The sequence below is a fragment of the Lepidochelys kempii genome, chromosome 14, assembly GCF_965140265.1.
Source record: "Lepidochelys kempii isolate rLepKem1 chromosome 14, rLepKem1.hap2, whole genome shotgun sequence".
In the NCBI taxonomy this organism is placed as follows: Eukaryota; Metazoa; Chordata; order Testudines; family Cheloniidae; genus Lepidochelys; species Lepidochelys kempii.
The window spans coordinates 33,665,149-33,732,250 of record NC_133269.1 but is presented as its reverse complement, the minus strand read 5'-3'; the positions used below and the strand labels follow the sequence as shown (position 1 = coordinate 33,732,250).

Genomic DNA, 67,102 nt, shown 5'->3' with positions numbered 1-67,102 from the left:
CATTGGGATTATTCCTGAAATACAGTAGAACCTCAGAGTTATGAACACCTCGGGAATGGAGGTTGTTCGTAACTCTGAACAAAATGGTATGATTGTTCTTTCAAAAGTTTACAGCTGAACATTAACTTAATACAGCTTTGAAACTTCACTATGTAGAAGAAATATGCTGCTTTTAACCATCTTAATTTAAATGAAATAAGCACAGAAACCGTTTCCTTACAACGTCAAATCTTTTTTTTTAATCTTTCCATTTATTTTTTTCATAGTTTACATTTAACACAGTACTGTACCGTATTTGCTGGGGGGGGGGGGGTTGGTTGGTCTCTGCTGCTGACTAATTGCATACTCCTGGTTCCAAATTACGTGTGTGGTTGACCGGTCAGTTCGTAACTCTGGTGTTCTCACCTCTGAGTTACTACTGTAATGGCCCTGGGAGGGTTTTATTTCTTATTGTCGATGGTCAGGGAGGAGAGAGGGTCTCTTGTTTCTGGAAATTCTGGAGTCTTTTTCTTGTTGACATTTTTACTTCTCTTGGTCTCTGGCTTTCCAAATAAATAATAAAATGTTTGTGTGAATTTTCTCATCACCCTAGGCATCCCACAAGTTTCCTCAGTTCTTGAGGGCTGGTGGGCAAACTGCCTCAAACCGGGTCAGCTCCTCCCTTATTCACTGCCCCTCAGCAGGAATTGCTCATTTCCCATATCCAGCCTATTTGATGATGTTTCTGTCCATCTGGTTTTAAAAGGGGATCTGGGTTCCTCCACGTCTTTGCTCTCACAGCTCTGAGTGCCTCTGGGTTCATTCTCTGTCTCTGGGTTCATTCTCTGGCAGTGACCATGAGTTGGTTGCGTTCAGGATCCTGACACAGGGAAGAAAGGTAAGCAGCAGGATACGGACCCTGGACTTCAGGAAAGCAGACTTCGACACCCTCAGGGAACGGATGGGTAGGATCCCCTGGGGGACTAACGTGAAGGGGAAAGGAGTCCAGGAGAGCTGGCTGTGTTTCAAGAAATCCCTGTTGAGGTTACAGGGACAAACCATCCCGATGTGTCGAAAGAATTGTAAATATGGCAGGCGACCAGCTTGGCTTAACGGTGAAATCCTAGCGGATCTTAAACATAAAAAAGAAGCTTACAAGAAGTGGAAGGTTGGACATATGACCAGGGAAGAGTATAAAAATATTGCTTGGGCATGTAGGAATGAAATCAGGAGGGCCAAATCGCACCTGGAGCTGCAGCTAGCGAGAGATGTCAAGAGTAACAAGAAGGGTTTCTTCAGGTATGTTGGCAACAAGGAGAAAGCCAAGGAAAGTGTGGGCCCCTTAATGAATGAGGGAGGCAACCTAGTGACAGAGGATGTGGAAAAAGCTAATGTACTCAATGCTTTTTTTGCCTCTGTCTTCACAAACAAGCTCAGCTCCCAGACTGCTGCGCTGGGCATCACAACCTGGGGAATAGATGGCCAGCCCTCTGTGGAGAAAGAGGTGGTTAGGGACTATTTAGAAAAGCTGGATGTGCACAAGTCCATGGGGCCAGACAAGTTGCATCCGAGAGTGCTAAAGGAATTGGCAGCTGTGATTGCAGAGCCATTGGCCATTATCTTTGAAAACTCGTGGCGAACGGGGGAAGTCCCGAATGACTGGAAAAAGGCTAATGTAGTGCCAATCTTTAAAAAAGGGAAGAAGGAGGATCCTGGGAACTACAGGCCAGTCAGCCTCACCTCAGTCCCCGGAAAAATCATGGAGCAGGTCCTCAAAGAATCAATCCTGAAGCACTTACATGAGAGGAAAGTGATCAGGAACAGTCAGCATGGATTCACCAAGGGAAGGTCATGCCTGACTAATCTAATCGCCTTCTATGATGAGATTACTGGTTCTGTGGATGAAGGGAAAGCAGTGGATGTATTGTTTCTTGACTTTAGCAAAGCTTTTGACACGGTCTCCCACAGTATTCTTGTCAGCAAGGTGAAGAAGTATGAGCTGGATGAATGCATTGTAAGGTGGGTAGAAAGTTGGCTAGATTGTCGGGCTCAACGGGTAGTGATCAATGGCTCCATGTCTAGTTGGCAGCCGGTGTCAAGTGGAGTGCCCCAGGGGTCGGTCCTGGGGCCGGTTTTGTTCAGTATCTTCATAAATGATCTGGAGGATGGTGTGGATTGCACTCTCAGCAAATTTGCGGATGATACTAAACTGGGAGGAGTGGTAGATACGCTGGAGGGAAGGGATAGGATACAGAGGGACCTAGACAAATTGGAGGATTGGGCCAAAAGAAATCTGATGAGGTTCAATAAGGATAAGTGCAGGGTCCTGCACTTAGGACGGAAGAACCCAATGCACAGCTACAAACTAGGGACCGAATGGCTAGGCAGCAGTTCTGTGGAAAAGGACCTAGGGATGACAGTGGACGAGAAGCTGGATATGAGTCAGCAGTGTGCCCTTGTTGCCAAGAAGGCCAATGGCATTTTGGGATGTATAAGTAGGGGCATAGCAAGCAGATCAAGGGACGTGATTGTCCCCCTCTATTCGACATTGGTGAGGCCTCATCTGGAGTACTGTGTCCAGTTTTGGGCCCCACACTACAAGAAGGATGTGGATAAATTGGAGAGAGTCCAGCGAAGGGCAACAAAAATGATTAGGGGTCTGGAACACATGACTTACGAGGAGAGGCTGAGGGAACTGGGATTGTTTAGTCTGCAGAAGAGAAGAATGAGGGGGGATTTGATAGCTGCTTTCAACTACCTGAGAGGTGGTTCCAGAGAGGATGGTTCTAGACTATTCTCAGTGGTAGAAGAGGACAGAACAAGGAGTAATGGTCTCAAGTTGCAGTGGGGGAGGTTTAGGTTGGACATTAGGAAAAACTTTTTCACTAGGAGGGTGGTGAAACACTGAATGCGTTACCTAGGGAGGTGGTAGAATCTCCTTCCTTAGAAGTTTTTAAGGTCAGGCTTGACAAAGCCCTGGCTGGGATGATTTAATTGGGGATTGGTCCTGCTTTGAGCAGGGGGTTGGACTAGATGACCTCCTGAGGTCCCTTCCAATCCTGAGATTCTATGATTCTATGATTCTTCCCTTCCCCTGTCCCGCAGGTTTAATCAGTGCAGGGGTTAAACAGCCTCAGAGGCAGAGTTCAGGAGCCGTGGCTTGGGCTGAGCCCCAGAGGTCGCTCAGAACTGGAGCAGTTAGTCTCTGCCAGGCTAGATAGCCAGATGCTCCTGGGTGGGGAGCAGCCTGTCTCCTTTTCCCCGACAGCATCTCCAGTGTCTCCGTGCCTAGCTCAGTGAGAAATCGAGTGACACCCAGGCAGAATTGTGACATTTCCCCATGATGCAGAAGAGCTGCAGGCTCTCAGCCATCCTGGTTGGACTCCATCCCAGGCCTTCATTTCCTGTTGGATGCCTGCTCCTTGTGGTTCCTCTGATGCTCTCGCTCCTTCTGTGGTAACAGTTGTGATAACTGGGCCTACAAATTTACCCCTTCCCAGAGCTTCCAAGGAAGAAGATGAGTGGTATCTCCTGTTGTGACACTCTGACCCTCAAAATAGCGCACTGGAACCCTCATATTCACCGCTGTGCTAGGATTATGATATGTTTTGTACAGTGCATGCCTTGTGAGGTATCTGATCTGTTGAACATTAATATCCTGTTTAATTGTATGAACTGTCACTGTATGTGAAGTTATAACAAATCTATAGCAATACTTACTGAAATGTGTGGTAATTTGGGAATGCCCACAGCTGGCCTTTCAGTGGCAATAAAGGAGCAACTGTCACAGGCCAGACAGATGTTGGTGGCCCACCAAGAAGAATCCACTCTCCGAGACTCCTCAGAGGGAGCACATATGCAATGGGGGCTGCCTAACCCCCATGTCACAGCAAGGATCCTTCTAGCACCTGTAGAGGAAGTATAAATGAGGAATGATGACATCACTACTGGGCCTCTCTCCTCCCCCATCCCAACACCTAGAAGATCGTGTGGAAGATAAAGACTTTGAACTGGGGAGATTAGTCCCAGGCTGAGAGGGAATTCAGTCTGTGTATTAAGAACTGTAAACTGCCTGGAACATCCAGCGGGGTGAGAAACTAAACTGCTTGATTAAAATCTTGCTTAGTCTGTAGAATTTAGACTGCAATTCTATTTTTTATTTCTTATGTAACCAACTTTGATCTCTGTGCCTGCTACTTACAATCACTTAAAATCTATCATTCTGTAGTTAATAATCCTGCTTTATATTTTATTGAAAACAATGTGTTTTTGGTTGAAGTGCTTGGGGAATCTAAGCTCAGGTTAACAAGGGCTGTTGCATGTCCACTACAATTGGTTGGCGTGGCAGACTAATAAATGAGCTTGCACAGTCCAAGGGAGTCTTGAGCAGTGTAAGACGGTACATTACTGGGGTGCAAGGTTGGGGGTTGGAGTGATTTTTCTGGTGCCTCTCTCTATATAATTCATGACTGGCTGAGAGAGCCTTCATGCAACGTAGCTGGGTGCGTCTCCACATGCTGATGGCTGAGTGATCACAGTGCTTGGAGGGGTTTGCTGCTTGTCACTGGCAGAGCATTGTAAGAGACAGCCCAGGCTAGAGAGTTAAGGGGGCACAGTGGTACCCCAGTTCCACGTTGTTCTGTGTTTTTTTTTTTTAAACGTGGTTGCATGCTGGTACACAGAAAGATGTTGAATCTCCCTCACCAGGGCTGGCTCTGTGTCTGGAAAGGGCTCTGGTCTCAGCAGAGTTGCAAAGAGGTAAAGGTTTTCACAACTGTGCTATGCCAGAGCCATAAAATCCCTCAGTGTGCGGAGATCCCTCAATCTCCTGCAAGGGAAACCGCACACCTCCCAGGAACCAGCTGACATCTCCAGAGGGTCTCCAGGAACATTTTCCCTTCTGTTGGGTTTGTAGAAGGGCAGCCACCCACACAGCACATCTACATCCACCTTTGTCTCTGAGTAACCCTCTGAGCCAGGGAGCTCAACACTGATACCCAAGCAGAGAAAGAAGAGGAAGACAGCACAGCCTCCCCTCCTTAGCAAGAACAAGAGCCCTCTCATGTTAACAGCTAATGAAACTCCCTCACTACACTCTCCCGCTGGGGATGGAAACTGGGCTCAGGAGGGATCTGGCCAGAATCCTTCTCCCTGCCTGGAACTGTGCCCCACAGAGCAGCATCCCCTGCTGCCATCAGGGCTGTGTCTCATCTTATGGGCTCCTTTTGACTGGGGATCTCTCTGGATCCATGGGTCCCTGGTCACCTCACAATCTCTTCAGGCTCCTGATTCCTACCCAGATAGCAGTGCTAGGAGGGGGAAGCGAATGTAGAGGAACCCTGGCTCACCAGACAACTTAAAAAGGGAAACCAGATTGACAGGGACACCTGCAGCAGGGGATGGAGGACAGAGGGTAAGGCTGTGGGAGGGGACTGGAGCAGCAGGGATAGCTGAGCTAAATAACCATTTCCCCCCTCACCTCCCCTTTGTGTCTCATTTGTTGCTATTTCTTCCTTTCCCTTGTAGCTCTGTATCACTTTCACCTCCTGATCCTCTCCCTTCTCTACTTTCCTCCTTTTTTTGTTCTCACCTCTTTCATTCCCTCTCACACACACACATTCTCTGTCTCTCAGTCACATAATCTCTGAGCCCCACAACCCCAGGGATCTCTCAGCTGCCTCATGGTCTCTGGGCCACCTCATCGCCCTGTGGGGCGCTCAGACCCACCCCATCCCATATTGGTCCACCCTCTAGCACGGAGAGCCTTCTCAGTCCCCTACCTGGGCTCTGTGCATCATCACACTCCTGCCTCTGAACACGCCCTGTCCTCGCTTCTCCACTGGCTTCTCACCACCCGCAAATCACTCCCATGCGGTACCTGTAGCTGGGATCTGGTGATCCAGGACAGGTCTGGCTCTCAGGGACGTCTATTCCCCCAACCCCGAGGGTGAACTCTCCTTAGCAGTGGAAGTATCAGGGGGTGGGACCCGCAGCAGGGGGTCCTGCTCTGTGGGACATGTTCCCAGGCTGGGAGAAGGAGTCAGGCTGGATCCAGACACGTGCCACGATCCCAGGCCGAAGGCAGCAGGTTTTATCAGCTGGTGCCACCGGGAGGTTCCAGGGGCTGCTCAGGGATGGGAGACTGCACTTGCTGCCTCTTGCTTTGCTCAGGGTTGGAGCTTCCCGGGTCAGACACTGTGGTTGCCGCCTTCATTGTCTGGGGGCGAGACTGAGCAGCCGGCAGCTACAGCGGGGGTCTGTGCCAGGGAGAGACCTGCATTAACCCCCCTCTCTGCCCAGCCCAGCTGGAACCAGCCCCTGGGGCAGCCCCAGGCTCTGCCCAACCCGGCTCCTAAGCCGGAGCCTGTAGGGGATATAGACACCTGGGGAGACTGCACTGGAGCTGGGAGGGGAGGCCGGGCCCCTCTGCACAGCGCTGGGGAGATATCTGGGGAAAAGCTCCAGCCAGGGACACAGGTAGCTGGGTCCCTGCTGTCTGTTCCCCTCAGGCAGGTCTCTAGATCTGTCCCAGGGCTGGCCCTAAGCTGGACCCGCTGCCCAGGGGCTGAGAGGCTGGGTGTGTGTGAATGGGGGTGAAGCCCTTTGAGAGCCCCCCAGGGAAAGCTCTAGAGAAGGACAGGGTTGGTGGGGTGATGGGTTAGTTGGTTTCCCACAGAAAAGGGGCACTGCCCCAAACCCAAAGGGGCAAAACAGTGACATGTGCCTGTGAATTAGCCTCCAAATGTGCCCCCAGCCAGGGCAGCGCAGTGGATACAGAGCTGCAATTGTGCACACGATGGCCTTTGCACACTCAGTAGGAGAAGGGGAGAGGAATGGCTGGAAATAACTGGGTGCAGAACTGTGGGTGTAAATTCAAAGACTGATGCTGGCTCACGTGAGTAATAAAGTGACCAAGTGTTTTCCCAGCCTGGCAGAGTCTAAATCCTCTGTCTGCACGGAAAGAGCCTGGGGTGGGGGTATTGGGGTGTGACATGAACTAAAGCCACTTCTGTAACCTCCCCCATTGCCCTTCTCACCCTGACAGGCTGCCGAATAACATCTGTGTTTCGATCCAGATCATCCCAGCCTCCCAGGGGACAGGACAGGGAAATGGCTGCAGTGAAACATACTCAGGTAGGAGATTGTCCAGCAGCTGCTGGAAGGTTTGGTCAGAAATGAATGGGGGGAAAGAGGGAGGAAAGGAAAAGGGGAGGAGAACAGAACATGAAATCTCTGCTGGATTCTTTACACGTGAGCCTTGAATTACATAAGAACGGTCTTACTTGGTCAGACTAATGGTCCATCTAGCTCAGTATCCTGTCTTCCGACAGTTGCCAGTGCCAGGTGCTTCAGAGGGAATGAATAGAACAGGTGATCATTGAATGATTCATGCCCTGTCATCCACTCCAAACTCCTGGCAGCCAGAGGCTAGGGACACCCAGAGCATGGGTTTGCATCCCTAACCATCTTGACTAAAATAGCCATTGATGGACCTATCCTCCATGATCTTATCTGATTATTTTTTGGCCTTCACAACATTCCCTGGCAATGAGTCCCACATGTTGACTGTGCATTGTGTGAAGAAGTAGTTCTTTTTGTTTGTTTTAAATTTGATACCTATTGGGTGACGCCTGGTTTTTGTGTTATGTGAAAGAGTAAATAACACTTTGTTACTTTCCCCACACCAGTCACGATTTTATAGACCTCTATCATATCCCCCTTTAGCTGTCCCTTTTCCAAGCTGAACAGTCCCAGCTCCTACCCTTTGTTTCCTGTCTTTTAACCAGTTACTGATCCATGAGAGGACCTTCCCTCTTATCCCATGACTGATTGTGTTGCATAAGAGCCTTTGGTGAGGGATCTAGTCATAGGCTTTCTGAAAGGCCAAGATCACTATATCCACTGGATCACCCTTGTCCACATGCTGTTGACCCTCTCAAAGAATTCTAGAAGATTGGTGAGGCATGATTTCCTTTTACAAAAACCATGTTGATGCTTCCACAACAAATCTTGTTCCTCTAAGTGTCTGATAATTCTGTTCTTTACTATGGTTTCAACCAGTTTGCCAGGTACTGAAGTCAGGCTTACCAGCCTGTAATTGCCGGGATTACCTCTGGAGCCTTTTTAAAAATTGCATTACATTAGCTATCCTCCAATCATCTGGTACAGAAGCTGATTTGAGTGATAGGTTACATATCACAGTTAGTAGTCCTGTCACATTCCCAGCGGGGGTATGTATGTGTGTGGAAATTTGTCACTGTGAGGGAACAAAGCCCTGGACGTGCTGATATCAGAGGCCTGTTGCCAGTGCAGAGTGTGCCCCAGCCATCAGCCTCCTGGAAAGGCAGGGGATGGGCTTGCATCTCACAGGGGTTTAACCAGTCACTGCAGGACGGCACACTGCCTCTCTCACGCTGGCTGAGCTGTGCGCCCCTTGGGAGAGAGCGCCTTGGTCCTGTGACATGTGATCTGTATGGAGAACAGCAGGTGATGGCAGATTACACTGCAATGTGATGGGTGGGGAGAGGATGTGTAGGGAGTGGGGAGGGGTAGTGGAGAGCAGAACGGGGGCCATATATGGGGGTCACGGGAGTTACAGACACCCCCAGCCCGGCACTCAGAGTATAAACAGTTACTGTTCTATTCCCTCCTCTCTCCCCACCACACTCCTCACCCCAGTGTCCCCTCCACATCCCCATTTCCCCTCCTCACTCCTTCCCCACATTCTCCCCAACTCCCCTCCACTTTCACTCCCCCCCAGGGTCACTCCTTCCCCCCACTCTCACTGGCTCCCCTCCACCACCCTTATAGTCCCTGCTGCTTCCCCCCCCAAACCCAACTCCTGCCCCTCCAGGTCCCTCCAAAAGCCATCCTCTAAGGCTGTGTTATGTCTGGTACAGTCCAGGCTGTATGATCTCACCATGCAGCCAGCTCAGCCACTGCCCGTGATGTGCACACAGCGGCAGGGAGCACCAGAGGGATTCCTCTGCCTGCAGCTGGATTTGGTCTCTAAATCAGGCTTTTCTGGTTTTCATTTTCACCCAATCAGCAGGATGCTGCCAGTGGTTCCCTAGAACATTCCCTGGGATTTTGGAATGGATCGGCTGCAGTGTCCAACAGATATTGCATCACAGACACAGGGAGAAATCCCTTTGTGTGGCGTGTCAGGCCCTGCTTCCCAGGGGCAGGGGGCTCTGGTGGACCATGCTCAGAGAACCCTCTACAGGGACATCATGCAGGAGAATTATCAAAATGTGACCTCTCTGGGTCAGGAATCCTGGTCCCTTGGGTATTAGAAGTAGGGATATCTCTGAAGTACCTCAATCACTTCTACCCAGGATCCTTTCCTGGTCCCCTATATTTCAGGGGAATCATCCCAATAGTCCCCAGACCATTGAGAGAAAGCCTATCCCCCCTATATTGCTCCCAGAGGAGAGGCAATTCAGAGACAGTGTGGAGACATTAATCCATCCCCATCCAAGGGAGAGGATGGGTGTGTGACACCCTGACACCCCCATATTCACCACTGTTATATAATTAGGATATGTTTTGCACAAATTATGCCTTGTGAGGTATCATTCTAAAAGTTTTGATTTACTAGACAATAATATCTCATTAGATTGTATGTGCTATCATTATATGTGAAGTTACGAAGTTTGGCTATGTATGTGTTACTGAAACATGTTCTTAGGTTGAAAACACCCACAAGCAGCCTTTCAGATACAACAGTAAAAAGGCCAAACAATGTTAATGGCTTATTGAGGAAATGCACACAAGAACAACGATTACCCCAGGAACTGTGTACAATAGAAACCTCTCAGAGATAGCACTACATAATGGGAACTGTTTGACCCAGGTCACACCAAAAGAGCTTTCCAGCAAGTGGGAAGAAGATATAAAAGGGTGAAATGACATCATGATGGTACCTCTCTCTCCCTACAACAACACACCTGGAAACACCTGAGGAACAGAGACTGAACTGGGGCAAGTGATGATCCAAGGCTAAAGGGATTTCTAGCCTGTATATGAAAACCTGGGAAACCCAAGCTGCAAAGCAAAGGCAGCTTGTGCCTTAAGAATCTGCCAGCTTGTGTATCACTCTATGTGAGAATTTGGTAATTCATATCCTACTTCACTAGTATATTAAGCTCAGTTTGTTGTTTTTGTTTATTTACTAGGTAATCTGCTTTGATCTGTTTGTTCACATCAATACAAACCAAAATATCTACTGAGGAGTTTTTATTAAGGGAACAATTCAGGATCTAGAAGGCCTCAGCTTCCCCTGTCCTTGCTCTTCAGGGCTGGGAATGCGCAAATGGTGGGAGAGGTCAGGAAATGATTGGTCCCAAGTAACTGTAACTGGCTTTTGAAAATACAAGTTTTTCTCATTGTAGAGGAATTCAGAGTCTCTACTGTGACAGCAACAGGGAGGGATAGGGATGGAAACAGGAGTCCGGAACTTGGCTGTGAAATGCACTAAAGCTCCTGAACCCTCCCCAATCACCCTTCTCAAAACGACAGAAAATTGATAAAGGAATCAAAAGAACAGAAGGAGAAATCTATCGCCAAAATAACCACCACACCCTGCTCCACCTTGTTCCGTCTTCCTAGGGGTTGGTGAATGGAAATGGCTAAAGCAGATCCAATCGTGGTAGGGGATTTTTTAGGAACCTTATATTATTGTTCCATTATTGTATTACCAAGGAGCCCTAGTTATGATCCAGAATCCCATTGTGAAAGGCATAGTACAAATGTAGAACAAAAAAAAAAACATAACAAAAACAGTGGATGTTTTGTCTGGTGGCTGCAGTTGTTCGCTCCCCTCCAAAGCAGGTCCAGGGCAGGGGGTGAAATCAGAGCCCTGGTGTTGGGGTTTGATGGCCCAATTTTTGATCAATGGAGCTGGCAGCTGGGACAGAGAACAGGACAGCAGAGTGCCTAGGGGATAAATCCCCTTTTCCCCAATAGAGACAGTTGTGACACCACGGAGTTAGTATCACAGAAAGCACCAGAAAACTAGAACCAGGAGCCAGACACCTGATGGGAAGCAAACGCCTGGGAAGGAGTCCAGCCAGGATGTTTGAGAGCCCTTTAGCTGCTCTGTGTCCTCGGGGAAATGTCAAGATTCTGCCCAGGAACAACTGGATTCCTCACTGAGCTGAAAGAGAGAATAGACACTAGAGATGCTGCTGGTGAGGAGACAAGCTGCTCCCCCGCTGGAGGTGTCTGTGTATCCAGCCTTGTGCTAAGCTCACGAACTGAGGAAATTCCCCAAGATGCCCAGGGAGATGAAGGGTTTGCAATAAATCTTTTATTCAGGAAAGCAGAAACCAATGTTGAAAAAACTTCAATGCGAAATTAAGACTCAACCAAAATCTAAATGTCCAGAAACACAAGACCCCCATCATCCAGAGACCAGGTGAATTCCCTCCCAGGGCAGTCATTTCAGGAATAATCACATTGTGATCTGAGTCTCGGCTTGAAATCAGGGACAAGGGAATCCAGCTAAAACCTTTTGACTCAGTAAAACACTCTCCCTGACAGAGAGAGCTAGGGAAGAATGAGACAGTGGCAGAATAATAAAATACAGTAATAAAAGAAACTTTCTAGCTGAAGATGCCAATATTCATAGAATCATAAAACTGAAAGGGGCCTCAAGAGGTTATCTAGTCCAGTTCCCTGCACTCGTGGCAGGACTAAGTATTGTCTAGACCATTCCTGGCAGGTGTTTGTCTAACCTGCTCTTAAAAATCTCTAATGATGGAGATTCCACAACCTCCCTAGGCAATTTATTCCAGTGCTTAACCACCCTGACAGTTAGGAAGTTTTTCCTAATGTCCAACCTAGACCTCCCTTGCTGCAATTTAAGCCCATTACTTCTTGTCCTATCCTCAGAGGTTAAGAAAGACAATTTTTCTTCCTCCTCCTTGTAACTTTTTACATACTTGAAAACTGTTATGTTCCCTCTCAGTCTTCTCTTTTCCAGACTAAACAAACCCAATTTTTTCAATCTTCCCTCATGTTTTCTAGACTTTTAATTATTTTTGTTGCTCTTCTCTGGACTCTCTCCAATTTGTCCACATCCTTCCGGAAATGTTGTGCCCAAAACTGGACACAATACTCCAGTTGAGGCCTAATCTCATGTCTTGCTTACAACACTCCTACTAATACATCCCAGAAGGATGTTCACTTTTTTTGCAACAGCATTACACTGTTGACTCATATTTAGCTTGTGCTCCACTATGACCCCCAGATCCCTTTCCGCAGAAAAGCAGACGTATTCAATAATTTCTGTTCTGTATCTGGGAACAAAAATGAAATAGATGATGTAGTTATATCATATGATGGCAACACTCTTTCCATTCCAATTGTATCTTGTGCGGATATTAAACAGCAGCTACTAAAGTTAAGCAGTTTATGTTATTCCACATGTCCAGATAACTTGCATCCAAGAGTTTTAAAAGAGTTAGCTGAGGAGCTCTCTAGACCATTAATGTTGATTTTAAAATAACTCTTGAAACACTAAGGAAGTTCCAAAAGCCTGGAAGAAACCTAATGTTGTGCTTAGAGGGTTAATGGGATGACTTAGGCAATAGTAGGACTGCCAGCCTTACAGATCCTGAGAAAATTAATGGAGTGGCTGATACGGGACTTGCTTAATAAAGAATTAAAGGAGGGTAATATAATGAATCCCCATTAATATGGGTTTATGGAAGACAGATCCTGTCAAACTAACTTGATTTATTTTTAATGAACTTACAAGTCTGGTTGATAAAGGTAATGGTACTGATTGAATATACTTAGACTTCTGTAAGACATTTGACTTGGTACTGCATGATACTTTGATTAAAAAACTAGAATGATACAAAATCAACATGGCATATATTAAATGGATTTAAAACTGATTAACGGACAGGTTGCAAAATATAATTATAAATAGGGAATCATCACTGAGTGGGTGTTTCTAGTGGGGTCCTGCAGGGATCAGTTTTTTGCGGTATGCTTTTTAACATTTTCATCAGTAACCTGGAGGAAAACATAAAATCATCACTGATAAAGTTTGCAGGTGACACACAGATTGGGGACCGTTACAAAGTTGGGTGCCAGCAAACCATATGCATTTCAGTATGGCCAAATATAAACTCATACAATTATGAACAAAAAATGTAGGCCTTAATTACAGGGATGCTGGACTGTATCCTGGGAAGCAGTGATTCTGAAAAAGACTTGGGGGTCACGGTAGATAATCAGCTAAACGTGAGCTGCCAATGGCCCAAAGGGCTAATGCGCTCCTTGGATGTCTAAACAGGGGAATATTGAGTAGGAGTAGAGAGATTATGTTCCCCTCCATATTTGGCAATGGTGTGACAGCTACTTGAATACTGTGTCCAGTTCTTGTGTCCACAATTCAAGAAGGTTGTTGATAAACTGGAAAGGGTTCAGAGAGGATCCACAAGAATGATTAAAGTCTTGAGAAACATGCCTTATAGTGAAAGACTCCAGGACCTTGATCTATTTATTTTAGAAAAGAGAAGATTAGGAGGTGACTTGATCACAGTCTCTAAGTAAGTATCTTGGAAACAAATATTTGACAATCGGCTCTTCAGTCTAGCAGACAAAGATCTAACAAGATCCAATGGCTGGAATTTGAAGCTGGACAAATTCAGCCTAGAAATAAGGCACAAACTTTTCAACAGTGGAACAACTTCCCAAGGCTTGTGGTGGATTCTCCATCACTGGCAATTGTTAAATCAAGACTGGATGTTTTTTTAAAAAAAGATCTGCTCTGGTTCAAACAGGAATTAATTCAGGGAAGGCCTACGGCCTGCGCTATACAGGAGGTCAGGCTAGGGGAACACAATGATCCCTTCTGACCTTAGAATCGATGAACACACAGTGATTAGTGACATCCCACAACTCTCCAGGGAGGTGGGCGACTATTACTATCCCCAGGGCAGAGACAGGAGCAACAGGACAACAGAGAGGGGAAGTGACTGGTACAGGGTCACACAAGAAGACACTAGGAGAGTTGGCTACTAAACCAAGAAGTCCTAACTCCCACTTCCTTCACCCTGCTCTAGCCACCTGACCACACTCTCTTCTCAGAGCCAGGAGCCAAACCCAGGAGTGCTACGTCCCAAGTCCCCAGCTCTCACTGTTGGCTTCTCAGGAACAGGGCAATCAAACCTCTCGGGGGAATCTCCCCCCATGGATTCCCCAATGTCCAGTGCACCTCCGCATGTCTACAGGGATGTTCAATACACCAAGACTTGCTCTGAAATCCTGTTACTTCAGAGCAGTAGCTCTCGGCTGCTTTATAACTACGCCCCATATGACTGCACGTCTGCGTGCATCTGTCCTCAAGGGCCCTAGGAACTGCAAGGATGACTGGATGGCAACAGGGAATTTTTACCTCCCTGCTAAATTGGAAAGCGAGTGTGGAACTTGCACAAAATGTCTCCCCCCTAATTCCATCGCCTGCTCCCCCCAGACCCTGAAATGACTTATCTCCCCAGTGCCCAGCACTCCCCCCTCCTTTGGCCTCACCAGCCGCCCTCAGTGAAATCCAAACCATCCACCTGCCTGCTGCGCCCACTCAGCCCATCCTCAATTGCAGCAGGTTTACACTTTGCTTCAGGGGAGCACAGACCCATTGCCCCACAGGGACAGCTCTCCTGTGTGGAGTTTCTGGTGAGACACGAGGGAGACCTTTGCCTTGTAGCTTTTCCCACAGACAGAACATTTATAGGGTGTCTCTCCATTGTGCATTCTCTGGTGTCTAATAAGGTGCCATTTCTGAGCAAAACTTTTCCTGCACTCGGGGCAATTATAGGGCCTCAGGCCGGTGTGGATTCTCCTGTGTCTAATAAAGGCCGAGCTGTGACCAAAGCTTTTCCCGCAATCGGAGCATTTATAGGGCTTCTCTCCTGTGTGGATTCTCCGATGCACAATAAGGTCGGAGCTATTACTGAAGCTTTTCTTGCAGTCAGGGCAGTTATAAGGTCTTTCTCCTGTGTGGCTTCTCTGATGTGAAATAAGTTCTGAGCTCTGCTTGTAACTTTTCCCACAGACAGAACACTTATAAGGTGTTTCTCCCGTGTGGATTCTTTTATGTATAGTGAGGTCTGAGCTCCGAATGAAGCTTTTCCCACACTCGGGACACCGAAAGGGTCTCTCTCCAGTGTGGGTTTTCTGGTGTGTAATGACATGAGCCTTCCGACTGAACCCCTTCCCGCACTCAGGGCAGTAGAAGGGACGGTCTCCCGTGTGGATTCTCTGATGAGTGATAAGGTGTGAGCTCCGACTGAAGCTCTTCCTGCACTCAGGGCAGTTATAGAGTTTCTGTCCCGTGTGGATTCTCTGATGCTTAATGAGGTTTGAGCCATCACTGAAGGTTTTCCCACAGTCAGGGCAGTTATGGGGTTTCTCTCCCGTGTGGGTTCGTCGATGAGAAAGAAGTTCTGAGCTGCGCTTGAAGCTCTTCCCACAGTCGTGACATTTGTAGGGTCTTTCTCCCGTGTGGACTCTCTGATGTATAATCAGGGTAGAGCTCCGACTGAAGCTTTTCCTGCACTCGGGGCAGTTATAGGGTTTCTCCCCTGTGTGGTTTCTTTGATGTACAATAAGATGGGATCTCCAACTGAAGCTTTTCCCACACTCAGCACAATCATACATTTTTTCTTTAGTGCAGATTCCTGGCTGGATCGTGTCTTCGGGAAGGTCTTTCAAAACTCCTCCACGGTGAGTGGATTTACCCCGTGTCTTCCCTCTGTGGTTTCCCAGCTGCCTCTCTGGCCTGAGCTGACTCTTGCAGGTTGCTTCCTGGAGTTCTGAGCAGGGACTTTTCCTTTCAGCTCTTTCTGACTGCCGTTCGGGACCTCCCCGCTGAGAATTCTCCACCTCCTTCTCAGTCACCGTCCCATCCCCTCCTGGGACAGAGTGAAAATTCAGACATGAATATCAACTTGATCTGAGATGAAAGGGAACCTCAGAAAGGAGAGTGCAAAGTGGGGAGCAAACCAAAATAACTGCTGGGAAGATTGAAAAAAGCAGGAGCTGAATGTCCCCTCCTCCAAAACCTTTCTCCGGAAGAGAGGGAACCAATTCTGCCTCCATATCCCATCCAACAACTCCAGGTGAAGGGAGCTACAGCCAGGTGTCAGGCAGGGCAGACAGGAAGCCATGAATCACATGACACCTCGTGGGAACAATCCTGACCTGGGTGAGATGAGGCAGAACTGGGGTAGCTCATGGGGCCTTTGTGGGAATCCAAGCTATTGACATCAATGGTGGGTGGTTTCTGCGTCCATTTAACCAATTCCTCACCTGTGTGGATGTTTATCAGGATCTCTTTTTCCTTAGAGCCCTGGAGATCCGGGACCCAAGGCTCTTCCCCCCGTTCCAGCTGGGAGATCACATTCGGTTTGGGAATAGGAAAACCTGCTCCAGGGAAAGAGAACAGAAGAGACAAGAATTTTACAGTTATTCTGACCAGAGATGAGTTGGGTGGGTGCCCTTGTATAAATGCAACAGATGGAAAAATGTTCCTGGAGCCCCTTTGGGATGATCAGATGGTTCCTGTGAGACCTGCAGTTCCCCCTGCAGGAGACTCAAGGATTTCCACACACTGGGGATTATATGACTCTGGCAAAGCACAGTTGTGCAACCTCTTACCCCTTTGTAATCATGGTGACACCAGAGCCCTTTTTGGGTATAGAGCCAGTCCTGGGAAGGGAGGGACACATAACATCTGTCTGCGTACCAGTGTGTGCCCATATTTAAAAACACAGATAGAGAGGATGGATGGTATGTTCCTCTCTCTCGGACATGCTGGGGATGGAGATGTATTAGCACCCCACTATGTCTCCATATCTCCTCTCCCATAGGAGGAGGCATAGAGGATGCAGACGCTTCCCCATGGGTTCTGGGGACTATGGGATGATCCTCCTGAAATCTAAGGGAACAGGGAAGAACCCTGAGCAGAATCCAACCCAGAATCTTCAGAGACACCCCAGCTTCTAATAACCAAGGAGACAGGAATCCTTACCCAGAGATGTCACAGTCTCATAGTTCTCCTGCATGATGTTCCTGTAGAGGGCTCTCTGACTGGGGTCCAGCAGTGCCCACTCCTCCTTGGTGAAATACACAGCCACTGCCTCGAAGGTCACCGGCCCCTGAAACAGCCATAATCCCACCAGCCATAATCCCACCAGAGTCCCCCACTCAGGACCTGTTCCCCCAGCCATAATCCCACCAGCTCAGTCGTGGGCAAGGCTGGAAAATCCCCCTCCCCACAGAGAGCAGGGAACTGCCCCGGGGAAGGGGATATTTCTCAAAGCTTTCATTAAAAATACACTGTTTCTGTGGTGAAACCATGATGCCCAGAGCTGCTAACTCCAGTGATTTTATCATGAGTCTCACAATATTTAGTTGGAATTTTTGGATGTTTCCCATGCTCACAGGAATCTCATGATTCCTGGCACAGAACTCACACATGTTCCCTTGTTCAACGTGGTCCCATTACTTTGCGGGGGAAGGGGGCTGGAGTCAAACTGTCCTGATTCAAGATGGCCACCACTTCCCTGGAGTGGCATGTGGAAGTGAGAGTGACGCTGCCCTTGGTAAAGATGGCCACCAACTCACATTGAAAACAATAAGACTGAAGCCCTGCTCTCCTCAGGCACGGCTGTGACTCTGTGGTTAGGAGACTGGACAGGAAACTATGAAGATAAATGGAAATGTGTGGGGGTCACAGGGAGGCTGAGGGGGATTCAGGGGGTTTGTGGGGCCTGCAGAGAGGCTGAGGAGCTGCAGGGGCATATGGCGTTGCAGGTGTGAGAAACAGGAGACTGCAATCGGAAAGACCAATGACTATGGGGCAGGCAGGGAAGAGACTGGAGACTGTGTGGGAAGACATTGTTTGGGGCAGAGAGGAGACAAAGCAATGGTAAGGAAAGGGGGTGGAGAGGGCCAGAAGGGAAGCTCCCCCTTCCCAGTGGTAAGGGAGGGTCAGTAGTTGGTGTCTCCCTGTAAGCAGCGGCAGGGAAAGTTTAATTTTTGCACGTGTGCTGTTGCAGGTGGAGTTTTGTGGCTGCAATGCAATACACAAACACTGGGGCCAGGCAGCTTAGCCCCTGGTGGTGGGAGGGAGTTTTACGTGGCCAGCAATGGAACAGTGGTTGAGACCTGCAACAGATGTGCCATATTTTCTTTCCTGAAGGAGGCCAGATCAAACGTCCTTTGGATGAAGTGCAAGTTGGTGGCTATGCTGGAAGAAAGATTAGTGGTTTGGCAGGACAAGTACAGATACAGAGATACTGAGGAGTTCTTGGACAACCAAATTCAGGAAGCATCACCACCCTAGATTCAAGAATGGAACTGGCCACCACAGAACCAGGAAGAGGAGGAGACCAGAGAAGGAGGCGTGGCAGTTTGTAATCACTGAGGCGGGAAGACCCGGTGACATTCTCCACACCTGGAGGCAGTTGAGGATGGGCAAACCGTGAACACCAGAGAGAAGAGGACAAGAAGGAACTCCACACAGCTAGAAGTATCGCATTGTTATCATGTTCTCAGTGTGGAAACTGCAATATCTAGCTGACCAAACAGAATGGAGAACTGTACAGGACATACCTGAGGATGCCTGCCCAACCCACAAGACAATCAAGCGTCCCTGCAAAGAGATCTCTACCCATGCAAGAAAGGCAGACGATCCTTGTTGGGGATTCTGTGCTAAGAAGAATGGAAAGAACATTCTGCCAGGGACAGGCAGACAACAGGACGGAGCCAAGACATGAGGGGTCACTCTGAGATTGGATAGGGCTTCTGAAGTCAGTGGGCAAGGATCCAGTGGTGATGGTCTGTATTGACATTAATAACTCTGTCATGGGGCACCTCACCCATTACAGACAACTTCAGAGAAACCGGAAGGGTGCTAAAGGAAAGGAACATGAAAGTGATAGTCTCAGATGCTTCTTGTCCTGGGAGTGAAGGAAGACAGAAGGCAGAAGACTCTGGAAGTGAAACACTGGCTAGGTAAGTGGTATAGGGTGGAGGGTTTTGGTTTTATGAAATATTGGACCATCTTCTAGGAGAGAGAGGGCAGTATAGGTTGGATGGCCTCCATATCTGTTGAAGGGAAACCAATCTGCTAGGGGGCAGGCTGGCTAGAGTAATCAAGAGGGCATTAAACTAATAACAAAAGGAGAAAACAAATGAGGGAACAAATGAGCACTCAGACCAAAAGATTAAGATGTTGAGAACAAAATTATTCAAGGCACCAAGAGACATGAAAAGAAGAAATTATTTAATGCCTACACACTAGGAGCCTGGGTAAAAAATAAAAGAAATTGGAATTGCTTGTAAATGAGAAAAAATTCAAACTAGTTGTTATTACTGAAACTTGGTGGGAAGATTGGCATGACTGGAATGTTAAAAAAAATCAAATAATATAGTCTCATCATATGACGATAACTCCTTTCATTTCACGAGTATATCTGGAGGGTGTTAAACACCAGCTACTAATGTTAAACATTTTTAAATCAGCAAATCCAACTCTTGCATCCAAGAGTTTTAAAAGAGCTGGCTAAGGAGTAGCTGAAGAGTAGTTAACATTGCTGTTCAATAAATCTGGGAGTACTGAGGAAGCTCCAAAAGACTGGAGGAAAGCTAACGTTGTGCCAATTTTTAAAAAGGGTAAACAGGGCGACTTGAGTAATTATAGGTCTGTCCGCATGACATCAAACCTGGACAAGAGAATGGAGTGGCTGATATGGGACTTGATTACTAAAGAATTAAACAAAGGTAATGTAATTAAAGCAAATCAACATGAATTTTTGGAAAATATATCCTGTCAAACTAACTTGCCACAGTAACTCCTCACTTAACGTCCTTCCGCTTAATGTTGTTTCGAAATTACGTCACTGCATCGCTAGGGAACATGCTCGTTTAAAGTTGTGCCATGCTCCCTTATAACGTCATTTGGCTGCCTTATAACAACTGTTTGGCGGCGAGGGAAGTGCTGGGAGGGAGAGGAGAGGGGAAGTGCCGCGTCTCTGCTCCTCTCCTTCCCTCCCAGAAAGTCCTAAGTGCCGCCAAACAGCTGTTTGGTGGCAGGGAAGCACTGGGAGGGAGGGGGAGGAGTGGGGACGCGACATGCTCTGGGGAGGAGGTGGAGCGGGGGTGGGAAGAGGCGGGCCTGGAGCAGAGCAGGGATGGGAAGAGGCGGGCCTGGAGCATCCCCCGGCAAAGTCAGCGCCTGTTCTTCTGTGTGGAAGCTGCCACTGCTGCTGCGCAAGGTGCTTCCTAGTGTCTTTGCCTGCCTTGTTGTCTGCAGTGGGCTGTGCCTGTGTGGGGTAAGCCAGAGTTAACTACTCTCCCAACAACAGTACAGTACAGAATGCCTTTTGTCTGCCCCCCAAAAAATGTCCTTGGAACCCAACCCCCGCATTTACATTAAATCTTATGGGAAAATTGGATTCATTTAACATCGTTTCACTTAAAGTTGCATTTTTCAGAAACATAACTACAATATTAAGTGAGGAGTTACTGTACCTTTTTTTGATGAGATTACAAGTTTGGCTGATAAAGGTAATAGTGCTGATCATACTTAGAATTTTAAAAGGTGTTTGACTGGTACTGCACAACATTATGGCTAAAAAACTAACATAATATCAAATTAAAATGGCACAAATTAAATAGATTAAAAACTGCCTAACTGATGGATCTTAAACTGTAACCAGGGAATCATCATCAAGTGGGTGTGTATCCAGTGGGGTCCCACAGGAATTGGTTTTTGGCCCTATTGCTATTCATCATTTTTATCAGTCACTTGGAAGAAAACACAAACTCATCACTGATAAAGTTTGCAGGTGACACAAAGATTGGAGATGTGGTAAATAAGGAAGAAGACAGATCACCCTTATAGAGCGATCTGGATCATTTAGTAAGTTGGGTGTCAGTAAAGAATTTGCATTTCAATATGGCCAAATATAAACTCATACAATTAGAAAGAAAGAATGCAGGCCATAGACACAGAATGGGGGACTCTATCCTGGGAAGCAGTGAATAAGACTTGCGGGTTATGGTGGATAATCAGCTGAATATGAGCTCCCAGAATGATGGTAGGGCCAAAAGGGCTAATGTACTCCTCGGATGAATAAACATGGGAATGTCAAGTTGGAGTAGTATCAATTCAGTTTGGATGTTTTTTGAAAAGATATGCGCTAGTTCAAACAGGAACTAATTCAGGAGAGTCCTAAGTCCTGAGTTATACAGGACATCAGACTAGCTGATCACAATGGTCCATTCAGACTTCCTGTGTATCTATGCCCATCTCCTGACTTTCCGGAGTGACTCATGGCTTCTGAGTTCTGCACTCTAGTTGTAGGCTTTGGATATCAACATTTTTAGGCGTTTGCTTTCTCAAGTATAGTAATTTACACTGGGCCTGTCCCACAAATTCAGGGCCCACATTAAAGATGGTGTAGTATATAAGGGTAGGTTACAGAGTAGCAGTCGTCTTAGTCTGTATCTGATGAAGTGAGCTGTAGCTCACAAAAGCTTATGCTCAGTATCTAAGGTGCCACGAGTACTCCTTTTCTTTTTAAGGGTAGGTTAGTATCTCTTTAAGTAGTCTGTGAGCTCTCTAGTAGTGCTCACTGTGTGCTAGTTTTATAAACCTCAAGAAATCAGTGCACCAGTGTGTGTAATTAGGCCTTGGGTGTTGGTGAGTATTTAGTAAATATTGTTATTTGAAACCCAACTCTGCCTGTGTGGTTTCTCCAAGTTCTTTGTGTTGTGTGAAGAGCAAAAGACCCAACTGGCAACGGGGATGGGATCTGAATCCAGAAACGTAGTGGAATAGAAGAGAAGGAATAGGGCAGCTGTCACAAGGTGGACTGGGCCCTTTAAAAAAGAACTGGTCCAGCCTGCCTGTGCCTCATTAACAGCCTCTCAATGGGGCATCATAGAGGGCTCTAGAAAGAGCCAGAGGAGAGGAGGAAACAGGAAGAGAAAACTGTGAGAGTGAGAAAGGCTCCTGCAAGGAAGATCCTGGGAGTTTTGGGACAATATGTCAGGGAATTGACTGTGTGCAGTTTAAGGCTGGAGGGAGTGGAAACAAAGATATTTTGGGGTTTATTTTGAACTTTTTGCTAATAAAGCAGACCTTAAGGGGGGTATTATTGAACAGAGAGAAGTCTTTTTAAGTTTATGGAGGAACCAAGAGGGGAAACTGAGTCAGGACACTTGCAGCACAACCTCAGTCCATGAGGGGGTGCTCAGGAGGTGGCTGGTCCTGTTATGGTGGCACATAGCTTTCCTGGCATAGGGGGAATGCAAGAATGGGGGACACGATATGTGGAAAGAGGGGATTGGAGAGGACATCGGAGGAAGAATGGGGAATTCTGGCATGGGGAAGGGGGGGACACACAGACCCGTAGCATGAGGGAGTGGGTGGGGGGTTGCAGGGAGCCCCTAAAATAGGGATGGGAGGATGGCACACTTGTGGGGGCCAAGGGGAATGAAAAGATGCCAGGAGCCTCTGATGTGTGCAATGAGTTTGGCCTACAGAAGTAACAAAATGTGCAGTCTTCTAGTAATAGTAGTATTGACAGTAACGTATTGGAGAACATTTAAAAAAATAATTTACCTTCATCAAAGAGGCAGGAGTAGGTAGTGTGTAGGAAGTGGGTAATATCCCTTTAAACAGTTTGTGAGCCCTCTAGTGGCCCTCACTGTGTTCCTTAGGAGCTGCCAGAAACCAGACCAAGTAAATGTATACAAGTGGCTAGGCCTTGCACTTCTGTGTATAGTTAGAAAAACTCAGATGTGCCCCTGGGGTTTCTCCATATTGTGTGTTGTGTAAAGAGCAAACTATGCAACAGAAGGTTTTTCATTTTCTGTTCTTCCCTCCATCTGTATTTACTGTCCCTCCTCCACATGCAGGCCAACCCCACCACCTCCCTGAAAATCACTTACCTGCACTGATTCCATTACAGCCCCTTCCCTTCCCTGTCCCCTGGGAGGATGGGAGGACCTGGAGCAAGATGTGGACATTATTCTGCAGCCTGTCAAGGTGAGAAGGGCGATGGGGCAGGTTACAGAAAAGATTTTAGTCCATTTCACACAGATTTCCCCAGGCTCTTTGTCTGCAGAAAGATACTTTAAATTTAGACTCTGCCACTTTATTGCTGCGTATCCCAGCCCAGCCCCACCCACACCCACTAGGACTAAACCCACTGAAACATGTTTTAACCCCCCAGTAACAGTCTTTAAACCAAACACTAGAAAAGAGCAGAATCAAAGGAGCGGCTCTGGGGGATCCCCCCTCACACTGTCCCCAGGGCAGCGCATCGACCAGGCCCAGACAGGAACTGGCTTTTCCTCTCCCTGCTCCTCCCCTTCTCCCAGGAAAGTCAATCGGCCCTGGGGTGCTGCAGGGAATGGGGTTGGGTTGGGCAGGGCTGGGAGCCCGGACCTCCCTCCCTCCCTCCCCACTGATTGCTCCTGTTGCCCCTGCCAGTCTCTGCCCCTGTCTCCCTCCTGCCCCCTCTCCCGTCCCCTCGGGCTGGGAGACTCGGGCCCTGGCCCGGTCCTGGGGCGGTCGCTCTCCCGGCGCTGGCTCGGCTCCTGCAGGCGCTCAGGGGGGCAGAGCTGGGGGGGCAGCAGCGGCAGCTCTGGGACTCACAGACTCCCGTCCCGCCGGGAGCAGAGCTGGGGCGAGGAGGGGCCGTCGGTGCAGAGTCACTTTCCTGCCCGGCCCCGGCCGTTTCCCCCGGGTCTCTCCCCTCACCTGCAGGCTCCGGCTCAGGGGCTGGTCTCGGCAGAGCCCGGGGCTGGTTGCAGCCACCGCAGAAAGTCCTCCCCTGGGAGGAACGGATGCAAAGGGAGGCTAATGCAGGTCTCTCCCCGCACCCCGCTGGGGAGCAGCAGCGGCTGAGCCCGCGCTCCCGGCTCACAATGGAGGCAGCGACAGCTTCTTCCAGCCGCCTTGATCACGGACCACTCAAATGCAGGAGCGGTGCAGTCTCTGCCCTCTGAGAGTACCATTAATGCCTCCTACCTACCTTGAGCTCGCCCCAGCGCCGGATACACCAGCTCTCAGCTGCTGCTCCCAGCCCTGCTTCCTGTGCCCCATGGATAACAACCCGGGCTGCAGCCCGCCCTGGGACCCACTGTAACGAGAGCCCAGAGTCTCTGTCGGCAGGGACAGAGCCTGGGGGAACCAGAGTGTGAAATGGGCAAATCCCCTCTTGAGACCTCCCCAATCGCTTTCCTCGGCTGAAGAATAAGGACGAGTGTTTTGCTTCAGATTATTTCTTTTGGAGATTTGGTACTTTGCTGTTACCCAGCTGCCTGAACTATCCAGAAATGCCCAGTAACATGGGCTGAAGAAGCTTCTGCCCTCCCTTGCCATCAGAGCCTGCTCCCTGGTATAAAAGGGGGCTACAGCTGCGGCTCTCAGCCTTTCCAGACTACTGTCCCCCTTTCAGGAGTCTGACTTGTCTTGTTTTACAACAGGCTATATAAAAAGCACTAGCAAAGTCAGTACAAACGCAAATTTCATACAGCCATTGACTTGTTTATACTGCCCTGTAGACTATACACTGAAATGTAAGTGCAATATTTATATTCCAGTTGATTTATTTTATAATCATATGGTAAAAATGCAAAAGTCAGCAATTTCTCAATAATAGTAGCTTTGACACTTTTGTGTTTTTATGTCTGATTTTTGTAAGCAAGTCATTTTTAAGTGAGGTGTAACTTGGGGGTAGGCAAGACAAATCTGACTCCTGAAAGGGGGACAGTAGTCTGGAAAGGCTGAGAGCCACTGGCTTAGAGAGACCAGATGGTGGGAGAGAGAAGGAGTGACCTAGTAGTTTGCCCTGTAATAGGGCAGCAGTAAAGTCCAGAGCAGTTCTGGGGGCTGTGTACGCAAGGGTGTCCCTCCAGCATGGAGCAAGGCAGTGTGAGTCACTCGCTCTGGGGAGACCCTGTCTGGATGCCTGGACCTAGTGTGGAAGCTCAGAGCCCTGAGTTACAGGGACCCAGGTATTCCTGTCTCATGGCTCTATTTCCCTTGGGATTTCTTCTATTCATTAGATCACGATGAATGGATTGTGCCCTGTTAACTCCTGGAGGGAGGACTGTGTCTCTGAAGAGGGGGTGTCATTGGGGAATGTGGGACTGTAGGGAATTGTGAATGTCTTAGGAGGGCCCCCAAATTAAAAGGCCCCAGGGATGCTGACCAAAGCCCAGGATGACAGCAGAGGGCACGTGTCTCTGGGACTCTGTCTCTGGTTCATTCACTCTGGAGGTTTCAGTGAGGAGAGACGGGTTGTGCCTGGATCCCTTCTGCACCATGTTTCGGGTAGGGGTCCCGTTGGCAGGTGGCTGAGGTTGTACAGCTTCGGGCCTGGTCGGAGATTGGGACGGACAGCTGAGTGCCTTGTCCTCAGCCAACCAGATTTTGGAGCAGTGGAACTAAGGACAGTAGATCACCTTTGGGGACATGAGGGACTCTCCATGGTCCCTGGCCAAAACAGGAAAGGACTGGGAGAGGGCGAACTATAAGTGGGAACAGGACAGTCCGGGGTTGGGGGAGCTGCAGCCCTGTAGGCTGGAGAATCTCTGGTTGGGTGTATTCTTTGCAGGGCCCAGAGGGATTTGGCCCAGTTGTACCCAAAGGTTCTCTAGTGTTCCCCCACTGTGATGGGGGAGTCGTGCAATGCCCAGGCATTGGTTGATTCATCTTAGTTTTACTTTAATGCATTCCCTGTATTAGCTAGGCTGGGGGCAAAGGTCACAGAATGAACTCAACCCCAGCATGTGGAGGGTCACTCTGGGTGGAAACCCTGCGTGTTAGGCACCTGCATGGGGGCTCAGAGAGTCAGGCACCGACAGCGCTTGTGTAACCCACTGGCCAGTGTGTGGGACATGTCTCCCCCACCCCCATGCTTGGAGGAAATGTGGCTGTCGTAGCCCAGCTACTGAGCCACGCTGAAGACAGTCATGCATCCAGCTAGGGAAGTCGCTGGTGTTGGGCAGGCTGTGCTCTGAGACTATCCTGCTGACGCTGTGACCTGTGACAGCTCCGAGAGATGCCCCCTTTTGGATTCTCTCGATAACACCCTCTGGGGTTCTGGCCCAATGACCTCAATGGCGCAACTACTGATTTACACCAGCGAGGCACCTGTCCCACTGTTATGGAATTCCCGTGTGTCAAGTGGCTCCGTGAACTGAAGGAAGAACTGAGGTGGGCTTTGGTCTGGAGAGGGCTCTCAGAGGGAATCTCTCCTCCTGCCTGGGGAGGGCCCACTCTGTCCATTGTAGGGAGGCTTGTGTGACAGTGGCTCTCCATATCCCCAGAGTCATATCCAGAGGGATCTCTGTCCGAAGTGGAATGTCTGATGAGGGAGGGGTGCACCCCATGCTTGGGGGTCTGGTGCCTGGCATGAGTATAGGTGTTCCCAAAGGTTCTTGCTGCTGCACTCACTGGTAGGGCCTGGCCTGGCTGTGTGGGTGCTGGATGTGGGGGGAGTCCTTGGGACCCTGGCAGCGTGTCTCCCTGGATGGCTGTGTGGGTGAAGGGTGAGCACTGGGGACCCTCATAGGGCGTCTCCCTGGGGTGGCTGTGCAGTTGAGTGACATCTGCCATAAAAATACAACGTCAGCTGGGCACAGTCCTGACCTGGGCAAGATGAGACAGAACTGAGGGAGCTTGAAGGGTCTTTAAAAAAAATCCCAGCTGTTTATATCGATGAGAGATGGTTTCTGTGGGACCGTTTAACCAATTCCTCACCTGTGTGGGTATTTCTCAGGACCTGCCTTTCCTCAGAGCCCTGGAGGTCCAGAACCCACAGCTCTTCCTCCCCTTCTCAGCTGGGAAATTATGTTCAGTTTGGGAATTGGAAAACCAGTTGTGAGAAAACAGGTGAGATGAGGGTTTTACAGTTGTCCTGAGACAGAGCTGTTGCCAGATGAGCTGGGTGGGTGGGTCCTTGTATAAACAAAACAAATGGGAAAATTTTCCTGCAGACTCTTTGGGGAGCTCAGGTGGTTCCTGATGTGACATTGACAAACCAGGTGCCACTTTGAGCCAAGATCCCTATGCCTCACTTAGATACTGAAAAACAACCAGAACCAGTCTGGTTCACCTGTGTGTTAGTATTGGTCAAATAGGTAGTAGAGTTATAAAAACGTGCTTAGTGTTTAGACTTTTTTGAATGCTTGTAAGTGCTGTGTACTTTAATCTCACTTATAACATCTGCATCCCATATTGTAAGGTAATAGTTGAGCATTTGCACTGTGAGCCCCTGTAATTGTGTAAACCACCAGACAAGAGAGAAACATTAACTAGCGTGACGTACTAGTATCCAACAAGGGTTATGTCCAGCCCGACAAAGCAAACACATTGACACAAGAAAAACCAGGAGACATGATGCATCCGACAAACTAGGAGACATGATGCATCCGATGAAGTGGGTATTCACTCATGAAAGCTTATGCTCCAATATGTCTGTTAGTCTATAAGGTGCCACAGGACTCTGCTGCTTTTACAGATCCAGACTAACACGGCTACCTCTCTGATACATGATGCAAGTGCATTCCTCCCAACAGTTGAACTTACAACTCAAAGCAGAAGGGGGGAGGGAATAAAAAGCCTTAACAAGGAGGAATTGTATCTTTATGCTGCTTGGATTCTGAGGGGCAAGGATTACTGAGCATAAACTAAAGATACCCCATAAAGATACTTTGTTTCCCTGCAACTCAGATGACTGCCCAGGGCTGCTTCAAACACCCACACTGAGATGTCTGGGCTGACAATTTCAGACAGCAACAAACACATGGGGGTGTTTTGTCTGGTGGCTGCAATTGGTTACTCCCCTCCAGGTCCAGGGCAGGGGTTGTGAGCCCTAATGTTGGGGTTTAACGGCCCAGGTACAGCACAGAGCAATGGAGCAAGGGCCTGGGACCGAGAACGGGACAGTAGAGTTTTGGGGAGAGGGGTTTTATCCCCCTAGACAGAGATGCAGTTACCACAGTAGGGAGACAGTACCACAGAAACCACCAGGAAACTGGGAGCGGGATCCAGGAACCCAGTGGGAAGTGAATGGCTGGGATGGGGTCTGGGCAGGATGAGGGCTCTTCAACGGCTCTGAGTGCAAGAGGAAATGTCTCGATTCTGCCTGTGAGGCACTGGATTCCTCAATGAGCTGGATATGGAGCAGAGAGAGAGGACAGACATTGGAGATGCTGCCGGGTAGAAGGAGATGGGCTGCTCCCCATGGGAAGTGTCCATGAATCATGCCTCCCAGGGATCAGCCGCTCCAGTTCTGAGCGACCAATTAAATTCTCAGGCTACGGGAAGGGAAGACCCAGAGACTGAGCCCAGAGGCACTTAGAGCTGCAAGAGTAAAGACATGGAGGCATCAGATATCCCCTTTAAAGCAGGATGGGCAGACACATCAGTGAAAGGGGCTGGATAGGGGGAGTGAATAAGAACATAAGAATTGCCATACAGGGTTACACCAACGGTCCATCTAGCCCATGGACCTGACTTCCCCCAGTGGCCAATGCCAGGTGCTTCAGGGGGAATAAACAGAACAGGGCAATTTTCGAGTGATCCAGCCCGTTGTCCAACCCCACAGCTTCTGGCAGTGAGATGCTTAGGGACACCCAGAGCATGGGGTTCCATCCCTGAACGTCTTGACTAATAGCCATTGATGGACCTAGCCTCCATAAGCTTATCTAATTCTTTTTTGAAGTTATACTTTTGTCCTTCACAACATCCCCTGGCAATGAGTTCCACAGGCTTACTGTGTGTTGTGTGAAGAAACACTTCCTTTTGTTAGTTTTTACCTGCTGCCTATTAACTTCATTGGGTGACACCTGGCTCTTGTGTTATATGAAGGGGTAAATAACACTTCCTGATTCACTTTCTCCACACCATTCATGATTTTATAGACCTCTATCATAACCCCCACTTAATTGTCTCTCCTTTCCAACCTGAACAGTCCCAGTCTTCTCAACATTCTGGTAGCTTGTTTGACTGCTGCTGCTGCACACTGAGTGGATGTTTTCAGAGACCTATCCACCATGACTCCAAGATCTCCTTCTTGAGTGGTAACAGCTCGTTTAGACCCCACCATTTAATATGTATAGTTGGGATTATGTTTTCCAATGTGCATTACTTTGCATTTATCAACATTGAATTCCTGAGGGGGAATTTGCCCAATGTGGGGCACTTTGCCCCGCACCCGTACAGCTTGAGAACAGAGGAAATGTCTGAGATTCCCTGGGAGACAATGGATTTGCAATAAACATTTTATTAGGAATTTATCTGGGAAAAACAGAAACCAACCAAATTAAAAACTTCAATGAGAAATAAAGATGAATCTGAAATCTGATTTTCCAGAAACAAGAGACCCTCCAGTCGCCCACCATCCCCAAACAAGGAGAAAAATTCCTCATGGAGCAGTTATTTCAGGAAAAATCCCATGTGTGATGTCAGCTGAGCCCCTCCCTGAAAACAGGGATGAGGAAATCCTGCTGAAACCCTTCCCGTTGGCTCAGTAACTCACTCCCCCAACACAGAGAGCCAGGAAGGGGCAGGTGAGTGTCAGCACCTCTGTCCTCCTGAGTCACACAAGAATTAGTAAAAAGGAGTACTTGTGGCACCTTAGAGACTAACAAATTTATTTGAGCATAAGCTTTCTGAGCGACAGCTCACTTCATCAGATGTGTAGCTCACGAAAGCTTATGCTCAAATAAATTTGTTAGTCTCTAAGGTGCCACAAGTACTCCTTTTCTTTTTGCGAATACAGACTAACATGGCTGCTACTCTGAAACAAGAATTAGTGACACCTCACGACTCCCTGTGGAGGGGAGCAACTATTATCCACAACAGAGATGGGAGAAGATGAGGCTGCACAGAAAGGACGGGGAGTGACTGGCACAAGATCACACCAGGAGACACTAGTACGCAGCGTTATTGAACCCAGGGGTCCTGACTGCCCATCTCTCCACTGCCACCCCATACCTCCCACCTCTACCTGTTGGTATGCCACAGAAGATGATCTGGTATTGGCTTAGTACGCCCAGTCATCACCTCAAAGGGTGTGTGATCTGTGGAGGCAGCTGGAGTTGTCCTGAGTGCCATTAAAATGAGTGGAATCAGTGTGTCCCAATAGTATACATTGGCACCTACCACCTTCCGGAGCAGTCGTTCGATGGCGCGATTTGACACGTTCCCCTCTCAGAACTGGGAACTGAACCTAAAGGTCCCAGGGTCCCAGTCTCCACTGCTTTAACTCACTAGCCCTTACTCCCACACAAGAGCTCAGAATAGGACTCAGGAGTCCTGAGTCCCAATTCCCCCTGCTGTCACTATTACACAATACTGTCCTCCCAGGAACAGTGCAACCCCAAATGACAATATCTGTCTGGGCAATCTCCACCATGAATTCCCGTCTCAGTCCTCCCTCCCATCCCACGGCTGCAGAGATGTTCAATACACTGAGCATTGCTCTGAAATCCTGTTGCTTCAGCTTAGCAGCACCATCTGCCTTATAACCACAGCCCCACGAGGCTTCTCGCTACTTCCCTGTGGAACGTCCCTCTCCCCCTGTCCTGAGGGGCCTGAGGAGCTGAGACACAAACGGCCACAGGGCATTTTTACCTCACCCCTACATTGGAAAGCGTGTGTGGAACCCACAGAAACATCTTGTTACTATTCTCATTGTCTGCTTCACCCAGACCCAGAAACAACACAGCTCCCACTATCCAGCATTCCTGCCTTGTCTGGGCCCCATCAACCATTCCCCATTAAAACCCCAACCTTGCACCCACCTGCTGCCCCTGCCCAGACTCTCCTCAAATGAAGCACATTTACACTTTGCTTCAAGAGGACAAAGACCGATTGCCCAACAGAGAGAGCTCCCAACACCTTTTACCCTATGTGCAGTTTCTGGTGGGATATTAGCGAGACCTTCGCCTTGTAGCTTTTCCCACAGACAGAACATGTATATGGTTTATTTCCAGTGTGCATTCTCTGATGGACAATAAGGGCTGAGCTCTGGGTAAAGTTCTTTCCGCACTCAGAGCAGTTAAAGGGTTTCTGTCCTGTGTGAATTCTCTGATGCCTAATAAGGTGTGATCTTTGACAGAAACTTTTCCCACATTCGGAGCAGTTAAAGGGTTTCTCTCCCGTGTGGATTCTCTGATGCGAAATTAGTTGTGAGCTCCGCTTGAAGCTTTTTCCACACTCAGGGCAGTTATGGGGTTTCTCTCCCACATGGATTTTCTGATGTGAAATAAGGTCTGAGCTGCGCTTGCAGCTTTTCCCACACTCAGGGCAGTTATGGGGTCTCGCTGCCATGTGAATTTTCTGATGTACAGTGAGGTTTGATCTCTGGCTGAAGCTCTTTCCACAGACAGAGCATTTATAAGGTTTCTCTCCTGTGTGAATTCTCTGATGCCTAATAAGGTGCGATCTCTGACAGAAACTTTTCCCACATTTGGAGCAGTTAAAGGGTTTCTCTCCCGTGTGGATTCTCTGATGCAAAATTAGTTCTGAGCTGCGCTTGCAGCTTTTCCCGCAGTCAGGGCAGTTATAGGGTCTTGCTGCCGTATGGATTTTCTGATGTACGGTGAGGTTTGATCTCTGGCTGAAGCTCTTTCCACAGACAGAGCATTTATAAGGTCTGTCTGCTGTGTGAATTCGTCTGTGTGAAATAAGGTCCGAGCTCTGTTTGAAGCTTTTCCCGCAGTTGGCACATTTATAGGATGCCTCTCCCGTGTGGATTCTCTGGTGCGAAATCAGGTTTGAGCTCAGAGCAAAGCTTTTCCCACAGAAAAAACATTTATAGGGTGTCTCTCCTGTGTGGAGTCTCCGATGTTTACTAAGGTCCGAGCTCTGCCTGAAGCTTTTCCCGCAGTCGGGGCACTTATAGGGTCTCTCTCCTGTGTGGATTCTTCTATGTGAAATCAGGTACGAGAAATTAGAAAAATGTTTCCCACACTCCAGGCAGTTATAGGGTCTCTCCCCTGTGTGGACTCTCTGGTGTTTAAGGAGGTTTGAACTCTGGCTGAAGCCTTTCCCACAGTCGGGGCATTTATAGGGTCTGTCTGCCACATGGGTTCTCTGATGTACACTAAGGTCTGATCTCTGCTTGAAGCTTTTCCCGCACTCAGGACAGCTATAGGGTGCCTCTCCCGTGTGGATTCTCTGGTGGACAATAAGGTACGCTTTCTGACGGAAGGTTTTCCCGCAGTCGAGGCATGTATACGGTCTCTCTCCTGTGTGGATTCTCTGGTGTGAAATCAGGGATGAGAAATAAGCAAAATATTTCCCACACTCAAGACAGTTGTGGGGTTTCTCTCCCGTATGGATTGTGTGATGTGAAATAAGGACTGAACTCTGCTTGAAGCTCTTCCCACAGTCAGGGCATTTATATGGTCTCTCTCCCGTGTGAATTCTCTGGTGTAAAACAAGGTCTGAACTGTGCTTGAAATTTTTCTCACAGTTGAGGCATTTATAGGGTCTCTCTCCTGTATGGATTCTCTGATGTACAATAAGGTTTGATATCTGATTGAAGCGCTTCTCACAGCTGGGGCAGTTATAGGGTTTTTCGCCGCTGTGGACTCTTTGATGCCTAACAAGATTGGATTTCCGCTTGAAACTTCTCCCACACTCAGCACAGTCATATGGTTCCTCTTTACTGAAGACTCTTTGCAGGATCATGGTTTCCTTAAGGTCCTTCAGACCTCCCACTTGGTAAGTGGATTTACCCAGTTTCATCCCTGGGTTGATTCCTTGCTGTCTCTCACAGGCTTCTCTCTGCTCAGGACTCTGGGAAACGTCCGCTTCAGTTTTTCCGGATAGATTTCCATGTGGTTCCACTTTCTCAGGAACTTCCTGCCGAGGATTCTCCTCCTCGCTCTCACCCACCGTCCCATCACCTGCTGGGACAGAGAGATACTTGAGACAGGAGTCATTTCCTGTGCCCGAGGGGAAAGGGAACCTCAAAAAAGTGAATGGGATGGCAGGAAATAAACCAAAAGATCTGCTGGGGAGATGCAAAAAATCAGGAGCCAAATCCCTCCCCCCTCCAAACCCTTCCCCAGAAAGGAGAGAGGAGGGGACCAATTTTGCCTCCACGTCCCAAGTGAACACACAGTGGTGCAGGAGCTACTTCTAGGTGTCAGTCAGGATGGGTGGGGAGCCCCGAGTTGCGTCTGACATGAGGATATGACACCAGCTAGTCACAATCCTAACCTGGGTGAGATGAAGCAGACGTGGGGGAGCCCACAGGCCCTTTGTGAGAATCCCAGCTGATTATGCCAATGACGGGTGGTTTCTGTGTCCATTTAATCATTTCCTCACCTGTGCGGATGTTTCTCAGGATGTCCCTTTCCTCAAGGCTCGGGAGATCTGTCACCCACGGCTCTTCCCCTCGTTCCAGCTGGGCTATTATGTTGGGTTTGGCAATTGGAAATCCTGCTCCAGAGAAAGAAAGCAGGTGAGACCAGGATTTTACAATTATTCTGAGACACAGCTGTTTCCAGGCGTGCTGGATGAGTGGGTGCCCTTGTATTCTTCACAGAGTTTAAGGGCAAAAGGGACCAATAGATCTTCTAGTCTGACCTCCTGTGTATCAGAGGCCCTATATTAAAGCCCAGAGACTTTTGTTGAAAAGATTTCCGTCCCCAGGAGAGTAAACTGTGTGGCACGGGGAGAGAACAGGACAGACCAACATGCTACTAATGTCTGAGGCCCCTGCAATGGCAGGGAACTGATTTGGTAAGAGATGTTCAGATGATTCCAGCAGGTGATCCAGGCCCAATGCTGCAGACTCAGGAAATCTAACCCCTCCCCTGACTAGGTTCCAGCCAATCGGAGCTGCAGAAAAATTCATTCCTAACCTCAAATCAGGTGATCAGTTTGACCCTGAGCATGTGAGTAAGACACACCAGCCAGGAATCTAGAAAGAGGGTTCTCTGTACCACCTCGATGTACTGGTCCACCCCATCTGGTGTCCTGTCTTCAACTGTGGCTGATCTCTTATGCTTCAGAGGAAGGAAACATACAAACAAAGACCCCATCCTAGAACACAACTAGCCATTTGTACATCGGGGAAAAATATTCTTTTCTGACCGCTGTAAATGACCAAAAAATTATTATAATCATTATTCAATGACAAAACAGAAAAAAACACTTAATGAATGCAGTGACACCCAAACCTCCAAAAACCCAAGAAATACGGAGTTAAAGTATTTCAATCTCAAACTTCTGAAAATCCAGGAAATTGTACTGGCATGGCAGGGCCACTATAGTTAAGGTTGCATCATGACTTCTGTTAAAAGGTTGATTTTTCTAAGTCCTCTAAAAATCAACATCCTTTGTCAGACTCTTTTGAAATTTGGTGTGCGTCAGGAGGGTGCAGTTAGTGACCCAAACTTTGGGGTCATTTGAGCTAGAGGTGCCAGAAATATAAGGCCTGAGAAAAATAGCCATTTTAAAAAAGAGTTTCTACATTTTTTTTTTTTTTTTTGCATAGGGCTAGAGATCAAACTATTGAAGTGATGCAGGGCAGAATGATCTCAATCTGCTGAGTTTTACCCAAAATAGTGCATGGCACACCCTCAATCTTTGGGGGATGCAGACTGAGAATGAGATTTAAGAAAATGTACATTTTTTACAGTATGCATGCACCAATACAGAAAAAGAATTAACGGGTTTCCATTTCTGCCATTTTATAGGCTTTAAAGCTCAACTCTTGCAAGTGCTCTAAAAGCAGAATGGTCACTCAGATCACTTTGCATTTTGTGTGCCTCCTTGGAATGTTGGGTAGCACCAGTGACCAAAATTTGGGTTCTTTTGAGGGGTTCTCGAGTTACAAGTCCTTCAAAAATGTCCTTCTGCTGCCTTGTACTGTTGAACTGAGATTCCCTGAGACTGATGGCTGTGAACTCACCCTTCAATTAGCATAACTAAGGCTAAGTTAATCACAAGCCCCCATCTAAGACACAAGGAGATATGGATTGAGTGACCAGAGGTTGCTACAATTTGTGAATCATGGGTCACAATTTCATTTTGGGAGGAATGTAATCAAAATATTTTTGGGGAGGGGGAAACAGACATGGGAGGGGAGAGGTATTAGGGGGCAGAGGAGTGGGGGAATAAGGGAAGAGGGGTATAAATGGGGTGGATGATTAGGGAGGGAAGAGAGGTTGGGGGCTCAGGTGAGGGAGGCATGGAGCTTGCGGGGAGTGGAGGAGAGGGACACTGAGTTCCACTACACCCATCTACCCTGCCCCTGCCCAGGCCATAAAACATCCCCCAGAAACTGGATTAAAGCATATTTTTTAAAAAGAGAGAACTAATTTCACGCTAAAGACTCAAAGCGATGATGAGTCCCCTACCCCCCTTAGTAAGATGGTTCCAATGTTTAATTATCCTCACTGCTGGGAAATTGCATCTTATTTCAAGGAAGAATGTGTGTAACTTCAGCTTCCAGCCACTGCGTCAAGTTATTCGTTCCTGAGCAAAGCTTAAACCCCCCCTTCCCCTCCATTATCAAATCTATTTTCCATGTGTAAGTACCTAAACACACCGATCAAGTCCCCTCTCAACCTTCTCTTCAATAAGCTGGATAAGTTGAGCTCCTCCCATGGAAAGGCCTGTCTTCCAGCCCTGGGGCCTTCCTTGTGTCCCTCCTTTGAACTCTCTCCAATGTTCCCACATCCTTCTTGAAGTGTGGACACCAGAACTGGAGGCGGTATTCCAGCAGTGCTCTCACCAATGCTGCGTATACAGGCAAGAGCTCTTCCTCGCTTCTGCCTGATACTCCCCTTTTTACACACCCAAGGATCACCTGAGTCCTGTTTTGCACAGCGCTGCATGATTATCTACAATGTCGATAGTTTCTTCCTCAAACTGTCACCAAACCAACAGACTTGATGCAATTTTAGACTTGGTTTTAGTAAGTAGTGAGGACATCATAGAAGAGGTGGTCGTAGGAAATAACCTTGGCTCTAGTCACAGGTTGATTCAGTTTAAATTAAAAGAAAGGATAATGAAACCCAGGTTATCAAGTATGATTTTTTTATTTCAGAAGGTCAGATTTGGCTACTTCTATGGGGTTATGCCAGCGCAGCGGCTAGGCTGCTCTGACCTCCGCAGTGCAGCCAACCCCAGAATCCTTCATGCTGTAGGTACAATCTGAATTCTTGTAGTCTCAGATGTATTACCTTGCATTTGGCTGTACAAGTACTAGAACACATTTTCGGAGATTATGACCATTTAAGCAGGAAATTCAGATCACTCGGTAACAATAACCTGTCCTCATTATTGATACCCCACTAATCTTTGTGTCATCCACAAACCTTATCAGCAAAGATTTTACATCATCATGAAGACTCTTAATAAAAATATTAAGTAGTGTTGGACCAAGAACTGCTCCCTAGGGCACCCACTAGAAACACCCCTGCTCATTGACTTCCCCCATTAACAAAAAAATTTTGAGATCCGTAAGTGAGCCAGTTATGAATCCATCTACTGTGTGGTCTTGTTCATTCCATATAACACAAGCTTTTTAAATCAAAATGTCGTGGTACCAAGTCAAATGCCCTGAAGAAATCCAAGTATACTATATCAACACTGCTGCCTTCTTCAACCAGAGCTGCATAAACCAAACAGATGTTCCTGAAGTCCCTTTGGGCATGCCGGTTAGATAGTTCTTGGGAGGCATACAGCTCCCCCTGCAGGAGGTCAGCGATCTCCACACACTGGGGGATTTTATGACTTTGGCACAATACAATTGAGCAACCTCTTACTCCTTCCTAACCCTGCTGAGATCACAGCCCTTTCCAGCCATGGAGATAGTCCTGAGAAAGGATGGAGAGGAGACATCTTTCTGTGTGTGAAAGTGAGAAACACAGGGTGCTACCTATAGCCCATCCTCTCCCTTGGAAGTTTTGTGGATGAGCATCTCCACTATGTCTCTGAATCTCCTCTCCCCTGGGAGGGGTATCAGGAGGGAGCAGTCTCTCTCACATGGTTTCTGGGGCTGATCCTCCTGAAAACTAAGAGACCACGGAAGAACCCTGAGCAGAAGCTGACCCAAATGCTTCAGAGACCCTCACCCCTTCTAATACCCGAGGGAACAGGAATCCTTACCCAGAGAGGTCACATTCTCATAGTTCTGCTGCATGACGTCCCTGTAGAGGGCTCTCTGATGGGGGTCCAGCAGAGCCCACTGCTCTTCAGTAAAATACACAGCCACCTCCTTGAAGGTCACCAGCTCCTGAAACAGCCAGAGTCCCCCTCTCAGAACCTGCTCCCCTGGGCACAATCCCACCAGCTCAGTCACAGGCAGGGCTGCAAAATCCCTCACCCACAGAGAGCAGGAAATTTTCCCTGGGGCAGGGGAAATTTCTAAAAGCTGTCATAAAAACACACTATTTTTGTGGTGAAACTGTGATGCCAACTCCGCTGATTTTATCATGAGTCTCACAATATTTAGTTGGGATTTTTGGACTTTTCCCATGATCTCATAATTCCTGGCAAAGAACTCACACATTCTCCCTTGTTCTACATGGCCACCACCTCCCATTACTTTCAGAGGGGTAGAGTCAAACTGCCCTTGTGACGGGTTGGATCACAAAACCCCCCTTAGGAACTGCCAGCTGATGTGCTGAGACTCTCTCTGAGCCTGTTTCCCTTGCCAGCTTGGAATTTCAGAACCCTGCCCGGTTGTGCCAGACACGCTAGACTGCTACAAACACAGACCCAGGTCTGAACCATGTCCCCCACAAGCTGCAGGCTTAACTGAAAACAGTTCAAGAAATGTCTCCAGCACTCAGATACCCAACTCCCAATGGGGTCCAAACCCCAAATAAATCCGTTTTACCCTGTGTAAAGCTTATACAGGGTAAACTCATAAATTGTTTGCCCTCTATAACACTGATCAGAGAACCATAGAATATCAGGGTTGGAGGGGACCTCAGGATGTTATCTAGTCCAACCCTCTGCTCAAAGCAGGATCCAATCCCCAATTTTTGCCCCAGATCCCTAAGTGGCCCCCTCAAGGATTGAACTCACAACCCTAGGTTAGCAGGCCAATGCTCAAACCACTGAGCTATCCCTCCCCCCAGAGGAGAGAGAGAGATATGCACAGCTGTTTGCCCCCCCCCACGTATTAATACATACTCTGGGTTAATCAATAAGAAAAAAATGATTAAATACAAAAAGTTGGATTTAAGTGGTTCCAGGTAATAACAGATAGAACAAAGTGAATTACCAAGCAAAATAAAATAAAACACGCAAGTCTAAGCCTAATACAGTAAGAAAACTGAATACAGATAAAATCTCACCTTCAGAGATGTTTCAATAAGCTTCTATCACAGACTGGACACCTTCCTAGTCTGGGCCCAATTCTTTCCCCGGTACAGTCCTTGTTCCAGCTCAGGTGGTAGCTAGGGGATTTCTCATGACTGCAGCCCCCTTTGTTCTGTTCCACCCCCTTATACATCTTTTGCACAAGGCGGGAATCCTTTGTCCCTCTCTGGGTTCCCACCCCGCCTTCTAAATGGAAAAGTACCAGGTTAAAGATGGATTCCAGTTCAGGTGACATGATCACATGTCACTGTAAGACTTCACTACCCACTTGCCAGCACACAGGTATACAGGAAGGCTTACAAGTAAACAGAGTCATCTACAGTCAATTGTCCTGGTTAATGGGAGCCATCAAAATTCCAAACCACTATTAATGGACCAAACTTTGCATAATTACAATAGGCCCTCAGAGTTATATTTAATATTTCTAGTTTAAGATACAAGAAGGATACATACATGACCACACTCAGTAGATTATAAGCTTTGTAATGATACCTTACAAGAGACCTTTTGCATGAAGCATATTCCAATTACATTATATTCACACTCATTAGCATATTTTCATAAAATCATATAGAGAGTAATGTCACAGCCCTTATTCAAAATGGCCACCATTTCCCTACAGTTTGTAAGCCCACCTCCAGAGTTACTCTTGGCTTCTGAGTGCTGTAGGATGGCAACAGAGCTTTGGTATCAACACATTCAGGGGGTTGTTTCCTCACACAGGAGTATTTCCACCCTATCCCTAAAATTCAGGCCCTACCTTAAAGAAGAGGTAGTGTATAAGGTTAGGTTAGTACAGTAACTTCTCGCTTAACGTTAAGTTATGTTCCTGAAAAATGCGACTTTAAGCGAAACAATGTTAAGCTAATCCAATTTTCCTATAAGAATTAATGTAAATAGGGGGGGTTAGGTTCCAGGGAAATTTTTCTCACCAGATAAAAGACTATATTATATATAGGTTTCAGAGTAACAGCCGTGTTAGTCTGTATTCGCAAAAAGAAAAGGAGTACTTGTGGCACCTTAGAGACTAACCAATTTATTAGAGCATAAGCTGTAGCTCACGAAAGCTTATGCTCTAATAAATTGGTTAGTCTCTAAGGTGCCACAAGTACTCCTTTTCTTTATATTATATATATACACAGTATAAGTTTTAAACAAACAATTTAATACTGTACACAGCAATGATGATTGTGAAGCTTGGTTGAGGTGGTGAAGTCAGCGGGTGGAAGAGGGTGGGATATTTCCCAGGGAATGCCTTACTGCTAAATGATGAACTAGCTTTTGGCTGAGCCCTCAAGGGTTAACTCATTTGTGTTAATGTAGCTGCACACTCTACAAGGCAGCACAAATGGAGGGAGGGGAGACAGCATGGCAGACAGAGACACACACCCTTTGTGAGAGAGAGTGCCCCTTTAAGTAGGCTGACCCCACTCTTAAGTACACTGCCTTTTTAAGTAGATAAGCAAATTGAGACAGCAGCTGCTCCAAGGAAGCTCCCTTTGTCCTGAGCCCTGTCTTGTCGTCCCCCACACAATGGAGATGGGGTAAGTGGGGTGCAGGAGCAGGAGGGAGGGGGACACTCTGACATTAGCCCCCCTCTCTTCCCCCCTGCACAGCAAGCAGGAGGCTCCCGGGAGAAGCTCCAAGGCAGAGGGCAGGAGCAGCATGTGGCAGTGGGGGGAGGGACAGCTGAGCTGCCGGCAATCGATAGCGTGCTGGGCGGCTGATGCACAGGGAACTTAGGGAAGTGGGGAGCTGACAGGGGGGCTGCCGGTCCATCCTGTTTCCAAGCCCCCACCAGCTAGCTCCAATGGGCTGCTCTTCCTGCAAGCAGTGGACAAAGCAGGCGGCTGCCAAACGATGTTATAAGGGAGCATTGCACAACTTTAAATGAGCATGTTCCCTAATTGATCAGCAACGTAACAATGAAACAACGTTAACCAGGACGACTATAGGTGAGGAGTTACTGTATTTCTTTAAATGGTTTATGAGCTCTTTAGTGGAGCTCACTGTGTTCTAGGTTTTAGAAGCCTCCAGAGCCAATCAGAGCAGCAGTGGGTATGTAGCTAGGCCTTGGGTATCTGTGTAAATTTACTAAATGTGATTATTTGGAATCCAACTATGTCTGTGTAGTTTCATTGAGTTCTTTGGCATATTACACAGTAAAAAGACACAACAATTTGCACCGAGGACATGGTCCAAATCCAGGAATACAGTGGAATAGACACTGATGGCAGAGGCCCAGTGAAAGTGAATCTACAAAGAAATTGTTACCTGCAGCCAGTTGGACTGTTTATTAAATCAGGGTGGAAGAGGGAAAGGTTAAAAGTGCCTAGTATTTGGGGAAAACGGGCTTGTACAATAGCTCAGTAGAGGACTAACCCACCGATAGCAAGAGAACATGGAGCCCAGTGACAATATGTCTTCGCTGCAGAGTTAACTCCAGTTTATGAGGTACTCCTCATAAATTAGCCTAGCTTGAGTAAGAGAGGCCACACAGCGAAATAACACCTGAGTTACCGTGTCCACTGTCCACACCGGTGCTGCTCTCACTCGTGTGTGTTGCTAAGGCTTTCGGGGGCACATGCCATGATTCTTCATTCTGCAGGCAGCTGTGCTGCTCTCAAGTTAAGGGTTTTGTGTGTGGACTCGACTCAAGTTAGGGGCGGCACTCGAGCTATAACTAGAGTTAACTTTGCAGTCATGACAAGCCCCGGGACAGTTCTAGCACCTCTAGAATTGTTAGAAGAAAACAAAATGTTGTTTGGAATTCTTTACAATGTAGATTAAGTTAGACTTCAAATGAAACTTGATACAGGGTGTGCTCTGTCTTATTTCATAGCGGGATTATCAGAGGCTATTTACAGAAGTGAAGTTGTGGAAAACCTCAGTGCTACTAAAAACATACAATGGACATCCTCTCTCCCTGAGGTCTTATTAAAGTGAAGGTAACATAAATAAAGTGCATATGCTGGACCTGTATGTTGTGAAGTGAAAGGATCCAGTAATAAATAATAGAGAATGACATGGATTCAACTGGACTGGCAGAGCATAAAAGCCCTTCATGTTTATTATTATTATTGATACCGATACAAAACAAATTAGCTGAACTTATGCCCAAGAAAGCTGATGTCTTTCACTGAATGTCTGCCTAAACCAGCTTTTAAGCACAAGGATGTCCCACCTGCTGACCCCTGAGGGGAGCACGGGTGATCTCCCGACTGTTTCCCTTCACCTGAGGGGAGCATGAGCGATTCCCTGACTGTCTCCCCCTGCCCGAGGGGAGCATGAGCGATTCCCTGACTGTCTCCCCCTGCCCGAGGGGAGCATGAGCGATTCCCTGACTGTCTCCCCCTGCCCGAGGGGAGCATGAGCGATTCCCTGACTGTCTCCCCCTGCCCGAGGGGAGCATGAGCGATTCCCTGACTGTCTCCCCCTGCCCGAGGGGAGCATGAGCGATTCCCTGACTGTCTCCCCCTGCCCGAGGGGAGCATGAGCGATTCCCTGACTGTCTCCCCCTGCCCGAGGGGAGCATGAGCGATTCCCTGACTGTCTCCCCCTGCCCGAGGGGAGCCCGTGGCGATCCTCCAACTGCCTCCCCCTGCCCAAGGGAAACACGGGGAGTCCCCCGACTGTCTCCCCCCTGAGTGAGGGGAATGCGGGTGATCCCCCGACTGTCTCCCCCCTGAGTGAGGGGAATGCGGGTGATCCCCCGACTGTCTCCCCCCTGAGTGAGGGGAATGCGGGTGATCCCCCGACTGTCTCTCCCAGCCTGAGGAGAGTGCGGGTGATCCCCCGACTGTCTCTCCCAGCCTGAGGAGAGTGCGGGTGATCCCCCGACTGTCTCTCCCAGCCTGAGGAGAGCACAGGCGATCTTCTGACTGTCTACCCCTGCCTGACGGGAACATGGTCGATCCCCCAGATGACTCCCCCTGCCTGCTGGGAGTATGGGCGATCTCCCAACTGTCTCCCCTCACCCGAGGGGAGCGCAGGCAATCCCCTGACTGTCTCCCCCGGCCTGAGAGGGGTGCGGGCAATCCCCTGACTGTCTCCCCGCTGCCTGAGGGAATGTGGGCAATCCACCAGCTGTCTCCCTCTGCCTGAGGAGAGCATGGGCAACCACCTTACTGTCTCCCCCACCCTGAGGGGAGGGTGGGCGATGCCCCGTCTGTCTCCCACAGCCTGAGGGGAGCGCGGGCAATCACCTAACTGTCTCCCCCTGCCTAGTGTGTTGCCACTTTTGCCCTCAAAGGGATTTGCCGAACTCTGGCAGAGAGCAAGTGGCCTGGGAAACACAGAGGGGCCTCCCTACGCTGTGGAGACTTTTCTCACTCTGAGTAATGCCTATTGATGCCGAAGAGAGGTTAGAACCCTGGGCGAATCGGCACCCTCATCACCCCATCGCACTCCAGCAGCTCCAGGCCTGCAACATCTCATCAAGGAATATGGGGTCCTCCACCTTTTGGAGCCCACTAGTGTGGAATAAACTGGACTCGTCAATCCAGGGCAATCCACCCTCGGGGTTGTGTTACTTGTGAGTTGTATGGTGTTACTGATGTATCTACTCCAAGACCATTTTTCCCTTCCCTTTATAGGCTTCCTGTATATTTCCCCTTGTAAATAAAGTGTACATTGATTGTTGGTTCATCCATTAGGGAAGCTATGTACAGAGGCATCAGGCTAGTCCTGGGGGTAAGGACCTGGTCAGGGATAACTGAAACTACATAGGGAGATAGGGTAGGGTTCCTGGCTCCCTTAAACAGTCAGATGGGGGCACTATAGCTAGTAGCTGAGAACCCAGGCAGTTGAAACCCACTGAGGCCGAAGCAGAGGGACACACGGGAAGGGCTCCTGTTGATGATTAGCTGCCCTTAAGGACCAAGCAATCCAAAAAACCCTTTACATCCCTTCAAGCAGTTTGTGAGCTGTCTGGTGGCTCACTATGTTCTGTGGTTTAGAAGCTGCCAAGAACTAATCTAAGCAGTAGCATAAATATGTGGCTAGACCTTGCATGTCTGTGTATAGTTACTAAATATGGTTAATTAGGACCTAGCTGTGCCCCTGTGGCTTCTCCATATTGGTTTTGTTGTGTAGAGAACAAAGGACACAACAGAGGTTTTTCATTCCCCATTCAGCTTTCCTCCTGTATTTCCTGTCTCTCTCCCACATCCAGACCAAGCCCACCCTCCCCAGCAGCTCCCTGCAAAACACTTACCTGAGCCAGCACCACTGAAGCAGCCATGTCTCTTCCCCGTCCCCTGGGAGGATGAGAGGATCTGGAGCAAGATGTGGATGTCATTCTGCTTCCTGTCAGTGCAAGAAGGGCCATTGGGCAGGCATCAGAAAATGTTTTAGTCTATTTTACACCCCAGTTTCCCCCAGGGCTCTTTACCTGAAGCCAGACTCTCGATTCTGCCAGGCTGGAAAAACACTTGATCACTTTATTGCAGCGCAGACCCAGCCCCTCCCACCAGGACTAAACCCACTGAGACATTTTTAAAAGTCTCTAAACCAAACCTTAGGGCAGGTCAACACTTACAATGCTGCTGCAACACAGTTGCATCTTCAGTAAAGATGCTACCTATGCCAACAGGAAGGCTTCTCCTGTCGAGGTAGGTGCTCCACCTCCCAGAAGGCAGTAGCTATGTCCATGGGAGAATTCTCCTGTCAATCTAGCACTGTCTACACGGGGGTGACCAACCTGAGCCTGAGAAGGAGCCAGAATTTACCAGTGTGCATTGCCAGAGAGCCACAGTAATACGTCAACAGCCTCCCATAAGCTCTGCCTGCCCCACTCCCAATGCCTCCCACGCACCGGCAGCCCCGCTGATCAGCACCTCCCCCTCCCTCCTGATCAGCTGTTTTGTGGCATGCAGGAGGCTCTGGGGGGTGGGGTGGGGGAGGAGCGAGGGCATGGCAGGCTCAAGGGAAGGTGCAGGAAGGGGTGGAGTGAGGGCAGGGCCTGTGGCAGAGCCAGGGGTTGAACAGTGAGATCCTGCTGGCACATTGGAAAGTTGACACCTGTAACTCCAGCCCCGGAGTCGGTGCCTGTACAAGGAGCTGCATAGTAACCTCTGAAGAGCCGGATGTGGCTCTGGAGCCACAGGTCGGCCACCCCTGGTCTACACTGGGGATTAGGTTGGTTTAATTGTGTTACTTTTCTTGGGGTGTGGATTTTCACACCCCCAAGTGAGGAAGTTATACTGACCTAATTTCCTAGTGTAGGAATTTCCTGGCCTTAGAAAAGAGCAGACTCAAAGGAGCCCGTTTGGGGGACCCCGCCTGACTCTGTCCCGGACGGCGGCACATTCCCTCAGCAGTGCAGGGACCAGGCGGAGCAGCAACTGGTTTTCCTCTCCCTGCTCCTGACCTTGTTCCCAGGCAAGTCAGTCTGTCCCCGGGGCGCTGCAGGGAACGAGGCTGGGCAGGGCTGGGAGCCGGGAACCTCCCTCCGCAATAAGCTCCTGCTGCCCCTTCCAGCCTGGTTTTCCCCCATCTCCTTCGCCCTCTGCCCAGGAGACTTGGTCACTGTGCAGGGGCCATTCACTCTCCGGGCTGGATCGGCTCCTGCTAACGAGAGCTTCGGGGAGCCAGGGAGCGAGGGCAGCAGCCGGCCTGGGACTCGCAGACCCCCGGGAGCAGAGCTGGGGCGAGGAGGGGCCGTTGGTGCGGAGTCACTTTCCTGCCCGGCCCCGGCCCCGGCCCTTCCCCCGGGTCTCCCCCCTCACCTGCAGGCTCCGGCTCAGGGGCTGGTGTCGGCCGCCGCAGAAAGTGCCCCCGGCTGGGCCCAGAGGGGGCTCGGACAGACCCCACGGGGGAGCAGCAGCCGCCGCTGACCCAGGAAGCGCAGCCCCGGGGAGGGAAGGGGCGGAGGAGAGGAGTTTCCCCACCACGCCGAGCTGCCACGGAGCAGGCTGGAGCGGTCTGAACACGCTCGGGAACATCTGCTGAAGCCGCCGCCCTCACTTGCCGTCGGAAGCTCCTCCCCGCGGCAGGGCGGCCCCCTGTTTATGGGGCGGGGGCCGAAGCGTGTCCAGGAGCGGGTGGAGCAGCTGGCGGAGGCAGGGGAATGAGGGGGGCAGGTAGACAGAGTCAGGGAGAGGGGGCAGGAACCGGGGTTAGGATGGGGGAGATGCGCTGCCAGACAGGGGCAGAAGGGGAAACCCTGGGACAGCGAGGGGCAGAGGGGATAAAAGTGACCACAATGGGGTGAGCCCTGGGCAGTGGTTGCCAGAATAGCACATGGGTGGCAGAGAGGTTAGGGTTTCTTGCTGGCCCATCTCAGCAACCCCACTCCAGGGCTGTGGTGTTAAAGCACATGACCAGATACGTCTTTGTTACACAAAATAATTCGTTGGCACTTTATGGGGGTCTTATCTCCTGTTCGGATGCCTGAAAGTTACTCTGTTTCCAGTAAACTACTGTAAATGCAATTTCACTTCAGTTTATTTATTTATTTGTAATGCTTTTTAAAAGCAGTGTTTTGGTTACTCCTGTTTTCCTTAGCATGCCTTGGTTAACAGTGTGCAGATGGATGTCACTGTGCTGCTTAGTGTAAGGTTCTAATAATAAACCCTCACAGAAAATAGTAATTGGTGCTGGTATTTAAGCCATCACTTGCAGTGTTCCTAGCAGAACATTTCCTTTGTTCTTACCAGGATTTTGTAATTTACAATTGTTATTTCACAATTTGTTCTTTTTATTTTTCCTCTAGCACAAGTTTATTCTTCACCACATGACCTCATGGAAATCATAGACATGTACGGCTGGAAGGGACCTCAAGAAGCCATCAAGGTCATCTCCCTGTGCTGTGGCAGATTCAGTAGAGACCCCCCCCCCCCGACAGGTGTTTGTCTAACCTGCTTAGGTATGTTGGAAATCCTACAGGCACCCAATTGCAACTTGAGATGCCGAAACACTTTTGAAAATTTGTCCTAAAGAACGTAGGCTCTATCTACAGAATGGGGGGCTGTATCCTGGAAAGCGGTGTCCCTGGAAACGATTTAGGGGTCCTAGTGGACAAGTAACTAAACCTAAGCTCCCAGTGCAATGCTGTAGCTTCTGAGCAGAGCTGCTGAATTGGGCCCTGAAGGCAAGATAAACGGAGGAGCACCTATTTTCCCTAGAGTCAGGGTCGTTCTAGGAATCGGGCAGGAGATAGATATGTGGGTGCCTAGCGGGGGGCAGCAGTGCACATGTCTAGAGGCAGAAACACAGGCACTTAGGGGACTGCTACTGCAAAAATTTAGGCACCAAGTGAATGCAGGTTTTTGCGATTGGTAGCAAATTCTGATGGGAAGCAGTTCCTGACACGCGGACCAGCTTCAACTGCCCGGATCTCAGCCCCTTCCCCACCTGGGCTCCAATGATGGAATCTCCCCTCCCTTGCTCAGACCCCCTTCCTGAATCCCACCTCCTGCTGTATGAAATGTGGAGAAATAATATATGAGAGAGCCGATGAGGGCCTGATCCTGCAAACCATCCCATTTGAATCGTCATGTTGGTGTCCAGGGGTGCTGCTGTAACAAGAGCTGCTGGGAAAGAGGCTGGGGGTGCTCGGTGTTGACAACAGGGGGCGATACTACCCCTGAATTGGATCTTTACTGGTATCCAGTGGAACAGATCACTGTCATACCAGTGAAAAAGGTCTACAGCAATTATTTTCAATCCACAATAGTTTCTTAAGAAGGAATTACACGAGCGGTAAAGGGTTACATTAAGCACATAACTTCTATGTTAGATATTAAGAGCAATACATTAAGAGCTATAAATTCCTCTTAACAAGTCTCTCTTTTACAAACATACACAAGCAGGCCCTGTGCTAGCCTGATGCAGTTCCTGCTTGGCTAACAGAGAAGGTGGTTACCAATTTTATGGACGGCTTCTTCTCTCCAGGTCTGTTCTTCTCAGCCCTCTGGCCTGTCTCGGATTCCCTCGAGGCAAGGCCTTGGCTGCCTTGAGACCCCTCTGGTTCACAGTCCTACTCGAGCCCACGGAGCAGAGTTTTGGCTACTCTGTCTGGCAGCGTTGCTTCTTCAAGAGTCAATTAAGGAATCTCAACCAACAGTAATTTACTTTGCTTGATTCTTATACTCTTTTTCCTCAAAGGAGTCACATGTCTTAAAAGCATGCCCAGTGGGCGTGTGGTTATTAATTTTATTTATTTAGTATTTTAGAAGGGGCTGGGGAGGTACCCAATGAAAATCACTCCAAACCACTCCACTCCACGTTTACTCACTCATCAATCATTCACTCTGGCTCTCTGCGTGGTGTCCTTGCTGCAAAGTCACTACAACCAGGTCGCCCTGTGCTCCATGCTGCAACTTTATACATGTGATATTTACTTTTGCATGGGCCCATATTTGCCGACCCATAGGTTCACTATGACAATATCGATCATACATGCAGGCTTTGCCAGTCCTTTATCAAATCTGCTTCTGCTTAAAGGGACCCTGTTCCCAGGATCCTCTGCAGCCCTTCAGCCATGTTTAAGTCATGTCAAGTTATGTTCACACCATTCATTCAGTATTGCCACGCCATACCTGCAATTTGTACACTAACTATTAGATTATCTGTGGGTTTTTTTTGTTTTTATAAAACTTAAAGCATTATTTTATGATTATTAGTTGCATAATTTAACAACTTAATTTTATAAGTTTTTTGCAAAGCTTGGGTTTTTTTATATTGCTTAACATCTTACAACAGAAACATATACGGAATAATACAGCAGTTTCAGAAATTCAAAATAACATTACCCAATTAACTTTATTTCATGTTGTTACTTGACATACAACATTGTACCAAGCACACATTTGAGATTTTATTTTTTTTACAGCTTTTTAAACAATTTTATACTTTTGAGCAAGCATATCTTTTACAGATATTATGAGTTTAGTTGACCGTTCTATTTGGTCCAGTGTGCCTTAATTAGTTTGTATTTTTATATTCCAATCTGTATTATTTTACTTGATATTCTTTAAACTTCGCGATGTTAATTTAGGGTGAGGCATAAAGATTTTAGTCATTTGGGGGTGCAATTGATATTGTTCATACTGGAAATAAGTTATATTTTCATGAGTACACCACATTTTTTGGTCCATAAACCAGGTTTGGTTGTTTATTGTTACACTACCCTTTTTTTTTATGCCAACATATATTTTGGTTTATTTTATATAATTTCCACCAACCATTTTTTTACTGTAAGTTTATGGTGAGATTACCTTCTTTTTATTTTAAATTTCAGGTTTTTTTTAACCAAGGTATCCCATTTCCATTGGGCTTCCAGTATTTGCTTTTATTTTAATTCAGGTATTTACCATAATTCATTTTCTTCTGCTACTATTTTATAGTATTTTGTTTTATTTGTCCAGGCGTTGGCATATATTACTGGATGCGCTTCGTGTGCCTTTCCATTGGCTATATCAGAAAGGATGAGAGTGCACTGGCATATGGTACATGTATGCACTTCCACATTTCAGGTATCTTGGAATGATTGATTAATATAAGAGTAGTAACTCAATGCCCAGTTAAGAGTCTGGGGCCAAGTTTCTTTTTGGTTCTGTTTTAAGATTTTTTTTTTAATTGTTCTTTTAAGATTTCCTGGTCTTTTATACAAACTTTTTTCCAGGATAATCCTGAGTGAATATTCCTTATTGTTTAACAATATTGAAAACACTTTTTTCCTACAATTTACTTAATTTCATTACAGAATATCCCATCTTTTGATTCACTGGTTTTCCTTGTTTTTCAGTGTGTGCTGACTTCATTAGTTGCTCTAAAGTTTTTTTTATTTTTTCCCTTAGGGTAGAGAGGCTCCATGTGTTTCCTAATAAACACATGCTCTATTTCTTACACGAAAGGTTCATATTCCTTGAGTGTTTTTTTTGGCCCCAAAGGGATTAACAGATTTTGTTACCATACAGTGCCAAACTTTTCCATTTTCCACATTTAGTTTTTTTCCTCATCATGACCTTTAACCAGGTTTGACCCCTTTTTCACTCTGTGAACCGAGGAATCGGTTGCTTGGATAAAAAGTTTTGTTTTCTTATTTTTTTTCAGCTTCTTTTTTTTTTAATTCTGGGGAGATAAGCATTGCTGAAACATGACCTTTGGACAAAACTACAGAGGACGGCTCTGAACCGTTATTTATAGTAAGGTTCATGCCAGTTGGAACTGTGCCTAAATTTATGTTATTTTCAGCACTTAGGGACTGTTTTCGAATTTTTGCTGCTGTTTTTTCAGTTGGTGGAGGTGCGGTGATAGGTCTGTGTCCTATAAAAGGTGGAAGTAAGGTGAATGGACGCTCATATCGGAATCCCCATTTTATTCTTTTATACAGGTACTTCCCTGGTTTTACAAATACTGCTTCAAATTTTTTCACGCATTTTCAAATAAGTTGGAGACCATTTTTTACAAGAACCTTTTCCTGGTCGGGGGTAGGTTCACCATACAGGGCCTTTACTTCATAGTTTTGTGACATTCCAGTTCCAAGTCACACTTTTTTTTTTTTTGCTTTAATTACCTTTCCACAAGGGGTGACTAAAGACTTAGTCCTATTTCTTGCTCCCTTACCCATTCAAGACTAGTAGCCCCAATTCGGAGGAGAAAATCCATGTGTATCCTTGGTATAAGCCCCCATTGCTGTGGGAATTGCTTGATTTTACAATCTCTGGTTGCCTCTCCCATGGGACAGATGGATGGTGATTCAGTAGCCACATGGTAGATGAGCCCATAGATGACCAAACGAAACAGGTTCCCCGGTATATTTTTTGCTTTCATGGATTAGTTTATGAAAACAAATAAACAAACAAAACACAGGTTTTTAACTGAGCCTTATAGGTTAGTACATTTTACATGACTATACACTATTTTATATTTACCTTATATATTCATGAACAATTATACTTACTTTTTTGATGGATACAGTTTGACTTGATCAGAATGTTTTCATACATTCCCATTTGGAGTGGCCATCAGAACCACTATAGGACTGGCCACATATTTTACAGGGAATGGTCCCTTTCATGTGGGTTTTAGGGGTTTTTTTACTTCCCAATTTTTTGAGAATTGCTTTGTTTTCTATTTTCCATTGGTACCCAGATGGTTCTTTTTGTTTCTCCCTTTGTCTTTGCTGATTTTTTTGTGCTCATTTTTAAAAAATTGTTTGTACTAAATCTGCTATTCAAACTTCCTTCTGCACCCATTTTTCAGATGGGAGTAGGAATTTAGGAGTTCTCATAGCTCAACCTGTCATTAACTTAAAAGGTGAGTACTTACTTTCAGCTTGTTCCAAGGTTTTTATGGTCATCAGGATTGCAGGTAAAGCAGTTTTCCAATTTCAGCCTTGTGTTTGAATTTGCTTGGTCAAGACTGTGTTTTTTTGTTTTTATTTTTACTTTTCCTGCACTTGGTGGGTGGTAGACCATATGCCATTTTTGTTTGATTATCCTTATTAATAATAATGCTTTTACCACTGCTTCCATGAAGTGAGGTCCTTGGTTACTATTTATGACCAAGGGTATACCCCATTTGCTTAGCATTTGAGTCCATAAAGCCAGAGCTGTAATTTGAGCTGTGTTCTTTGTTGTGGGGATTACTTTTACACATCCTGAAAAAGTATCTATGACCACCAAGCAAAAGGGTTTTTTGTTTTGTTTTGGTAGAAGGTTTTTTTTTTTTTTTTTTTTTTAGAAAAAGGTCCAGTGTAATTCATTTGTAATTTTTGACACAGGCCCTTAGTGTTAGGTTGGTGTTTTAGTATTCCCCCCCGCTTTTAGGGTTAACTTGGGCAGGCACCAAGCATTATTGACAAAATTTGTTAATGTGCGTGTTAATTTCTGGCCACCACATGACATCTTTTACTTGTGTTATGTTTTTTTAGCCCCAAAATGTCCTTGTTCATGTACAAATGGAATTTTTTTTATGTTGTTCTGGAGGTACCCATCTTTTTGTCTCCTTGTTTTGCTATGATGACATTTTGTTTTTTGTTTTTCATTTTCCTTCTACTTCTGTTATTCTTTGTCTCACTTGTTTTCATAGAATCATAGAATATCAGGGTTGGAAGGGACCTCAGGAGGTCATCTAGTCCAACCCCCTGCTCAAAGCAGGGCCACTCCCCAGTTAAATCATCGCAGCCAGGGCTTTGTCAAGCCTGACCTTAAAAACTTCTAAGGAAGGAGATTCTACCACCTCCCTAGGTAACGCATTCCAGTGTTTCACCACACTCCTAGTGAAAAAGTTTTTCCTAATATCCAACCTAAATCTCCCCCACTGCGACTTGAGACCATTACTCCTTGTTCTGTCATCTGCTATCACTGAGAATAGTCTAGATCCATCCTGTTTGGAACCCCCTTTCAGGTAGTTGAAAGCAGCTATCAAATCCCCCCTCATTCTTCTCTTCCGTAGATTAAACATCCCCAGTTCCTTCAGCCTCTCCTCATAACTCATATGTTCCAGTCTCCTAATCATTTTTGTTGTCCTCTGCTGGACTCTTTCCAATTTTTCCACATCCTTCTTGTAGTGTGGGGCCCAAAACTGGACACAGTACTCCAGATGAGGCCTCACCAGTGTCGAAAAGAGGGGAACGATCACGTCCCTCGATTTGCTGACAATGCCCCTACTTATACATCCCAAAATGCCATTGGCCTTCTTGGCAACAAGGGCACACTGTTGACTCATATCCAGCTTCTCGTCCACTGTAACCCCTAGGTCCTTTTCTGCAGAACTGCTGCCGAGCCATTCGGTCCCTAGTCTGTAGCAGTGCATGGGATTCTTCCGTCCTAAGTGCAGGACTCTGCACTTGTCCTTGTTGAACCTCATCAGATTTCTTTTGGCCCAATCCTCCAATTTGTCTAGGTCCCTCTGTATCCTATCCCTATCCTCCAGCGTATCTACCTCTCCTCCCCGTTTAGCGTCATCTGCAAATTTGCTGAGGGTGCAGTCCACACCATCCTCCAGATCATTTATGAAGATATTGAACAAAACCGGCCCCAGGACTGACCCTGGGAGCACTCCACTTGATACCGGCTGCGAACTAGACATGGAGCCATTGATCACTACCCTTTGGGCCTGACAATCTAGCCAGCTTTCTATCCACCTTATAGTCCATTCATCCAGCCCATACTTCTGTAACTTGCTGGCAAGACTACTGTGGGAGACCGTGTCAAAAGCTTTGCTAAAGTCAAGGAACAACACGTCCACTGCTTTCCCTTCATCCACAGGGCCAGTTATCTCGTCATAGAAGGCAATTAGATTAGTCAGGCATGAACTTGCCCTTGGTGAATTCATGCTGACTGTTCCTGATCACTTTCCTCTCCTCTAAGTGCTTCAGAATTGATTCCTTGAGGACCTGCTCCATGATTTTTCTATCATGGGACTGAGGTGAGGCTGACTGGCCTGTAGTTCCCAGGATCCTCCTTCTTCCCTTTTTTAAAGATGGGCACTACATTAGCCTTTTTCCAGTCATCCAGGACTTCCCCCGATCACCGTGAGTTTTCAAAGATAATAGCCAATGGCTCTGCAATCACATCCACCAACTCCTTTAGTACCCTCGGATGCAACGCATCCGGCCCCATGGACTTGTGCACGTCCAGCTTTTCTAAATAGTCCCGAACCACTTCTTTCTCCACACAGGGCTGGTCACCTCCTCCCCATGCTGTGCTGCCCAGCGCAGCAGTCTGGGAGCTGACCTTGTTAGTGAAAACAGAGGCAAAAAAAGCATTGAGTACATTAGCTTTTTCCACATCCTCTGTCACTAGGTTGCCTCCCTCATTCAGTAAGGGGCCACCACTTTCCTTGACTTTCTTTTTGTTGCTAACATACCTGAAGAAACCCTTCTTGTTACTCTTAACATCTCTTGCTAGCTGCAACTTCAAGTGTGGTTTGGCCTTCCTGATTTCACTCCTGCATGCCCGAGCAATATTTTTATACTCATCCCTGGTCATTTGTCCAATCTTCCACTTCTTGTAAGCTTCTTTTTTGAATTTAAGATCAGCAAGGATTTCACTGTTAAGCCAAGCTGATGGCCTGCCATATTTACTATTCTTTCTACACATCGGGATGGTTTGTCCCTGTAACGTCAATAAGGATTCTTTAAAATACAGCCAGCTCTCCTGGACTCCTTTCCCCCTCATGTTATTCTCCCAGGGGATCTTGCCCATCAGTTCCCTGAGGTTGTCAAAGTCTGCTTTTCTGAAGTCCAGGGTCCATATTCTGCTGCTTTCCTTTCTTCCTTGTGTCAGGTCCTCAACTCGACCATCTCATCTCTCAGGTTCCCATCGACTTTAGCTTCCTCTACTAATTCTTCCCGGTTTGTGAGCAGCAGGTCAAGAAGAGCTCTGCCCCTAGTTGGTTCCTCCAGCACTTGCACCAGGAAATTGTCCCCTACATTTTCCAAAAACTTCCTGGATTGTCTGTGCACCGCTGTATTGCTCTCCCAGCAGATATCAGGGTGATTGAAGTCTCCCATGAGAACCAGGGCGTGCGGTCCAGTAACTTCTGCGAGTTGCCGGAAGAAAGCCTCGTCCACCTCATCCCCCTGGTCTGGTGGTCTCTAGTAGACTCCCACCACGACATCACCCTTGTTGCTCACACTTCTAAACTTAATCCAGAGACCCTCAGGTTTTTCTGCAATTTCATACTTGATCTCTGAGCAGTCATACTGATCTCTTACATACAGTGCAACTCTCCCACCCTTATCTACCCTTCCTGTCCTTCCTGAACAGCTTATATCCATCCATGACAGTACTCCAGTCATGTGAGTTATCCCACTAAGTCTCTGTTATTCCAATCACATCAAAATTCCTTGACTGTGCCAGGACTTCCAGTTTTCCCTGCTTGTTTCCCTGCTTGTTTTTGTACATGTGTATAGGCACTTGAGATAACCCACAGATAGCCCCTCTTTCTCACTGTGAGGCAGGAGCCCTCCCCTCTCACGTGTTCCTGCTCGTACTTCCTCCCGGTATCCCATTTCCCCACTTACCTCAGGGCTTTGGTCTCCTTCCCCCGGTGAACCTAATTTAAAGCCCTCCTCACTAGGTTAGCCAGCCTGCTTGCGAAGATGCTCTTCCCTCTCTTCGTTAGGTGGAGCCCGTCTCTGCCTAGCACTCCTCCTTCTTGGAACACCATCCCATGGTCAAAGAATCCAAAGCCTTCTCTCCGACACCACCTGCATAGCCATTCGTTGACTTCCACGATTCAACAGTCTCTACCCAGGCCTTTTCCTTCCATGGGGAAGATGGACGAGAAGACCACTTGCGCCTCAAACTCCTTTATCCTTCTTCCCAGAGCCACATAGTCTGCAGTGATCTGCTCAAGGTCATTCTTGGCAGTATCATTGGTGCCCACGTGGAGAAGCAGGAAGGGGTAGCGATCATTTCTGTTCTTCATAGTGTCACGGAGTCACCGGGCGATGCTCTAGAACTACTCCATATGAAGCCAGTCAGGACTCTGGGGGAGCCTCCTCTCTATGAGCAGACTGTCTCCAGGGTAAGAAGCTCACACAGCTTCGACCTTCCTGTGGCTGACCTCGGAGCATTCAGCATCCCCTTTTCACACCGTGCACTTCCCCCAGCGAGTCCGCACAGGCAGGGCTCCTGGGGAAGCCAGAGGGCCCTGCACCCCAATTCCGCCGTCAGACGTGACTCTCAGCCAGCCAGTAAAACAGAAGGTTTATTAGACGACAGGAACACGGTCTAAAACAGAGCTTGTAGGTACAGAGAACAGGACCCTTCAGTCAGGTCCATCTTGGGGGGCAGGGAGGCCAGAGCCACATCTGGGCCTCCCTCCATTTCCCCATCCAGCTCCAGACAAACTCTCCAGCCCCTCCTCTGGCCTTTTGTCTCTTTTCCGGGCCAGGAGGCCACCTGATCTCTTTGTTCTCCAATACCTTCAGTTGGCACCTTGCAAGGGAGGGGCCCAGGCCATCAGTTGCCAGGAGACAGGGTGTCGGCCATTCTCTGTGCAGACAGCATCACACTGGCCCTCCAAGGCTCTGCAACAATCACACCCCCTTATCCCACCACCTAGATACTTAAGAACTGCCTAGGGGAAATCTGAGGCACCCCCCACAGTATTCAGAGAAAACATTAAGAACATTCCCACTTTGTCACAATACTGTATGAATGCTTTGTGTTGTTTCAGAAGACTTTGATCAGCTGTATCAGTGTTTGTTTGGATTTGCGTCTTTTTTCCATAGGACATTGAGTTACCACGTCGACGTTACTTTGAACCACAGGAGATGTAGCTGCTGCTGCTTCCTTAGCCATTTCATCCACTTTTGCATTGTAGTTTCCTTCCCGAGTATGTTGCTTAGCGTGAGCCTTAACATGCTTGATTTCTGTGGGACCAACCCTTTTCCGAATACTGTCAATAATAGTTTTCCAGTAATCCCAGTATGCAACTTCTTTGCCTTCCTGCTGTTCCCATATGGGTGCCCAGGTGCTTACTCCTTGCACAGTCCATTGAGAGTGAGCACATGTGACCAAGTCACAGTCCAAGGGAGTTGCTTTGAATGCTAGCTTGACTGCTGCCACTTTGCATTCCTGGGCTGATGTTTGTTCACATGGGATCCCCAGTTCTCGTTCTGGAAACAAACAGCTGCTGCTGCACCAACAAGTTGACTTTCCTTGTAATAACCATACTGTAGCAGGGTGGTTACCCGCTCCGGCCCTGACAGGGCTGAGGCCAGCCCTGGGAGAGGGCTGGGGCTGTGGGGAAAAGCCCAGCCCGATTAAGGGAGCACCCGCAGCTGTGGCCAGCTCAATCAGGCCCAGCTGGCCCGTATAAGAGGCTGTGAGCCAGGAGCCCAGTCAGTTTCCCTTTGCTGGTAGAAAGAGAAGGGCCTGGCTGCAAGGTGTTGAGCAGGACAGCTAGATTGGCCCTTCCCCAGCCCTGCTCCAGAGGAGCTGGGAGCTCTGGCCTGGAAAGCCTCAGGCTGCAGGCCTGACTAGAGGCTGAATAGGTGCAGGGTTGCAGAGGGGCAGCCCATGGGTAGGCAGAGGCAGCAGGTCCAAAACCCCCTTGCCTGTGATGAGTGGCATATACACTGCAGTCTGGCCCTGATATAAGGTGCTAAGTGGGTACTGGCAGTAGCCCAGACTGAGGTGAGATGGGGTTAGAAGGTGGGGGGTTCCCCTGGGTGGGGAGACCCAGAACCTGAGAGTATGGGGGTACTGCCAGGGAGGCAGCACCCCAGAGAAATGGGCACTGGGAGGGACACGGGGGCTGGTGGTGCAAAGGGCTAATTCCCAGCGACCACCAGGAGATGCCACAGGGTTGAGTCTGAACCTTTACACATACCACTTGTGATCCAATATTGCCTGTAATAGATCCCCAGCTTCTTGCACGGGCCACTTGTACTGTGTCTGTATGGGTATAGGACATTCATGCAGGTCCCCACATCTGTACCCTAGAGTTCAGAGTGGGGAAGGAACCTTGACAACTGGAATGCTTGGCTATTATATGGGCCTTACAGAAATGGGAATACATAACAGGACACGCTCCTATTATTATAACCACAGCTCACCCCTGTAAAGCTGATTCTGCAAGAAAAGACTAATATTAAAGTAAGTGATCATCGTTTGGTTAAGTGGGCCCTGATTCTACAGAACCGCAGGCTTGTGGTAAATAAAGTAAAGGAACCTCCACTACTTCCATACGCTCTAATAATCGAAGGAAAACAACATGAAAGACCCCCCCCAAGCTTATTTTTACAAGCTTAGGTTAAAACTCCCCCAAGGCACAGATTCCTTTCTTGCCTTGGGAACCAGCTTAGGTTAAAACCTGGTACGCTGCCACCACCAAGCGATTTATCAAGGAATCTGGGAAGAGCCCACTTGAAGATGTCTTCCCCCAAGCCCTTACGCCCCCTTTCATGGGGAGGCTTGAGAATAAACAAGATGAGCACAAACCAGCCTTGGATTTTTTTAGATCCCTTAAAAACCCAATCAGATTCTTAAAAAGCAGAACTTTATTAGAAGAACAAAACAAAGATAAAAGAAACACTCTGTAAGATTAGAATGGAAGATAATCTCCCAGGCAGTCAGATTGAAAACATAGAGAATCCCTCTCAGCAAAACCTTAAGTTACAAAAAGACACAAAACCAGGAATACACATTTCCTCCAGCACAGCGAATTTACAAGCCAAAACGAAGAAAACCGAACACATTTTCTAGCTAGATTACTTACTAACTTTACAGGAGTTGTAGGGCTTGCATCCTTGATCTGTTCCTGGCAAAGGTATCACACGGACAGACAAAAGCCTTCCCTCCCACCCCCCTCCAGATTTGAAAGTATCTTGTCCCCTCGTTGGTCATTTTGGGTCAGGTGCCAGCGAGGTTACCTTAGCCTCTTAACTCTTTACAGGTGAAAGGGTTTTGCCTCTGGCCAGGAGGGATTTTATAGCACTGTATACAGCAAAGGGGTTACCCTTCCCTTTAGATTTGACACCAGTTCACATGGAGAAAACGTGGACCCATGGGGTGTTAATTTGCAGCTTCCATAAGCGACAGGGCATTGCTTTCCACACGTCTCCTGCAGCAGAACTGCACCTCTAGCTCCCAAGCTGTGAGACCATGAAGTAAAAAGATTTGGATCCGGCTCTGCTAATGCTGGTGCAGTCATAACTGCTTCTTTTACCTTTCCGCATGCCTCATTGTGTTCTGGGCCCCAGTCCCATTGGCAATTTTTTAAATTAGGGATCTACAAATTTCAGCAAAATTTGGTATAAAATCCTGACCAAATTCCATAGCTCCTAACAATACCCTAACTGAATGCACATCCACTGGCTTAGGGAGGGTGCGTAAGATTGTCACTTTTAGTTTACTGATAGTACGACCCTCCTGTCCCAAGATAGTACCTAAGTATTAACTTTTTGCTGTGTCTTGTCCCATGATGATAATTTTAAGCCTGTTTTTTTCCCCACTATTCCCAGGACCAGCTTAGTTCGATGTTTACACTCCTCCTGGGAAACAGCTGTTGTTAGTATGTTATTCACACAAGAAGTAACCCACGGCTCATTCCAATCAGGGAGTTGATCCCACATCCTTGTGGCATGTGCATGTGCTCTAGCTGGAGCACCATGGTAACCCATGGGGACATGTTGAAATGTGAACTGTTTGTTCTGGAACGTAAAAGCAAACCAAGACGGACTCTCAGGGGTTAATGGAATAGCAAGGACACAGCTAGCAATATCCAATACAGAGAACCATTTAGCAGGTGAAGCTATTCCAGCCAATACAGCTGGAAAATTAGCTACTATTGGTGCCATCGGGACTGTAGCCGCATTGATTTTCCTACAATTAATCGTGAGGCGCCACCTTCCGTCCGCTTTCCGCACAGGCTGGATCGGAGAATTGTTTGGACTTTGGCACTTCACCACCACTTTTTGTTTTTTTTAAATCCTGCAGCAATTGCTTTCTATGCAGAACAGCTTCTGCAGGGTAGGAATATTGAGGAACTGGTTTTACAAATTTTCCTACTATTTTCACTGCTGCTTGTATGCCCCCACATTCGGATTTTTTTTTTTTTGGCCCACACCATAGGGAACTCCCAGGTCCATTTATTATCTGGTAACACCACAGCTGCTATGGCTTTACAAGCTTCTTTCCTTAATGCTCCTGGCATTACCTGCTCACTTACAATCCCTGTCCCCCTTTTCCACAGCCAACTTTCTGCCAGATCAGTTATCCATTTTTTCTGCTGTACCACATCTGCACCTAAGACAGCATTTTCAGTCATGCTGTTCCAGACCACTGTGTCTGTCCAAAACTTACTGCGTCCTGTCACCCATGACAGATTTTTTTAAATAAAATTCCTTTTACTCCTTTGTCTTGAAAGCCAAATAAAGGAATAATTTGTCCTTTTTGCATGTCCTCCTGCACCAATTTAATCAGTTGCCTCTGCTCCTGTATCAATTAATGCTAGCAGCCACTGTACGTTTCCTTTTGCCCTCACCTGCCCCACGTCCACGTAAGGTCTACCAGTTATGTGGGACTGCAATTTAGCCGCTAACATTCAATCTTGGGGGCAGGGGTTGCTAAGGGCAAGGCAACCCTACTGAGATGTGGAGCTACTCTGTTGGGAAGCGGCCACGTCCATCTGAGCCAATTCCTGGGACAACAAGCCATAGGGGCCTACCAGATCTCCCAGGCCTGTTCCCACAATCTCAACAGGTTGTGGCATAGGCTGCGACTTGTTCCCTGCCAAATCACTCACAGCATTTAACAAAACCTCTGAAGTCTGTCCATGTAAACGAACCACATCCGTTCCTTTCTCCTAGAGTAAAGCCCATATCTGTGCTCACACTGATCCTCTACTGGACCCTCTGCATCCTCTGTTGGTTCGTCCCACTTTACGTCCCATACCGGCATGATTAGGACCCCTGTAGGTAGCTCGGTTGCTGTAAGAAACCTCGCTGACTGCCTTCCGGGAGGAGCCACATATTCTGCTTACTACCTTTTTTGCCTCTCGGGCCATCTAAATTAATTTAGCCTGATCCAACTCCTTTTGAGATTCTATAAACACCTTAATAGGTTTCCTTAAACCATTATATAACAAATTTGTTACCTACCCTTCCTTGATATCAGGAATAAGCAATAACTGACTTTCCCTCCTCCTAATGCATCAGCAAAACTGCCTTTAACTCAGAAGGGGTTAAGAAATACCAGCCTATCATCCGTACCGCAGCCTCTCTGTCCTCTCGATTTGACTCCATCTCAAGCTCTGTTAACACTGCCACCCCTTCGGTAGGGCCAGCACAAGTTATTACTGTTACCTCAGTTTCCCTAGAAACCAACCCCGGGTTACACTTATATTGGTTTTATTAAATGCCGCTATTGGATCAAACAGAAAAAGGATGGCTCTTATTCATGCACGCACACATTCCCCACGTTCATACCCTCATGCACCCACACACTCACGCAGGCGGAGAGTTCCTGGAGACAGCATAGGAAGCTGGGAAGCCGAAGCCTCGTAGATCTTGTGTGTCTGCCTGCGGTCACGGATCCGGGCCGGCGAGCAGGTCAAGAAGCAGGGGCTTGTGTGCGTGCCTGCTTCCTTTTATTGGAACTGGGTGGCTCCTGTAATGTACACTGAGTTTTCCTTCTGTGTCCGTCACTGAGAAGCGTTCCCAGACCTCATTCCTTTCATGCATACCAGGTTCTTCTTTTCTTTACAGCACTCTGTGATCACCTTCTCAGGGCAGATTACATCAGACACACCTGGCTGCTGTCTCCGGGCTTTTTTCTCCTGGCAGTTCCTCTCCACCCGGCCGCACATACACTCCCTTGTTCACACTCTCCCTGATGGCGTGATGGGAATATTGAAAGCTTGGAGGTTTATACAAGTGGTAATTGAAAAGGTTACAAAGCTTGCAAAAGTTGCAAAACTTAAAAGGCTATGTTAACAATAACTAAAGTTACAAAGTTTGCAAAAGGTTACAGAACTTAATGATCATACTAGCAATGACTGAAAAGTTACAGATCTTACAATCACATTCTACTGGATTGAGCGGAGGCTTTACATAACAATGACCAGCTCCCTTAGGTCTCCTGAATCCAAATGTTTTCTAACAGTGTATCCCATTAACCAAGTTAGACATGTTTTTTGAGTCAAGGGGCCTAGTTCATTGAATCATAGCATATCAGGGTTGGAAGGGACCTCAGGAGGTCATCTAGTCCAACCCCCTGCTCAAAGCAGGGCCAATCCCCAACTAAATTATCCCAGCCAGGGCTTTGTCAAGCTTGACTTTGAAAACCGCAAAGGAAGGTGTCAAGGTTCCTTCCCCACTCTGAACTCTAGGGTACAGATGTGGGGACCTGCATGAACACCTCCAAAGCTTACTTTTACCAGCTTAGGTTAAAACTTCCCCAAGGTACAAACTATTTTACCCTTTGCTGTTGGACTTCCACTGCCACCACCAAACTTTATCTGGGTTCCTGAAAAAAACGTAGTTTGGAAACATCTTTCCCCCCAAAATCCTCCCAACACTTGCACCCCACTTCCTGGGGAAGGTTTGGTAAAAATCCTCACCAATTTGCATAGGTGACCACAGACCCAAACCCTTGGATCTTAGAACAATGAAAAAGCATTCAGTTTCCTTACAAGAAGACTTTTAATAGAAGTAAAAAGGAATCACCTCTGTAAAATCAGGATGGTAAATACCTTACTGGGTAATTAGATTCATAACATAGAGAATCCCTCTAGGCAAAACCTTAAGTAACAAAAAAGACACACAGACAGGAATATTCATTCTATTCAGCACAGCTATTTTCTCAGCCCTTTAAAGAAATCATAATCTAACACATACCTAGCTAGATTACTTACTAAATTCTAAGACTCCATTCCTGTTCTGTCTCCAGCAAAAGCATCACACAGACAGACCCAGACCCTTTGTTTTTCTCCCTCCTCCCAGCTTTTGAAAGTATCTTGTCTCCTCATTGGCCATTTTGGTCAGGTGCCAGCGAGGATACCTTTAGCTTCTTAACCCTTTACAGGTGAGAGGATTTTTCCTCTGGACAGGAGGGATTTTAAAGGGGTTTACACTTCCCTTTACATTTATGACAGAAGGAGATTCCACCACCTCCCTAGGTAACCCATTCTTGTGCTTCACCACCCTCTTAGTGAAAAAGATTTTCCTAACATCCAACCTAAACCTCCCCCGCTGCAACTTGAGACCATTACTCTTTGTTCTGTCATCTGCTACCACTGAGAACAGTCTAGGTCCATCCTCTTTGGAACCACCTTTCAGGTAGTTGAAAGCAGCTATCAAATCCCCCCTCATTCTTCTCTTTTGCAGACTAAACATTCCCAGTTCCCTCAGCCTCTCCTCCTAAGTCATGTGCTCCAGCCCCCTAATAATTTTTGTTGCCCTCCGCTGGACTCTTTCCAATTTTTCCACATCCTTCTTGTCATGTGGGGCCCAAAACTGGACACAGTACTCCAGATGAGGCCTCACCAATGCCGAATAGAGGGGAATGATCACTTCCCTCGATCTGCTGGCAATGCTCCTACTTATATACCCCAAAATGCCATTAGCCTTCTTGGCAACAAGGGCACACTGTTGACTCATATCCAGCTTCTCGTCCACTGTCACCCCTAGGTCCTTCTCTGCAGAACTGCTGCCTAGCCACTCAGTCCCTAGTCTGTAGCGGTGCATCGGATTCTTCCATCCTAAGTGCAGGACTCTGCACTTGTCCTTGTTGAACCTCATCAGATTTCTTTTGGCCCAATCCTCCAATTTGTCTAGGTCCCTCTGTATCCTATCCCTGCCCTCCAGCATATCTACCACTCCTCCCAGTTTAGTGTCATCTGAAAACTTGCTGAGGATGCAGTCCACACCATCCTCCAGATCATTAATGAAGATATTGAAGAAAACTGGCCCCAGGACCGACCCTTGGGGCACTCCGCTTGATACCGGCTGCCAACTAGCCAGTGAGCCATTGATTGCTACCCATTGAGCCTGATGATCTAGCCAGCTTTCTATCCACCTTATAGTCCATGGGGCACTCCTACTCCTAAAAAGAAACAAATGACAAATGCTGCTGTGTGGATTATGTATCAGGCTGTGAATAAGTTTGCAGAGGAGCATGAAATTTGGAAACATGATAAGGAAAGTTTGCAACAGGAGCTGGAGAAGCTGGACTCATGTTGATGGAAGTGTGCAGGGCTATTAATCACATCCTGCTCAGAAAAAACATTGCTGTGGAAAACATGCATGACACTGTGGATGGCTTTGCGCAAATGGGCTTCCCTAACTGTGGAGGGGTGATAGATGGCACACATATTCCAATTCTGCACCAGACCACGTAGCCTCCAAGTACATTAATCAGAAGGGGTATTTCGCAATGGTTCTCCAGGCGCTCATGGGTCACCGTGGGCATTTCACAGCCATTAATGCAGGCTGGTCTGGAAAGGTGCATGGTGCACGTATCTTTGGGAACCCAGGCCTGTTCAGGAAGCTGCAAGTGGGAACAGTCTTCCCAGACCAGAAGATCATCATAGGGGAAGACGAAATGACCATTGTGATCCTGGGAGATCCCACCTACTGCTTGATGCCATGGCTCATGAAGCCTTGACAGCAGCAAGGAGCGGTTCAAGAACAGTTTGAGCAGGTGCAGAATGACTGTCGAGTGTGCCTTTGGCTGTCTAAAGGCCTGCTGGTGATTTCTGTATGGGAAGCTGGACCTGGCCAATGACCACATCCCTATGGTTATAGCCGTATGATGTACCCTGCATAATATTTGTGAAGGGAAGGTTAAAAGTTTCACTCCAACCTGGAGTGTTGAGTCTCAGTGGCTGGAGGCTGAATTTGAGCAGCCAGAGACCAGGGCCATTAGGGGGGCACAACGCAGGGCCTTGAGGATTTGGGATGCTCTGAGGCAGCAATTCGATGCTGAAAGCAAGTAATGTTTGGTGCCATGCACAGGAGTGCAGTGGTTGTAATGCTAGTAGGTACCTAGTGCTCCATATGATGCACTGACTAGCAGTGCTTGTTGCTTTCCTGGGCTATGCTTGCTTTCACTTAATGCAATTGTGACGTTGCACTCCATATACTTTATGAAAATATGCTTATGAACATGAATATAACATAACTGAAATATGCTTTATTCTAAATGCCCCATGTAACATACCATAAGAAAGGTTATGATCTACGGTGTTGGTGGTGACATGGGGGCGCAAGGGAAAGAGTTTTGGGACACAGGCTGCAAGGGAGGGCAGGCACGAAGCTGCTCCATGTGCAGTTCTATGAGCACCTGCATCAAGTCCACTTGCCGCTCCATGATGTTTAGGAGCCGCTCTGTGTTCTCCTGCATTTTTCTATTCTCAGCAATGGCCTGCTGCATAACTTCATGCAGCAGGTCCTCTTTACTTTTTTGAGGCTGCTTCCTGAGTCTGTGCAGCTGTTCAGCTTGCGATAACAAGGACGACTGGGATGCCAAGGTTGCCTCTGTGAAGGCAAAATGCAACATTTTACAGAGGCACCATTGTTAACACTAGACAGAGCAATGATACGGTTGGTCTTAAACACAAGCACAACTTACATACCTATCACAACTGTCTGTCTCAAGGCAAGAGCACATAAGCCACAAGACCCCCCAAAATGGTGAGTAACCTCAGGGGCCAGGGGAACTCATTGCTCAGGGACCGTGTATAATGGGAAGAGCTAACACTGCAGGGGGGCCTTATACTCAACACTATCCACACATTTTCCACAGCCTGAGTTCATTATTCAAGATATCTCACTGCTGAGGGTGAGCAGGGAAGCAAGTCAGGGTTTTCTGAAAGACTAAAGATTCTGCCCTGGCCCTTATGCAGCTTCCCTTTGTGCAGCAATGGTCCCGCCACCCCTGATGGCACAATGGCGTGGGAATGTTACTCTTAATGGGAAAATGAACACAGCAACATTGCCAAGGAACCTACAGAATCGGATTTGCTCAGTATCTGCATGAGACCTTTGCTGAGATTTGTGAGGCCAAGTGCCAAGACGCGAGAGAGTGCATCAACACCCTGTTCCACTTCCAGGCACCGCACAAATCCAAACCTGCTTTCTGCAACTCTCCTCGCCCCACCAACCTGCCTGCAACAACTCTCTTCCTAAAATCAAAGGCACTTACCAGGTGCCTCCTCTGATCTTTGTGATTCCCCAAGTTCCAGCTGCTGCGACTGGCTATCTTCCTCCAGGCTTGAAAACAGCTCTTGGATGCATGCATCTATGGATGCCGAGTCATCCTCTGTCTCTGGGCTCCCCTGCTCCTCAGCACCTTTGCTCCCGATTTCCTTCTCCTGGCTTGTTGCACTCTGGGCTAGCATGGCCTGTGAAGTGTCCATGGTGCTCTTTGGGCTGGAGGTGGGTGTGACTGGTTGGGTCACAGAGATCCCCTTGGGACTATCACCTGATGTGCTGAAATCACCCCTGAGCCCATTTTCCCTGCCAGCCTGGGCCTCCCAGAACCCCATCTAGTTGAGCCAGACACGCTAGCCCACCCAACACAGACCCAGGGTCTGGGCCAAGCCCCGAAAGCTGCAGGCTTCACTGAAAACAGTTCAGGAAGTTACCTGTTTCCAGCACCAGATACCCAGCTCCCAGTGGAATCCAAACCCCAAATAAATCCGTTTTACTCTGTATAAAGCTTTTACAGGGCAAATTCATAAATTGTCCGCTCTCTATAACACTGATAGAGAGATATGCACAGCTGTTCACTCCCCCAGGTATTAATCACTTACTCTGGGTTTATTAATAAACAAAAGTGATTTTATTAAGTATAAGAAGTAAGATTCAAGTGGTTTCAAGTAATAGTGGACAGAACAAGGAAGGTCACAAAAGTAAAATAAAACAAAATGCAAGTCTAAGCCTAATACATTAAGAAAGTGATTACAAGTAATATCTCACCCTCAAAGATATTTCAATTAGCATAGTTCATGGACAGGATTCTTTCCTAGCCTGGGCCCAATCCTTTTCAGACCAAAGCTGTAGTTTATGGCCTCAGTCCATCAATCTTGAGCCAGCTGAAGACAAAATGGAGGGGTTTCCAGGGCCTTTTATATTCTCTGCCTTGTGGGAGGAAACCCCTTTGCAAGATTACAGCAGCTAGATGGAGTTCGGAGCCACATGGGCAAGTTACATGTCCATGAATGATTCAGCTTTCTGCAGGTCGACGCCAATTTTTACGTTAGTTTAGCACATGTGGATTGGTGTTTCCCACAGTCCATTGTTAGTCAAGTACTTCCAATTTACTTGAATAGTCTTCAGAATAGGTTGGCTCACCCTCCCTTATGTGTTTCCCACAGCAAATAATTAACATACTAGAATAGAGCCAACGCTCATAACTTTAGATATGAAAATGATACATGCATACAAATAGGATGAATATATTCAGTAGATCATACCCTTTGCAGAGATATGTTACATGGCATACTTAGCATAAAGCATATTCCAGTTATGTCACATTCACATTCATAAGCATATTTCCATAAAACATATGGAGTGCAACGTCACAGTGGGGTCATGCCCAAGTATCGCGTCCAGCTCTTTGTAGAACTGGCAGGTCACGGGGGCAACACCGGAGTGGTGGTTTGCCTCCCGCACCTTGTGATATGCATTCCGCAGCTCCTTCGCTTTCACCCTGCACTGCACTGCGTCCCGGTCATGGCCCCTTTCAGTCATGACCCTTGATACCTGTCCATAAGTATCATAATTCCTACAGCTGGATCGCAGCTGGGACTGGATAGCCTCCTCTCCCCAAACACTGATGAGGTCTAGCACCTCAGCATTGCTCCATGCTGGGTATCGCCTGGAGCGTGGAGGCATGGTCACCTGGAAAGATGTGCAGAGAGCGCTCCACGCCTTGCTGAGCAAATAGGAAGGGGACTTGCAAAATTCCCAGAGAATTTAAATGGCGGGTCTGACACTTGGTCACCTGAGGCCGGGGCAGTAGAGTTCAAAGTGATGACCAGAGTGGCTAGAACAGGCATTGCGGGAAATGTCCCAGAGGCCAGTGAGAGTGCAGCAATAGAGCAGGACGTCCACACTGGCACTGCGGTGCTTTAGCCCAGGCACAGAAAGCTCTATGCCTCTCGTCGAGTGGATTCCCAGGAGTGCTCCAGCCGCAGAGTCGGGGCTCTCTACAAGCCTTACCAGTGTGGACACCTCGAGAGTTATAGCGCCCGGGACTGATTTAATGTGCTCCAACTTAACAGCACATGAGGTGGAAAGAGGACAGG

The 67,102-nt window shown here is 47.6% G+C and overlaps 1 protein-coding gene across 1 annotated transcript; it reads right to left on the bottom strand.

The window, feature by feature from the left end:
• Window positions 1-8,842: 8,842 nt before the first annotated feature.
• Window positions 8,843-43,845, bottom strand: LOC140898293 (uncharacterized). The gene is made up of 5 exons (XM_073311933.1): window positions 43,599-43,845; window positions 37,163-37,289; window positions 33,368-33,481; window positions 31,029-32,946; window positions 8,843-15,589 (listed from the first exon to the last, which is right to left on the bottom strand). Exons 1-5 carry the CDS (start codon window positions 43,710-43,712, stop codon window positions 14,614-14,616), a joined length of 3,249 nt encoding a protein of 1,082 aa, XP_073168034.1. The 5' UTR covers window positions 43,713-43,845; the 3' UTR covers window positions 8,843-14,613.
• Window positions 43,846-67,102: the final 23,257 nt, after the last annotated feature.

What these genes read in the sequence shown, in the direction of transcription:
- LOC140898293 (XM_073311933.1), bottom strand. Translation starts at nt 43,712, where the DNA reads ATGGCCCTTCTTGCACTGACAGGAAGCAGAATGACATCCACATCTTGC. An exon ending in CTTCAGTGGTGCTGGCTCAG is followed by an intron (nt 37,290 to 43,598) that starts GTAAGTGTTTTG and finishes TGGCTGTTTCAG; the next exon opens with GAGCTGGTGACCTTCAAGGA. An exon ending in TGAGAATGTGACCTCTCTGG is followed by an intron (nt 33,482 to 37,162) that starts GTAAGGATTCCT and finishes TCTCTGGAGCAG; the next exon opens with GATTTCCAATTGCCAAACCC.